Source organism: Pinus tabuliformis, chromosome 3_2 (assembly GCF_031772625.1).
Source record: "Pinus tabuliformis cultivar Carrire ecotype Pingquan chromosome 3_2, CPIR1, whole genome shotgun sequence".
Classification (NCBI taxonomy): domain Eukaryota; kingdom Viridiplantae; phylum Streptophyta; class Pinopsida; order Pinales; family Pinaceae; genus Pinus; species Pinus tabuliformis.
In genome coordinates this window covers 1131609389-1131681477 of record NC_142302.1, presented here as the reverse complement: position 1 = coordinate 1131681477, position 72089 = coordinate 1131609389, and the positions used below count along the sequence as shown (strand labels likewise).

Genomic DNA, 72089 nt, shown 5'->3' with positions numbered 1-72089 from the left:
TAATGAGATCCCTAGAATCAATGCTCTCTTTCTAAATTCTTGAGTGTACCCTTGCACACTTTACCCTTTCAACTGCCAAAGAGTTTGCCAACTCATCATCGCTTGTTGCATGTAGGCCAATGGATAGAATTGTTTCTTGATGGTAGAAACAAATTCACTCCAGACAGAGATAGTCTTACAATGTCTTTTCATGTCAGCTTGGGTTCTGCCTTTCCACCAAACCAAGGTAGTGCCTCGTAGGCGTAGGCTTGCCAGCTGAATTTTGCTCTTGTCTAAGTCAATGTTCTGCACTCTGTAATACACATCAATTTGTCTAATCCAATTGTCCAACTTTTCAGCATTGAGCTCTCCATCATATATAGGCAAGTCGAATTTAACATCTAGCTTGATCAAAGATTATTTCTTATTATGCACAAGGCTATTAGGAGGTGTGAGAAAGTTTTCCTCTTTCCCTTTTCCTTTTGAGTGGTCATGGGAATGAGACTCATATTCTTCTTTATCTTGTTTGGAACTTGATGAATCTTCATCCTTATGCTTTCTAAAGTCCCTATACATTTCTTCTACCATAGAATTTATAGCTAGGAAACTCTCTATGAATTGAGGGTCTGGCCCCACAGAACCTTCCTCTGGCATTGTCTTCCGAGGGTAGACTCTCCCAATTTTAGGATTAGTTTTGACCAACTCTCCTTCTCCTAGTTTGAGCTTAGATCTAGTGAGCATTCAACAACTAAACCAACACAAGCTTGTCTAACCTTACAACCTAAAGCTCTGATACCATTTGATCTGATAATCAACCTATGAGTGATCTCAGTTAAGAATCATTAAATGGAGGTATTACAAACTCATGTGCTAGTGTGTGTCTAGGTTATTTAAGCAATGGATCAATCAGATTGCATATACATAGACACTTGACAATGGAAGACTACATAGAAACACAGTAAGAAAGTATAAGAACACACGAAATTAATAAGGAGTTCACCCTATCCTCCAGGGCTACATCTCCGGTCCAGCTTTCGGTGGTGGCATTTTTATTGTGTCTTAAAGCAGAGAATTACAAAGAAGGAGCTCAATGTGAGTCTCCTATCACAGGATAGCTTGGCAGGCTAGTTCTTGGATTTCCCAAGCCTCTAGAGTACACAGTCTCTTGGCCTTACTAGCTTCTTGACCTTTTGGGTCTACAATGGAAGGAGCCCAATGTGGTGCTCGGTCCTGACAGATCCCTCTCAGGGATGGCTTGATTTCTCAAGCCCTCTGGTGCTGGACGCTGCCTTTGGTCAGCTCGGCCCTTTGTCTTCTTACTGCTTTTTGCTTTCTCTGTTCTTTTGTGTGTCCCCTCTGCTTGTCTGTGCATGGCTTTAAAGCCACTCGAGCTCATGGCTGTTCGATTCCCCTTCCAACTCCGTCGGGTTGCCTGCTGCAACTTCGCTTTGAGTTCCCTGTCTTGACGTCATCATCGGATTCACAGGGAGTGGCCACTTGTCCTCCTGCGAACTGCGCTAGCTTGCTTCGTCGGTTCGGTTCTTTAGTTACGTTATGGGATAAGTCATCCGCCACCTTGGTGGTCAAAGTGGACCTAAAATTCTTCTAAATCGCGACTTAATCCCTCATTACATCCAGTGTTACCATCGGGTGCGATATCAACCGTTAGATCTGGATCCCCCAGATCCAACACCATCTGCTCATCTCGCGCAGTTGACTTTCTTGACCATTAGCGCGCGATGAGCGGCAATTTTCTCTCTCCTCCGCTTGCCACACATTGAGCGCTGAGTGGAATCGCTCCGTTTTCATCAAATCTGCTTATCGCCCAAGGATGCCCCTGATAAATACTGCCGGTTTTTGGAGCGTGGGTCCTGCCTTAGCCCTTAGCCTTTTTTTCCCACAGTTTTCCCGGCTCCCATGCGACCGAGTGCTTGGGGCCCCTCCTTTTCGAGGGTTTTTGCCCAGCGATGTGCGATTAGCGCTAAGCGCTATTCGCGTATCAAAAACTCCCTCCGTTTCCTAATCCGGGCTTCCCACGTGCTAGTTTCGCCTCCTGCGCAGTCTCCATGGGCCTCGATCAGCACACTTTGATAGAGGTCCTCGTCGTTCCACGTTGGCTGCCAACTGCCACTGTTTTAGAGGTGTTTTTGATCGCTACTCTCAATCCTTTAAATTCTATCCCGACCTGGTACAACCATGGTTCTTTCTATTATTCTTTATGGATCCAATTCAGATCACTACCAAACTCATCTCTGCAGGTGGTGAGCTTGTTCAGATATGTGGAAATAGTATCGCCCTTCTCCATCTCGATTATTTGAAGCTTATCCTTGAGCACCAATTTCCTCTGGTCACTACTGTTCTGGTAGAGGTCCTTCAATGTCTTCCACATTGAAAATGGAGTATCCTTTCCATGGAGACTCGAGACAATATGGTCTCGAACTCCCTCAAGGATGATCCGTCTCGCCTTCGCCACACACTTCTTCCACTCAGCCAACTCTTGTGCATTAGTTGAAGCTGGCTTTGGGATTTCTTGATCAATGAATTCCTTCAGGCCATTGTCTTCTAATACAACCTCCATTCTATCTTTTCATGCTATGTAATTCGAGCTACCTTCCAAGGCATACTTGAGTCTCAAGCCGTAGAACACCATTGGCCAACCTTGAAGTATCATATGAATTCGATTGCACCTGCAACCCTGAACTTCAAACTTCGAATTCTCTTCTCAGTATACTGTTCAGAGCTCCGATACCATGTGTTGAAAAATGTGCAACAAGAAATATTAAATTTAGAATGTGCTAAAAATAGACATGCTAAAAATAGCATGTCTAAAATAGCAGTTTGTTCAGTGACGTAATTGGCTACATTAGGTGAGAGGTGGAACTGCTAAAAATAGAAAGTTCTAAAAATAGCATTTCTGGGTCCCTTCCTATTATGGCAGTCCCTAGTCTATTTATAGGAAGTAAAATTAATCTTGGTCTTAACAATAGTTGGAAATATTAATTAATTAATTCGTTTGAGTTAATTAGTTAAGGAAATTTGAATTTGAAGTCTTTGTGAGCATGCACATGAGTTGTCTCACTGATTGAGGAATTTATCCTTAATTTCCTCCACTGATTTAGGGAATAAGTATGATTTCTATAATGAGAGAATCAGTTGACTTAGTTCTAACTAGTCAAGTCCAGTTAGATTATTTTAACAATTTGTTAAAATAATAAAATATAGTTTGTTAATGCTTGTATGCATGTGACAACTATTATTTTAGATATCTGAAGATTCACTCATGGATAACTGTTGCATGTCAATTCTGTCAGAGACCCAGTTGAGATCAGATGTGGGACAGTGTACTATCAGATGCTTGACTATTTCTAGTAAGTAGTTTTTGCATGATTGAGGAACAGGTGTCCTCAAATATTGCATAGTTGGACCATAGGTTGACTTGGTATGTTTTGAATTAATTGCATATGCTTTTGCTATTATTTCCTAAGCAAACTGCGCAAGGAAATAGGGATTGGACCATAGGTAAAGCCTTTATATACAGGGCTTGGTTGGTTCATGAGACATATTTTCATATCTTCATAGTTCATTAAGAACTAGATAGCTTGAGAGATGATTCTTTTTGTATTGTGAAGAGGATTTCCACTTGATTGATAATACATGGTTGGGGTTTTATGCTGGTGCTTTCCCCTGGATATATCTTGTGTTATGTGTGATTAATTCTCCTGATCAGTTATGCATGTTTGTACTTGATGTTGCTCATGAATTCGATTATGCTTTCGCTTAATGTTTTGTAGAAGTAGAACAAGTATTATGCTTTAGGACATTGCATATATCGGTTTCTTCTATAGGTGAAATTTCTACATGGTACCGGAGCACAGGTGATCAAGCAAGAACAATATACTAACATGATAAATTCGAAGTTTATTATTCGGGATATAGATCTCAAGTTCTTATCACATCTATTTCATCGATGGCATTCTATGGTTTGAGGCTTGAGTATGCCCTTGATGGTAGCTCAAACTATATAGCTTGGAAGGATCGCATGGAGGCAATTTTGGAAGATAATGGTCTTAAGGATTTCATTGATCAAGAAATCATAAGCCTACCGACAAGACTGAGCAGGTGGAATGGAGGAAGTGCGTGGCTAGAGCTAGGAGAATTCTCTTGGAGGGAGTGCGAGATCACATTGTCTCGAGCCTCCATGGGAAGGAGACTCTTCATACAATGTGGAAAACATTGAAATATTTATATCAGAATAGCAGTGATCAGAGGAAGCTGGCACTGAAGGACAAACTTCAAAAGATCAAGTGTGAAAGGGATGAGACGATCTCTATGTATCTGACCAAGCTCATCACATGCGGGGATGAGCTTGCAAGTGTAGGGGTCGTGACATCGCATGAGGATATGGTGAGTCTAGCACTCCTTGGCCTTCCTAAGAGCTAGCATAACTACCAGGACTCGGTGAATGGAAGGGAGAAACTACCAGATTGGGAACAACTATGGTCGGATTTGATGCAAGAGGAGATTAGATGGAGCACCAGAGACAGTTTTTCATCCATGCATGATGATGAGAACTGTGCCTTAGTAAGTAAGTAAGGCGGAGAAGGGGAAGGAGAAGGTTTCTCTTTTCGAATCCAGTTCTTCCAATGATGGGAAGAAGGTTGACAAATCGAAAGTGCGATGCTTTTGTTGTCACGAGGTGGGCCATTATGCTGCAAATTATCCACGGGAGAAATCCAAGAAGGGATCCAGGGAAGGATCTGAAGGTGAGGCACTTGCTTCACAGTTTGAGTTGGATTTCACACTCTTCGCATGCATGGTTTCATCCATGCTAGGAAGTGGTTAGTTTCTTAACAATGGAGCTTCTTTCCACATGACCGGCGACAAGAGTTTGTTCAGTACTTTGGAGGACAAAGATCTCCAGATACTCATAGCGATGGGTAATGATGAGAAGTATAGTGTCTCAGGTGTAGGCACAGTTATTTTTCAAAGGGAGCATGGATCTCACCTTACCTTGACCGATGTCAAGTATGTACCAGGACTGAAGAGAAACTTGGTGTCGATCGCGATGCTGGAAGACAGAGGCTATGATGTAGTCTTCAGTAAGGGAAAGGTTTTCCTTAGACACATCATCACTAGACAGGTGAAGCAGATTGGTTCACGGGTCAAGAACCTGTATTCTCTTGAGGTTCAAGATGCATGCAAAGCCTTGAGAAGCAAGGCAACTGATGGAGACTTGGTGGTTGATAGGGAGGGTATATTACCTCTCAACATGCAGAGCCAGAAGAAGTCTCAGACGATTGTGGAGGAGCCATGATTGGTACAGCAGCTTCAGGAGGTTGTGGAGCAGCCACAATAGGGGAAGCTAAGAGGAGATCGAGTAGAGACATCTACTCATGCAGAGACCTCCAGTAGGGGGAAACTTCAAGCGAGGTGGGCTAACGGATCACATGCAGCCATACCTCCAAGTAGGAGGTGGGGCGATATAGAGTGATCGTCCCAAGGAGGAGGGGTTGGATCCTTGAGGTACCCAACCTCTTGGATGAGACCTTGCTATAGGAGCCCCAATGTGGAGTAGCAGGAACTGACTGATTGGGTAGAGACAGATGCGGATGGAGCGACAGAGAGAGCGATAGTGTAGGGAATCCCAAGACAACGCATAGCTAGCAGGCTGCAGCAATGCGAGAAGCACAAGTGTTTTGCACAGTGCTAGGTGGCATAGAGAGGTGTGCAATGGTGCGAGATGCATGGAGATGTTGCAGTAGCATAGATGTCAGGAAGGGAGCACTTGTCAGCAGCAGGTAGAGATTCAGCATTAGAGTATGTTCCTAGCAAAATAGAGTGGTCAGTTGGGAGTGTTTTTGTTCCAAGTGTTGTTGGAGCAAGTGGATCGGGTAGATGTGTTGCATGCAAAACATTCCAGAGTTATAGGATCGGGTTCGAGAGAAAGCCTTTCTTGTTGAGAGGGAGAGTTGAAAAATGTGCAACAAGAAATATTAATTTTAGAATGTGCTAAAAATAGACCTGCTAAAAATAGCATGTCTAAAAAATAGTAGTTTGGTCAGTGAGGTCATTGGCCAGATTGGGTGAGAGGTGAAACTACTAAAAATAGAAAGTTCTAAAAATAGCATTTCTGGGTCCCTTCCTATTTATAGTAGTCCCTAGTCTATCTATAGGAAGTAAAATTAATCTTGGTCTTAACAGAAGTTGGAAATATTAATTAATTAATTCAGTTGAGTTAATTAGTTAAAGAAATTTGAATTTGAAGTCTTTGTGAGCATGCACATGAGTTGTCCCACTGATTGATGAATTTATCCTTAATTTCCTCCACTAATTGAGGGAATAAGTATGAGTTCTATAATGAGAGAATCAATTGACTTAGTTCTAACTAGTCAAGTCCAGTTAGATTATTTTAACAAGTTGTTAAAATAAGAAAATATAGTTTGTCAATGCTTGCATGCATGTGACAACTATTATTTTAGATAATTGAGGATTCACTCATGGATAACTGTTGCATGTCAGTTCTGTCAGAGACCCAATTGAGAACAGATGTGGGACAGTGTACTATCAGATGCTTGACTATTTCTAGTAAGTAGTTTTTGCATGATTGAGGAACAGGGGTCCTCAAAGATTGCATAGTTGGACCATAGGTTGACTTGGTATGTTTGGCATATGCTTTTGCTATTATTTCCTAAGCAAACTACGCAAGGAAATAGGGATTGGACCATAGGTAAAGCCTTTATATACAGGGCTTGGTTGGTTCATGAGACATATCTTCATATCTTCATAGTTCATTAAGAACTAGATAGCTTGAGAGCTGATTCTTTTTGTATTGTGAAGAGGATTTCCACTTGATTGATAATACATGGTTGGGGTTTTATGCTGGTGCTTTCCCCTGGATATATCTTGTGTTGTGTGATTATTTCTCCTAATCAATTATGCATGTTTGTACTTGATGTTGCTCATGAATTTGATTATGCGTTCACTTAATGTTTTGTAGAAGTAGAACAAGTATTATGCTTTAGGACATTGCATATATCGGTTTGTTCTACAGGTGAAATTTCTACACCATGTAGAAAATTTCTACAAATCTAGCGCTGATACCATGTAGAAAATTTCTACAAATCCAACTCTGATACCATGTAGAAAATCTGTGTAGGTTAACCCGATAATGCAATATAAATCAAAGAAGAATACTATAACCTACTTCTACTATCAATTTTCAGAAGCTTAAATATCGAGCTAAATAATATAACCAGAAGAAGAAGAATCACAATACACATGAAAATACTTTGGGGAAAGCATCAACTAAAAACCCCACACTATTGTATTATCATACATGGTGGAAATACATAGGAATTATATAAAGCCTTATCTCTCAAAGATAGCCAGCTCTCAGTACAATCCTCACAGATACTCACAGACAATCTTGGCTTCTCTCCAGCCTTCCTCTCTACCCTCCAAGCTCCTATTTCCTTGCGATGTTTCTTGTGGATGACTTGCCTTCAACCAAGTGGAAAACCTATCCTTCAAAATTGTGCAATCCTCAAGGATAAATCCTTGACTGCATGCATGAGTTTTCTCCATGAGAAAAAAACATGCAACTGATAGTACACTGTCCTTGAACATTAATCTCAACTGGGTCTTTCTCAGAATAGACATGCATGAGTTTCTGATGAGGGAATCTTCAGTTAACTGGAGTAGCACTAGGTTGAGTGCATTAATGCATCAACTGACTGTTAACTCACTATTAGTTCCTCAAATAATTTGGAACTAATTTAATTGGACTTAACTCAGTAAACTGAGTTAACTAATTACAACTCAAATATAACTCAATCTTATCTCCTTAATTTAAGGGATAACTCTTGCATGATTTCAGAAAGACTTCTAACTTGGATTTCTCCAACTAATTAATTTAAAATTAATTAATTAATTATTTCCAAGTAGTTATTAAGACTAAATTCAATTTTAAGTCAAAATTTAATTCAAGGACAAATTAAAATGGTATTCTTTTTGTGAATTTAGAAAGAGAAATAATCTGAATATAAATAAATTCTTATATTTTTGCTTTTGCAGTATGAGCATGAGTTAGTTGTGTAATTCCTCCATTATTGAATGCTTAGTTTGAATAAAATATTTGAACATCCCTATTAATTAATATTTTAGTATCAACTTCATACATACAAAAAAAAATATTTTAATTCCAATGTCCGCCTTCAATGCTTAATATAGAGTTGACATGTAGTGTTTTATAATAATATTAATAACAAAAAAATAAAAAGGACACAAAGAGAAAGAATGAATCCTTTACATGCTTTGTAATTATGAATATAAGGAAGATCTCATTTACAAATATTTCAATATGAACAATGTATAAAGCAATTAAAAATACAAAATATCTTATGCTTAAAATATTTTATTAATGTTTTGCTCAAAAGGAAAGTGATGTAGAATTTTTTTTTTTTTAGTAAAGGCTTGACTCGCATATATATATATATATATATATATATATATATATATATATATAACAAACATAAATCCATTTTAGCTCTCTATCAAATGTTAAATGGATTAAATTTCTCCAAATGCAAACTTTTTCTCAAATTTCGTACTCTAAAAATGGTTTGCAAGATATTTGATCCTATCTACTATTGGTAGATTTGAACTAAGTGTTGAAATGGATTAAATTTCTCGAGGTGGAAACTTTGTCTTAAGTTTTGCACTCTAAAAAAAGTTTGCAAGAAATTTGATCTTATCTACCATTAACAAATCTGAGATAACTCTACACTGATAATAGTAGAATTTTATTATTCAATTTTAAATATATAGTAAATTTTAAAAAATTAAATACAATTATAATTTTATCATAATAATAAATTAATTTTAAAATCAAATTAAGCTGATGATGATGACGATGATGATGGTTAACGTCCACTGAGACCAAATTGGTCTATCGGACCTATAATTTTCTTAGTTTCTAATTCTCTGGCTCCTCGTCTTTCTTGGCGAGATTGGTGTTGTAGCTTTCTTTTTTTTCTCTACGGTCTTCCAACTTTCTTTATCTTGCATCTCTTTCATCTCTTCTGATTCTTGGGACATTGGTGTCTTAGCTTCATGATCCACTGTGTTCGTCTTTTTGAAGATAGTCGGAGAAGAAGTTTGGTCTAGGAGATCTGCATCGCTGTTAAATGAAGATTTATTTTGTGCGGTATTTGAGTCCTCATAATTGTTGATGCTTGAGGGGTTGTCGAGTTCACTCTTTTTTTGTTGAGCGGGGCTTTCCCCCTGCTTGTCTTGAAAGATGTTTCTCTCTTGCCCGATTTCTTGTGATTCAGAGTTTTCTCGAGAGTATTCCTCTTTGATGACAGTGTAGTGTTCTCTCTGTGCTCCTTCCCACCATGTAGATCTGTGGTGATTTTTTCTAGCATAATTTTTCTGGGAGGATTTTGGGCAATTTTTGGCTAGGTGGCCTGTCTCAAAGCAGGATCGACACCTGAAGAGGACACTTTCATAATCGAGTTTATGATTCCACACATAGTCTTTACTTGTTAGATGTATTTCAACTAGGAATCCGGCACTGAAATCCATTTCCACACAGATGCGTGCATAGGTGGTTCTGGCATATTCCTATGTTTCTAGGCACCTGTAGTAAAAGTTTCCAATTGCATTTCCAATGGCTTTTAGCGAAGAGAAATTCGAGAGATGCAACGGTAGGTTTGGCAGTCTCACCCAAACTGGTGCTGAGGTTATGACTGTTGTTGAGGGATCGAAAGATGGGTTCCATGGCCTCATGAATAGGCCTGATTTTTCCCAAAACCAAGGGCCAGAATCTAGAATACATTGTCTGCTTTCAGGGTTTTCAAAATCTACTATAAAGAAACCCTTAGCACAGGGATAGATATTAATTGCATCAGGGATTAGAGGCTTCCATACCTCCGAGATCCAATTGTGTAGAGCTGTTAGCCACGACCAAAAACCATTGAATCGACAAATTAGAGCACTTTCAGAGAACTTCAAAGCCTCATCGAGTGAGGTCTGGACCACCCGGACAGTGGGAGCTGGGGCTTCACTCACGATATGGGCTGGAGCTTGCCCCCCAGAGGTGGACGGAACTGAGCCAGCAGCTATTTTTGCAAAGCTGGGAGCCATCTGGAGAATGCTTTCGCGCTGCGTATAAAAGATTGCTGAAGAGAAGGTCACAAGAGTTAACCAAATCTACGGTGATCTAACATATACTGCAGATCTATTCAATAACTAAATTGTACACCGCAACAAGAGCCTCAGATCTACTCATGCAAAAACAGAAGAAAGAGTAGAAAACATCTCCAATAACTAATAGCTCATAGATCTGGATTCTTCTTATGCGTATCTAGCCAAATCTACGGTGATCTCCCATAAAAGAAGCTGGACACCGTTTGGAAGAAACGCAGATATATAGCTCACACCGCAGGTATATAGCCCACACGTTTGAAAGAGGTATAGCTGGCCACCGTTTGGAAGAAACCACAGCCCTAGAGCAGATCTGGAAGAAACCGCAGAGCAGATCGGGAAGAAACCGTAATAAAAAGAGAATTTATGAAAAGAAGTTGGCCACCGTTTGGAAGAAACCACAGCTATCACACTGCAGATATATAGCTCACACCGCAGGTATATAGCCCACACGTTTGGAAGAAACCGTAGACCTAGAGCAGATCTGGAAGAAACCGCAGAGCAGATCGGGAAGAAACCGCAATAGAAAGAGAATTTATGAAAAGAAGCTGGCCACCGTTTGGAAGAAACCGCAGATATATAGCTCACACCGCAGGTATATAGCCCACGCGTTTGGAAGAGGTATAGCTGGCCACCGTTTGGAAGAAACCGCAGACCTGGAGCAGATCTGGAAGAAACCGCAGAGCAGATCGGGACAACACATAACGATGGGTGTTCCGATATTCGTGTGGCCTCTCTACGCCGAGCAACACTTCAACTTTGAAATCCAGATAGCACTGGAGGAGCCACAGAGAATCGAATAGAACTGGCTGGGCACTTCAACTTTGAAATCCAGATAGCACTGGAGGAGCCGCAGAGAATCGAGAAACCGCAGAGAACAACACGGAATCGAGAAAATGCCGAGAACATACACCGTAGATCTGGAGCACCCCAGATTCGTAGCACCACAGATCTGGAAAGAAACCGCACCGCAGATCTGGAGCACCGTAGATTCATAGCACCGCAGATCTGCACAGTACGCTACACATCAAATCAAATTAGTGCATAAGATGCACATAATGGAATAAGAATCTACTTTGACCCATAAATCTAACTATATCTTTTACAAATCCTATTCACCTTTAAATTTTGAAAATTATGGATCTTCGACTAATTTTCTATTTCCTTATTATTATTACGCCATAAGGCATTCGTAGATGGGCCCTGATTCATAGGGAGAAATGGCCTTTATCTAGGATTTTTAAGGTTGTCAACATTGAAGTTCTAGTACAAGAGATAGAACATTGAGTTCTAACACATACTCTTAGAAATTTAGTTTGGGTAAAGATAGTTTGACAAACAACTCAAATCCCCCCCCCCCCCCCCCCCCATGATCTCATCTAGTCTCTAATTGAATGACTTAGAGTAATCTGCCATTCTCGACTAGAGATCTGAATCGATAAGAGGATATACAACAAATGACACTGAGGTTTAAAGACTTGTTTGTGACATGTAGTTTTGTGGTGGTGATGACTCATTGATTATTTAAGGACCCAATAACAGAGGCCCAAATCTTTCCTAATGGACCGATCTATCAAGTGAGGCAATTGATATCCTCTATTCTATAATCACAGTCCAAATTGAATGGTAAGGAATGATCAATGAAATGGCCTCAATAATGATGGCTCACATCAATGTTCTAGTCATGATAAGTTTTTTTTTTAATACAATTGAGAGTTAATTCTCAAATGCACATCTAGAAATAAGGGAAGGCAAAAATCCCTTGGTTAGGTCAATGATCTTTTTTATGAAGATTTTTGGGGCTGCAAGATGTGTTTAAGAAACATGCATGCACATGAATAAAAAGGAAGTTTGGTGTGGAGGGCATCGAAAATTGAGTGCAAAAACCACAAAGGAGTCATTGTCACTAAATTGGTTGCCATGCATCGACTATTGCCCACATTTTCATATATTAGCCTAACGATGGATGGTCTTTGTTCTTCGATCTTAAATGCATATGGAGAAGCTACTAATGCAAAACTAAATATATGAAAACTCTTCTAATCCTTTACAAATGGACTCCCGTCTATATTATGAAGTTAGAGAAATCTTATCTCATGTCAGATTAGGTTAAGTTGCTAGGTCATTATTGTGGCCACCAAACATACTTCAATAAATTCAGAATTCCATTGGCTCCTTCATGAAAGCGAATATGAGCTATGAGGGGAAGGGGTTTGTGAAATGTAGTAGAATAGTTGTAGGGTTGGACCTTCATGAGGGCCTAGCAAAGGAGATCTAATACATTTAGGTCTTATCACCCACATGCAAATGTTGGATAATGAGTATCCCATTCAAATGCAAAAAATGCCACGTATATGAGCATTTGGTGGCAGTGAGTACCTAAATCTTAATAAGGATCGTGTGGGTAAAGAAGTTTATGCATACAATATTTAGTGAGGCTATAGATAACACTACTATTAATTTAACAAAGGTTTCGAAAATGGAATTTAAGCATCATACCAAAATAGAGGAAGATACACAAAATTTGGCCTCCATGATGAGAGATGGAATTGTCATTAAGCTTGGTCTACATGGTGATCGTGGGAAGGACAAGGATGCACCTTCACCATCCGAAGGAAAAGTGCAAATGCAAATGTATAGCTGCAATTCCCCTTTGTTTTGGACAAAGTAAGGCTTCCTTTCTCCTATTGTGTCACCTTTATAAATCCTTAAAACACAAAATCAAAATTTTTAATTCAAAATCATTTATTTTATTTAATACATATTTTTAAAATTATTTTAATGTCAAATGTGTATAATAACGAAACAGTAGTTGTATAGTTTCAAGGAACATGGTTTCATGTGGTACAAAAAGTGTTTTAAAAATATTTCTTATAGATTTGTGACTTACTCAACACCTAGAAGTGCTAGGCTTTTATTGAACTTTATAGATTTATAAAATGTATATGGATCGTATCGTGGATCCCTTTTAAGTGACAATATAACTCCTACTTGTTGAAGTAGTTGCATAAACATGAGGGAAGGAATAAACCATTGATGATTTGCCCTTATGTTTTCAAAAATAGAGTTGTGTTTGTAAATTAATATAAGAAACTAGATTAATTTAACATTTACACTTCCAATTTCCCATCTTTTAAGTGACAATATAACTCCTACTTGTTGAAGTAGTTCCATAAACATGAGGGAAGGAATAAACCATTGATGATTTGTCCTTATGTTTTTAAAAATAGAGTTGTGTTTGTAAATTAATATAAGAAACTAGATTAATTTAACAATAGCATACATTAATATTTACACTTCCAATTTCCCATCATTAGAATATCTAATTTTTTCGCTTCATTTAAATGAAAGATATAAATCCCAATTATAAAAGGTTAGTGGAAACAACATCAAGATTTCTCTTTTATTCAAATTGGACTACATTGAGATTGCATAACATATCACATAATTGTTCATCTATGCTCTTTTTTCATAGGTTATCCACTTACAGCATTTCCTTTGCAACATTTGATGCAATTACTAGTTTAATTAAATTACACATCAAATTAGTGCATAAAATACACATAGTAGAACAAGAAATCCACTTTGATCCAAAAATCTACCTATATACATACCTCTACCAACCCTATTCACTTCTTAATTTTGAAAACTGTGGATCTTCAACTAATCTTCTATTTTCTTATTATTATTTATTCCTTCAATTTTTCTTCTTTACTGCCTGAGACGGATCAGGAACAGGATACACAGAAACAGGAATATCTGTGAGGGTATTTGCTTTTGCACCAATGTTTTGTTTAATGACGGCCACTCCTGTCCTCTACTTGATAAGACAATGTTTCTTCTTCAGGCATTGCATCAATATATACTTTACTGGTCTCATCAATCTCCTCTCTCAGGAGCATCAAAGACAGCTGAGAGACAACATTTCCTTCTATCCATCGCCGTAAGGGACGAGCACCATAGACCTGCGAGTACAACATTATCCATTTTAAGGTTATACACAGAATCCCTGACTTTAGCTCTTTCATTATACTTACTAATTTTGATCTGAATTGCACACGAAAGAGGAAGAAGCATATCCAGGACAAAGAGAGATGCAGGGACATGATTACTGGGGTTGGGAACACATCCCCTAGCAAGACAGACTCTGAATAAGAAAGAAAAAAAACAAAGTGATTGTTTTACTTACAGGATCATAGCCTTTCCGAAGAATAAAATCCAAAGCTGCACCTGTTACTTCTAATGCGATACCTCTCTCAGCAAGACGAATCTCTACATCTTTCAACTGTAGTCTAACAACTTTTTTGAGCTGATCATGAAGGAGAGTATTAAATACAACTATCTCATCGAATCTGTTAAACAGCTCAGGTCTGAAATGTGTTCTAACCTGCCACAAAATTCATAGAAAGGTGTGTCAGAGCACCGCAGTCACCTTCATGATAATCATATGAAAAAGATGCACAAACGTAGTCCAGACAATGCACATACTTCTTGCATAGCGTTCTCTCTTGCTGTTTCTATTGCTGTGTGGCCAGACAATGCAGCGAGTAAGGGTTCTGTTCCGAGATTGGATGTCATGATAATGATTGTGTTTGAGAAGCTAACTGTGAGACCTTGTCCATCTGTGAGTCTACCATCATCAAGCACTTGAAGCAAAATGTTGAGGACTGACTTGTGTGCCTTTTCAACTTCATCAAAAAGGACAACACTATAGGGCCGTATCCTTATTGCTTCTGTTAGTTGCCCCCCTTCTTCATTACCACAATAACTGCCATTTTAAAGTCAGACACATCTAACCATTTTAGGTCTGTGCAACAGCAAATTTATTAAGAAAAAAAATTAAAGTGTCGTGCTGTCAAAAAAATTCCATGGACAACGTTTAACTTTTCACATACCCAGGGGGAGAACCTATAAGCCTTGAAACTGAATGTTTCTCCATATATTCAGACATATCAATCCGGGTCAGCTGTTTTTCGTCATCAAACAATTCAGCTGCAAGAGCCTTTGCAAGTTCTGTTTTCCCAACTCCAGTGGGCCCCAAGAAGAGGAAAGATCCAATCGGTTGTTGAGGTCTTCCAAATCCTGCCCGTGATCTTAACACAGCTTTGACAACTGCCTGAACTGCCTCATCTTGTCCAACAACTCTTTCCTGCAACCTTCCCGACAGACCTATCAGTCGCTCCTTCTCATTCTGACCGAATCTAGTAGCAGGAATACCAGTGCAGCGACTCACAAACTGCACGCATCACATAGTTATGTATCCAAAACGTCACCCACTATAGCTATCATTAATGGTTAAAATTTATTCTCTCAATCATATGCAATGGAAGGCATGTTTAGATACTTAAAATTCAGACGTTTAATGTACCTCTGCAATCTGCTCAGGTCCCACAGATTTTGTTAACATGAAATTTTCTCCCACCGCAGCTTCACGTTCAGCAATTGCATCGTTTATTTGTTTCAGGTCCCCTTCTCGAATATCAGCAACTCGTACTAAATCCATCCTACGTTCTAGTTCTTGCAGAGATAACAACAATTCCCTACACTTCTGCTTCAGTGGCAGGATTTCATCCACTTTCTCTTTTTCTTTCTGGTATTTCATCTTCAACGGTTGCAAAGTACCTCTCACGTCATCAAGCTCCTTGTGAATCTGTCAGAATCAAAAGAAAAAGACTATGAGACTAAGGGTTCTCACCGACCAACAATTTTCACTCTATCAAACAACATTGAACACCCCTACATACCCAGAAGTCTCAATACATATCTTTACATCAGAGCATCGCCATCCGAATAAAAAAGTCTATAGACTGATCAACAAGACAGCCAACTTGCCAAGAAAGTTGCAAAGTTATCTCCGAGAACTGACCTTAACCAAACGAGCTTTACTTGCTTTATCTTTTTCTTTTTCGAGGGCATGCAGCTCAACTTCTAGTTGAATCGTTTTCCTTTCAAGGGTGTCGATTTCTTCAGGTAGACTGTTTAGTTGCACAGTTACATTTGCACATGCTTTGTCTACCAGATCAAATGCTTTGTACGGAAGACACCGCCCTGTTCAGACAAACAGATTGCAAATCATTTTCATAAAGCCCAAAGGATTTCTTGATCCCTCAAGAATTAACTGAATATGTCAAAACTTTTTCACAAGTTAAACACTGAGTTATACACATATCACGTATTGCAACACTCCAGTTTTTAATTCCAGATGGGCAATATATATGTGTATATGATAAAAAGGCAAGAGCTCAACGATGTAATATTTAAATATTGTACACCGAATATTAATATTAAAAAATTACATCATTACATAAGGAGAAGGACAAACAAAAACATGGGAGGCTATGATTCCACAAGAGAGGAGAAGGACAAAAACATGGGAGGCTATGATTTCACAATAGAAGGATGTAATATTTAAATATTGTACACTGAATATTAATATTAAAAATTACATTATTACACAAGGAGAAGGACAAAAACATAAGAGGCTATACTTTGACAAGAGAAGAAAGAAAAAGGGTATAGGAAGCTCAAAAGGGGTGAAAGGGAAATAATATTATTTTATCATAACTCTAAGTCATTTATCTCATATTATCCTAAGTCATATTAAATTAACTTTGAAGTTAGTGGAGGAAGTGAAATATGTGGGCTTATTAAAAAGCCCAATGTTGTGGACATGCAAGAGAGATTTTTCAGTGATTTATTCCCTGAAGAATGTTTGAAAGGCTATGTCGCCTTAGTATGAGCTCCCTTTAGAGAAATTTATTGGCTAGTCTATGTTGAGGCCTAGAGGGAAAGTGGAATAGCCCAATGAGTTGCATGACGGAGAAGAGGATCTTATTTCTTGGGTTGTGGGGGTTGAAGGAGAAATAATGTTGGTGGATTGAGATTGCAATGAGATTTTTTATATTGTGGATTGTTGAGAAATTGGGCTATGTGAAATGACTAGAACCATCCATAGGTGACTTCATCCTTGTAGATTCATATCCTCTATAGGGTTGCTTGTTGCATGTAGATGAAGTGCAACAAAACCTAAGGTTGGATAGAATGTCCTTTGTTTGCTGCCAATTAGTGTTTAAATAAAAAAAAGGTAAGTGTTTGAATTATTTGTAGTTATGTTGAGTTTAATGATGTTTATGTTATTCATTGGTTGTTTTGTTTACATAAATAAGTTTACCTCTGTAACATTGAAAGATTAATTATATTTGGATAAACTTACTTGTCATGTGCATGCATTCATAATTAATAATGAGACAATGGGGAGACTAGCATTAGAGCAAGAAATGGATGGATATTTGAGGCTCAGAGAAGTATCCCTTATCCTCAATAATTACAAAGGGTATTGAGTATATTACAAATTGGTATTGGAGCTATAATAATGATGGATTCAACCCAATCACATGGTTAGGCATGTGAGAAAAGTGGTATTCAAACTTAATTATAAAATTTAATGGAGGAATATTGAATACCCCACTACCCCAATAGTATATAGGGGTGGTTGGGTACATTACAATGTGATATCAAAGCTACTAGTTGCATTGATTGGATTATATAGGCTAGAAACTAGAGCTATTGGTTGCAATATTGGCACTATACGGATAGAAATCAATTTGGACCAAAAGAAATTGTAGTCTGGATATTATATGTTTTCTAAAATGTTTATGTGAAAAAGTGATGTGAAGGTGCAATTGAGAAAGTCATGGGTTTGAAATTTCTCAAACAATGTGAAGCAAATCTCATATGCCAACATGAAAGTGTTAATGAGGAAGATTGATAAACAACTTGTCGGAAATAATGATGGGGGGGTGAATTAGTATTTCATTACTCTTTTTACTTAGTTAATATTGTAACAAAATTCACATCACACAATCAATAATCCACAATGTGTGACCAAAAGTCAAAGTGCAAGTCAAGACTTGAAGAAGGAACACTTGAAATAATCTTCAATTTATTATAATGATTTGTGAAGACACCAATCCTCTGTAAGCACCAACTTACATAAATTGTAGTCTCCAACCTGTTAAGAAGATGAGGAAACAAATCCTCAGTAAGCTCCAACTTATAGTTGTTTTACTATTCAAGAAACAACATTTAGGCTTAGAAATTGATCAAATAAAAGGTGTGTCCTCCTAGTAGCTCGTACCCAACTCAAACTACAACTCTACCTCCATAATGACTACAACTTGGACTCAACAAGAACTTTAGTTTAGCCTTTGCAATTCAACCTCCAATTGAACCTAAACAATGCACCAAAAATTTAACCCTCAAGATAGCCCTGAACTTGTCCTATAAGAATATCAGGTCTCAACCCTCAAGACAATCTTGAAAGCTGGCCTTCCACACCAATATTCGACCCTCTAACTAGACCAGAAACTTAGAGAAAACTCGACCCTTTTTCTCAGTAGAACTCAGCCTACTGGGCCTCTTGAATTCGATCTCCAATAGGGGCTACACTTGGTTGTAACAAAAGAACAAACCCTTCCTCAAATGCTTATGCCAAAAACCCTTTTACATCCTAGGTACAATAAATATATCTCACACAAATTCCTTCAACTCGACTAGATTTCCAAATCGACTTGGTTCATGAGGTGTAAACCTCAAAACTACTCATTCGCTATGCAAGAACAAGACCCAAATTGCACTTGACTAATGGCTTAATTTTCTCCTCCTCAACACCTATATATAATGTGTTCGACTTCTAAAGTAGGACCAACTTGCCCACTAACTAGGCCAACTAGTGTAACTAGCAGAATGTATAATAATATTCAAAAATTTATTTCTCCTCAACTGTGGGGAGTTAGAAGACAATCCATATATTATTTAGAAATATCTCAGAATAAGCTTTCCAACCATATATCCTATGATCCCATTTGAGCTAGGTAATTGGAGTAAAAATTCCTTCAAAGATAGGGTATCCAAATGGTAATTTCCTCTTTCATTTGGATAGCCTTTGACATCAATAACAACCATTTTCAAAAGCTCCCCCTTTTCTATTGATGGAAATAATTTTGATATCTACTTCTTTTGATAATTCGCCCCCTTCCCCTTCCACCCCTTCCCCTTATCTGCATTATCTTCATACTTCTTGTCAGATGTCCCCCATGTCTGCATTCTCTCCCCCATTGACATCAATAACAAAGGGTTTTCCCCCTGAGTTTGTGCTTCCTTTATTGAGATAAAGGAGATATCACTTCGAAATTATGCATGAGATATTCAAAGGTTTCTCTAGGCATAGGTTTGGTGAAGATGTCAATAATATGTTCTTTGGTGCCAATATATTCCATCTTGAAATTTTGCTCAATGACTTGTTTTCTAAGGAAATGTTACTAGATAGGAATATGTTTTTTTAAGTGCATGATAGGATTTTTTTACATATTGACTGCACTAGCGTTGTCGCATAAAATGACAATTAGTTGACCATATTCCACTTTGATGTCCTGGAAGGTTTGTTTCAACAAGAGAACTTGGTTATAACCATTTATTGTTGTTATGTATTTAACTTTAGTTGGAAAAACTGATGATTACTTTTTTCTTAACCAAGATGTCAGGCCTCTAAATTATCCTGATATTACTATTTTTAATGAATTAAGAAGAATTATGTTACCATTTTAACCACTTTCCTCCGTAAACATACCGAAACTCCCTCATACATGTTTACATAGTTTATTATTATTATTTCCTTTATTTTTAATGAATTAAGAAGAATTATGCTTGATTTTACTAATAACAGTTTACCAATTCAGTCTTTGTAGCTCAGTCTAAGTTACAGTAGCCATCTTTATGATCAAGCTATTAGCACCATTCTAGATGGAAATTGGGCATGTCAATTTTGTTTCTAAAACCCCCAATATGTTGAATTTTTCCACGAAACTTAAGAATCGGGTTTATTTCTAAGATTATGATCACAAACACACTCAAATGCCACAACACAAGCACTTTGCACAGTGGAAAACATATAACAGTGAATCAATCTTGTGCACAAGACAAATTTTAACCCACAACTTGTTATATTACAAACTTTAATACAAGAAACTTAGGGCTTTTGTACCATGGATCATGGCCCTTACATACAACCATGATAAAATAAACAACTAGGGCTTGGTGTCAACAACTATGAAAACCAATATTTCCATGAACAAAGTACACCTGACCTACTTATTGAAGGTGCACAGTACTTAGCCCTTTCAGTGCACGTACCTTGAACATCTCTGGAAGGTCCTTTGTCATCTCTTTTGTTGATCAATACAACTTCTGAAACTTCAAAAAGCTTGCATCTCCATCCATCCAATCTGACACTATCAACCCTCCTACTGCTCCAAAATTGACTAAACATAGACTCATCAAACATCCCACTAGTTGCTCTCCCGCTCCTCCAAGATTTTCAACTCTTAGGATCTTCACCAACACTGCCTTTTAGCACTCATATGGCTCCTTCAACATCCATAAAGAGTAGAAGGTTTTAGCTATGGTGACAGTGGGCCATCACCCCATTGTTGTCTCTTGGTCTAGTAACAACCTTGTAGGGTGCCGCTCTCCAAGGTCTGCTAGATTTTGTGGCAACGAAGTCCACAAAGAGATATTGATAGAGATCTAAGGCCCAACCCTTAGAGGATGAATTTATATGCTTCTACATCAAGTTTGGCACCCAAAGGCACCAACAAATGCCCTAGATGACATAATGCATGGATGATGTCATCTTTTCTTACCTTATGCCTCACATGTGTGGGAAATTTTTTATATTGTAGTTCTTGGCTAGTGGGTTGGCTAGTAACCCACCTCATCATTGTGGTTTTACTTGTTGAATAGGGGATTTTAGGCTTAATTGTATCTATTCCTCCTCATATAAATATAGGAGAGGACACTTGTATTGTCATTTTCACTTGGACTAGGATTATTTCAGCCTCTTGAGAACTTTGGCCTCTTTATGTTCTAGAGGAAATTGGATCTATGAATGAATTTTGAGATTTCTAGTACATCCTGGAGGTTTTCCTAAAACGACCTGTTTTGAGGTTGAATTGATGGGAAACCTATAGGAAGTCACAAAAAGGCTCCTAAGACCCCTCCACACCATCCAACCACTTCATAAACCTTCTAGCCATCCTCAAACACCTTCAATCCATAAGAACAATTAGTTTGCATACTCGATTTTGCCTAAAAAAGACCAAAAAAGTGAGAATAGATTTAGTTTAGTTTTTTTTCTAGCACATTAGTATTGTTTGATGCTTTTTACTTCTACAGCTTAGATAGTAGCATTTGTTTATTGTTGATTTAACATCTTTTCTTAGCATAGCTTCTTAAATGGTTAATTAGGGTATGGTGTGGTTTAGCATTACATGTTGGCTTTCTCCATTATTGCAGTAGAGTAACTCTCTTAGAGTAGATTTGCCTTTCTTCCATCAAAGAATCAAGCTTCTTCTAACTCTATAGAAGTCTGGCTTGGAACCCTAGTGGTCTCTCGCCAACTAAACAATGACAACAGGCAAAACCATCACTATTACTTATGCATACAACACTGCCACCTCCATGTTTGTACGAACCCTGGGTTGATAAGTAAAGCTAGTAGCCTAGGAGTTGCAACATCCTTGCTGCAATATTGGCGCTCATCACACCCACTCAAGTAGAGACATCTAGAGATGGAAGGAAGCACACCAGGGAAGCTCACAAATTAGTGCATGACGCTAGAGAGAATGTGGGAGCATCCACATCAAAGTGCAAGAAAATGAGGTCACCATATCGGTACATTTGCTACATGGCTCTGATAAGTGAGCTTTTAGATACTAAGCCATCCTCATTTGAGGAAGCAGTGCAAAAATCAGTATGGGTTGATGCTATGGTAGAGGAATATGATTCCATTATTAGAAACATTGTTTTGGAAGTGGTCCCAAGGCTAGAGGACAGGTCAGTGGTAGGCTCCAGGTGGATCTACAAGGTGAAGCAATGATCCAAATTTAAATAGGAACACAACACATTATAGATATAATCACAAACACATATATGCAATAGAAATAAAACTTCACTCCTTTAATATCAAAGAACTAAAATATGCTTACATACACAATAGAAATAAACTAGCTCGGGCGATGGTAGTTTATCTCTGAGAAGAGATGTGGCGGCTACATGCTTCCAAACTATATTACAATGAGACTTTAAGGCCTATTTATTATTGATAAACAATGGAAAACCCTAAACATCCAAAAACCTAACCATAGGAGATGAAGCACCAAAACTATGGGCCTTGTTTGGGTAAATTGGTACATCAACTTCCTGGGGTCGTAACTTTGGCATACGATCTTTTTTTGATGCACACAATACCTCATTAGAAATATCTATTTGAGGACTACAACTTCCGAGTAGTCAACATTAGACAATTCTTTGTGCAAGCCTTGATGTTTCCAAAAAAAGTCGTTTAGGGCCTCAAAACAGCTCCGGAAGTTCATAACCCAAAAAACTGCCAAAAATAGTAAATTGTGCTACAATTAAGGAAACTGAAAAACTAAAAGAGACAATGGTGGGGGTCCAAGAGGAATAGGCAGGTGGTCACCAATATCCACCTAGATCATTCCTCCCCCCTTAGGAAGTAATGGTCCCCATTGCGTTGAGTTCCTCCATGAGATGAGGAAACTTCTACTGAACTTGGTCCCTAGTGAGTCACTTGCCTTGGTGAGGAAGTTGACCTGCTTTGAGAAATCTATATAGTTGGATCCTTTGCTGTCGGGTGTTTTTGATCTGTGTGTCCATAATCTGATTAGTTGTGGCTTGTTACATGCAGTTTGGATTTAACTCTGTCGGTGTGAGTTGGTCTGCAATGTCAGATGTGTCCAACAATGGGGGAAAGTAGGGCTAAAGATGGTCCACATTGAACACTAGGTGCAGACCAATGAATGATGGAATATTGAGCTCAAAGGCATTGTCCCCTACTATCTTGGTGATAGTGTATGGCCCATATCGGAGTGGGTGAAGCTTGCGGTGGGGCCCAACGAGGCACTCCTTCTGCAAATGTAGCCAAACATTGTCATCCACATGGAGCTTGTGTGGAACCCGATGTTGATCATGCTGCTGCTTGTACTTAGCATTGGATCTGTCCAATATGTCACAGACTTGTTGGCGGATGTGATGAATGTGCTCAATGAAGTTGTTTCCTTGTCAGCTTCAGAGGACATGAGCCAAATCTACATGAGTAGCTGCAAATGGTATGGCCACACCAATGAGACATAGTGGTTGGAATCCCAAGCCCCCCTGAAAAGGCTTGTGGCCAGTCGAGTTGTGGAGAGACTAGTTATAGTTGTGTTGGACATAACGGAGACTCTCATCCCATGTGCATGGACGGTTTAAGTCGTACATGTGCAGGATGTGTACAACCATCATGTTGACGACCTCTGCCTGGATGTCAATTTGGGGATGGAAAGTTATGGACTTAGTGAGCTTGGTGTCCAACATTGACTAGAGACTAGACCAAAATGTACCGAGGAACCTGCTGTCCCGATCTGAGATGATAGACTATGGGATCCAAAAGTGTACCCATGCTCGTTCAAAGAACAGTTTAGCAATGGCTTTTGCTATGATATTCGTCCTGCGTGCCTCCAAAATGGCCATCTTCGAGAATCTGTCAAAAACCACAAAAACACAGTCATTGCCATGCTTAGTAGAAGGAAGGTCTGACATGTAATCCATGGAGATGGATTCCTAATTGTTATCACTAAAAAATTGATCATGCAGCCTAATTTACTAGATGGATCGAAGTACACCATGTAAAGCCAATTTTACCATAGTAAAATTGCTTTCACTGTGAGAAATTACTTAATAAACCACCTTTGTTAAATAATTTATAGTTAAACCCATGAAGAATAATTAAATAAATCACTATTGATTTGATTTTATTTTAGGAATAATTAATTAAACCATTGTTCAATTATTCCTTGTCATATTTGACCCAATCATGAAAAATAAACAGATAAATCATTAATTATCTTATTTTTCTCTAAGAATAATTAATTAATCACTAATTAATTATTATTCTTTGTCAAATTTGAGTAAATCCCTTAGAAATAATTAAATAACTCATTATTTTTTATTATTCCTTAACCAATTTCTTGAGATGATAAATAAATCATTTATTTATTTATTATTTCTAAATAAAAGTTTAAATATTTTTTCCCTCCTAACCAAATATAATAAAATATTCCAAGTGGTTATTCCAAGAATGGGGTTAATAATATTTTATTATTGCTCATTATTCGAGGATAACTCAATATTTTGTTATAAATAGAAGGGTTTTCTATTCATGATTCACTTTTGATTATTTTCATTTGCACTCACTGTTGTAACTCTGACTATTTTCATTGTTGCACACCATATTTTTGTCGGGTTTACACATTATAGAGGAGAGAGACTCTACACAAGCTGAAGATGTTTGAGGATAGCTAAGAACCCATCCCATAGAGGGGGACTGGTAAGAGTTATTTGTTCCCATTCACAGGTGTTATAATAAAACTATTCTTTGTATATCTAGCTTCTATTGGATGATTGGAGTTATTACTATTTATTTCTGCTGTTTAACTATGACTGTGGCATAGATCAGAATTTTGGCAGGTTTTGTTTCTATAATTTGCTGCATATATACAATTTTTAACAACCATTTATATTGTTGAGATTGTTTTTCATCCACAATCTTAAGTGGTTTCTTTTCATACATCTTTGAGAAGAAAACACTACAACAAAATTGGTGACTCCACTGGGGATATACTTTAGACCCAGAAACCTGGGTGACCTTCAGTTTTCAGCTTAGAGTTTTTTTTTTGGGCAGTCTTTTAATGTTTCCTAACTTTTTAGCCCTAGATCTATTAAATTTATGACTTCCACAAGCTTTCTAGTCTTTTCTGCAGGTCACAAAAACCAACCGTGATAGAGGTGGCTATTTTTTTATGAGATTTGCTGACTGGGGATCACAGAGTAGAAATCAAACTTTTTAGCCCAAAAAGTGCGAACTGTTTTTCATCAATTTAGCCACCAGCCAACACATTGTTTGCAAGCCCAGTTTGGGTGGGATTCAATTATTTTTTTGCTGTTCATTTTCTGTTGTTAATTTCAGTTTATTTTCAGCAAGCTTTTTTCTTTTTTACAAACACGATGTGGGTTTAACCAATAAATACACTTGCACACACTTGCACACCTTAAGCGAAGGGTGCTTGTTTTACACCACCAAGCCAAGACTTAACATAATAAATTTATCTCCCCTCATTGAGACAAAGGCATATTGTTGATCTCCCTTCACCATTTCCGTGTCATGTGTGTCTTACCACCATTGCACCACCAAGGCATTTGTCGCGAAGAATTTTAGGTCTTCACCCTTAGTTTCTGCTTGGGCATATTACCCCTCCCCATTGGGTTCGAGTTCATAGCCCTCTGAGTCCCCATACCAACTCTTCTCCTGGTTCATCCGATTCCTCATCTGATTCCAAGCCTCCTTCACCACATATCATCACCATGACTTGACCCACAACTTGTGCAAGAACCCAACCTGTTGTTGGCTCTGGTTCTATCTCGGTGGTCACATCAAGTGGAATAGTCTCAGGAACCATTCCGGAAGCCCCCATGCTCCCCTTTATGGCTAGGTTATGTTTACCAGATTTTAGCCAGTTAATAAATGACCCCATACACTACAATGTTGGTTGGCCTTCTATGCCGACTAAGCTTCCTTCAGACATCCCAAAGTTTGAGGGTAATGCTGGAGAGGATCGTACCAACCATATTCGATCCTTCCACATGCGTTGTTCGTCCAACTCCATTACTGATGATTCCATTTATCTTTGGCTATTCCAACACACGCTTAGTGGAGACACTACCAAATGGTATGTAGACCAGCCCACTGCATCTCATTCTGTTTTCGTGATGCTTGCTAAAGCGTTCCTTTCATATTTCTAGTTACCTCTCCGGTATGACAATGGTACGAAGCTATTGACATCATTCCCTCAGTCCTCTACCACTCGCCTTTCCGGCCATGTTCAAGAGTGCCCCGCCCTTTGAAGAACGCGTCTACCTAGATTGGTTCCTTAGGAGCCTTTTATCACCCATTGGAAAACATGTCGCATCCCATTTTCCTTAGACCAAGGAAGAATCTCTCCAAACCGCTTTGAGATATGACCTAATCTATGTGTAACCTGGTTATGTCTTTATCGTCATTTTAGGCCTCCCTCGTCTTGGAAGTGCCAATACACCAGGGGCATATCACCCCACCGATGGTATCATTGGAACCATTTCACATCCTTCGCCATATACTTGGAAAAGTTATGGTTATTCGTAGGGGGGAACTAGTTCCTCTAACAACATGTTTTTAGGACCCCAACCTGTCTACCAAACTGTTGCTCCTCCTTATGCACAGTTGAGCGCTCCAGCCCCTCAAGCATTAGCGCTGGAGCCTCCCATGTATCCTCAGTGCCAACAACCACTGCCCCCTCAGGGTTAATTGTTTGGACAGCAGAGTGTGACCAATCCCCAAAATTTGAAGAAAAAGAATAAGGGGAAGGGTAACAAGGGTAACCAAGGTAATCAAGGTAATCAACATAGTGAACCCAAGGGGAACATCCTAACACTAACAACCAGAAATAGGGCAGCTAGCCCAATCAGAATGAGGATATTCATATGAAAAAGCCTTGTGCATGTTGTGGTGTACATGGCCATTATACACATGAGTGTCATCTCTTACCCTAGATGTGCCAAATGTGGGAAGCTCAAGCAACTTCTAGAGGTCAGAAATCACCTAAGAATTTTGTACCATCTAAATTGGTGGTGCTTACAAATCCTTTCCCTCTGTAAGGATTTGTTACTGCTCAACCTCATCCAGGCCAAGCAGCCCATTCCCCCCAACCTTCTAATCCTGGTGACTACCAGATCCTTATGATGAATTCTGATGAGGTTAACCCCTCCGATATCAACTTGCAAACTTAGTTCCCTCAATATGGCAAGCCATCGACTTCGTTTGTCACTTAGTCCAAAAATGGAGCATCTGCTAATCCTCTTATGACACCAAATGATCTGCCACAGATCCCTCAACCTAAAGTTGAGGTAATTCCCGAGATCCCAAAGGGACCATTACGTCGTAACATGACTTCTAACCGAATTGCCCATACATACAATATAGTAGATGACTTGGCACAATCATCTGCCACCATGTCGACGTTGGAAGTACTCTAGTCATGCCCATCTCAAAATAAATCTCTAATAACTGCTTTGGGCATAGTATATCCTTCTGACAATCATTTGATTGTCTTCCTAGTTGGTACACCAAAACATCTCCCATTTCCTTCATCCATTGCTTTCCAGATACCATTTCGAGTCTGTAATGCCATCATCTCCTGATGCATTATTAACGAAGATGCATCCACCTGTGTGATGTCCACTTGCGTTTGGAAACAACTCAAGTCACTTGAGTTGTCCCCCTCCACCATCACTTTGTGTGCTTGTGAAAAACACTCCTCCTAGCCTCTCGACATGTGCCGCAACTGTCCAGTAACCCTTGCAGGCAAGACTGTCCATGTCGACATTGAGGTTATTGATGCCCCTTTGGATTAAAACATTCTCTTAGGTTGTATTTACATATATGCCATGTTAGTCGTTGTGTCTGCGGTGTTCCACAAGATGTGATTCCCCCATGAAGGGAAGATCATTACCATCGATCAATTGAATTACTACAACCAGGCATCTGTGACCTCCCATGAGTCCATTATCTCGGCAGTGTTCGATAAGCATTATCCAACTCCTCTTACTCTGTAAGGCCTACTAGTTTTTGCAACAACATTTATAGCATTGTTACCAAGGAGGAAGCAAGTATGTCCTCCATTAGTTTGAAGCCTTATATTTACTCTTTGAAGTGGGATAATCTCTAATGACAAGATAGATCCCCATCTGGCGACTCTTAAATCAATTCATTCTACATCACCTAGTATCTCTTCTGAGGATAATCCTAGAACCATAGCTCCATGAACAAGAGGCACTAGTAGGAGGGTTGTGGAGGTAGGTGCTTCTCCTATTAAAACAAACACACCTTTGGTAAGGCAACTTTCCCCCGATCCTTCCCCCACTACAAACATGAATAGACCTTAGAACTTTTCTTCCTTTATACCATTAGACTTTAGTAGGAACATTGATGATACTCATCCCTTGCCTGATAGATATCATGAGTGATTGCCTAGATTTAATGGTAATGACACAACCACTACTAAAAGCCATGTTCACAACTTTTATTAGGCAATTGGTCCTATGTACGTAGATCATGAAGATGAGGCTATGATGTTGTTTTCCCTTTATCTTGATGGAGATGCTAGAGATTGGTAATCTATCATGCGTCAAGGACGTGTCACTGATTGGGACCCTTTTCATGATGCTTTCAAGAAACCATGGGCAACATAGCAAGATGGAGGTATGCTTCTTGACAAATTTATAGCTGCAGTGAAAATTGATAAGGAAACCATTACATATTTTGTTCAAAGATTCCATAACCTCCTCGGGGAAGTCCCTGATAGGTTTAAACCCTTTGATGCTATCATCCTTGATAGGTTCATAAAAGGTTTCCATGGGAATTTGACTTACTTCCTCAAAGATAATAGCCCTCAAAATTTGGTTGAGGCAAAGAAATTTGTTATTTAAGTTGAACAAAATGTAAATGTTGGTCGAATAGACATGTTCCACTACCCTAGGGCCAATGTTGAGCCTAAACCTAAGCTTAGATCCCAAGATGACCTTGTTATCCAAGCCTTTTCACAAAAGATTTCTAAATTCACTACTGAAATCACCTTAAGGGAAAATGGATCTTATTAATAGAATAACCATGGTTAATGAAATCAAGGTTCTAGGGCGAATTTTCCTCAAAGAACCAATTCAACAAAGACAATTCTTTTCCTAGGAAGGCCACCAATGAAGACCATACCATGTAACAAAATCTCGTAAACACCCTTGCCCCAACCAAATTAGTGGAACAAGAAGAGTCACCCTAGTATCCAACCTCTGAGGATCCCAAGGAGGAAGGTCCTTGTGAACAAGAAGAAGAAGAGGATGACCTAGAACACTTGAATGTTGTAAATGCAACCAATGCATTTAACATCTTACTTGGGGACACTTATGTCCACCCAAAGCCTAGAAAAACCCAAATCAATGTTGATCGAGCTGAACCTATGCTATTTGTTGAAATAGTGGAATATTCAAGGGCCTTTAATATTCGAGGAAAAATAAAGATCAAACCCAAGCAAGCTCTAGCATTGAAAACCTATCTCAAAGGAAAGAAACTTCCTAAGGGAAATTGTAAAACGAATCGAAGCCAAAACCCAAGAATAATGAGATTGAGTTAAATGTTAATATCGATAGTATTTTGTATAAAGTGACTGTGCTAATTTCCCAAAAAGAGATGGCTAAAATTCCACCCCAAAGGAGGAAAATCAAGAAAGCCTTAGGTCTTGATGAACTTGATGACCCACATATCATATTACAAAATAAGCACATTGAAAAGAAGAATGGGGGTGATGATCCATTCTTGGTATCCTTAGTAAGTAATAATCTTATATTGCATGATTGCATGCTTGATTTAAGGGCATTAGCAAATGTTATGCCTCTGAAAGTGATGCATCAATTGGAAATGGAAATTACTAGGCCATATAAGAATGCATGTGGACTTGATTCTAATTCTATTCATGTTATGGTGTTATCAAAGATGTAAAGGTCTCTTGGAAGCTACCAAGAATATTTTTATATTAATGGATATTGTTGTCATTGATGTGCCTGATGATTGGGGGATGCTTTTGTCAAGGAAACGGTTTGCTTCAATTGGTGGACAATTACAAATGGATTTATCATATGCCACCATTAATGGAACCCCTTTGATCCTCTATAGGGAACCTTAGTTGCCCGAGCATGTTAAAGATATTGAACCATTCCCTTTCTCATCCCACAACACCAATAAGACCACTTCTAAGTTACAAATCACAATCCTCATAATGAGACTTAAAAGCCTGCAAAGCCTCCCACTTCTCAAGAGGTCTTTCAAACTAAAAGATTAAACACAAGATTGAGTGTCCCTAAAAATCAATGGGTCCAAAAACCAAAGAGAGACTACCAAGTGGGTGATCTTATTTTGGTTGATAAGGACCTTATCCTCGTCAAGATCCATGGGAAAGTGGGTGTAGGTGAGTTTTACATTTCTAAAATAGATCGTGATTTTTTGCCTTCTGTGTGAAACTGAGTGACCTCACCTTGTTTGATGGGAATCAACATTCACTTATCATGCATAGTAGTTTAGGTGCATTGCATATTGTATGAGCATGCTAATAACATTCATGTCATGTTTCATGTAGATTAAATTGCATTTAGAGTATATTTTATTATATGTATGGATTTATATTCTCATATAAAACATGGGAAATACCCTACACCCAATGCACATGCTCCCAAATAGGTTGATTGCAATGTGCATGTTACAAGTCTATGGACCCAGGGATTGTTGGATTTCTCATGAAATCCCCATGTATGTATATGGATCATACACTCTACAGTGATCTCATGTCCCAGTTGGATCCAAATGTTACCCACCAAAAGTGGGTGATCCAATAGGAGATTTTTTTTCTCCAGCACTTCGCATCCAGTTAGTGAGCCAACAACCCCTTACAACCACCACCAGTTGATGACATGCCATTATTCATCATCACCACCTACATCATTTATATGCTTCTCACCCATCTCGCAAGAGCACATGAACGAAGGTGGGCTTCGATTAAAATGTACTTTATTCATTTTGCAATCAGGCACTTATGCATGTTTATACTTTGAGCTTTCAGCGTAGATTATGAGTTGTCCTAGAAGAAGGAGGGGTTTTGACCGTGATCTTGTTCCATTATCTTAAATGGGGGGTTAATCTTTGATGCTAGTCTATTGGGACCTCCCTGTTAGGATATTCCGACACCTAGGATATAGTTAAGATCAACTTGGTCTAGTTTAGAGTTAGGTATAGAGTTAGGTAAAGTGTCTTTCTTTACCGTTGTACATATTGTAACTTACAATCCGACGGTCACGATATGTAGTGATCCGACGGTTCACTCTCACCTCGGTATTATCGACACTTGATCCGTGGCTTGACACCCGATTGGTCCATGAGTTCTATTTAAAGCGCATGGAGGGTCATTGTTCAGGTAATCCGTGCATGAGAGAAGCTTATGTAAATTTTCATTCTTTGATTAATAAATTGTCTGTACCCACGTTGGGACAGGCCGTGGACTGTTTCCCTCCTTGCACTCTGAGGGTTTTAACCACGTCAAAAATACTGGTGTATTGATTTGAGATCTGGTTGTGAGCGGTGTCCTTTTGGTATTCTTTCTGAGGAACTTACCCTGTAAATTCCTACATGGTATCAGAGCTATTTGAGGGCCGCGTCCGTTGGTGATCCAAATCTGAAGCCGGTAGAACTGCATGCGGCTGTCGTTTCCTAGATCTGCTGTTTCTGACTGCTTTCGGGCTGAGAGGACTGCTCTGTTGCGTTCGGAGCATCTGTTTCAGTGAGGAACCCCTTTCGTTTCACGCGAAAAGGTTTCCGGTAGCCCTAGCTGCGTCATTTTTCAGATCGGGAGGTATACAGTGTTTTTTGCAGTTTACTGTCATTTTCTCTCTGCTTATTTCGGTTTCGGTTTATTTAGCCTTTTTTTTTTTCCCGGATCTATACCTTTCATTTCTGCGTATGCTCTTTGCCCTGCGACTCTGTGCGATCTGGGCAAATCAGAAACAGAAAGAAAGGATTTTTCTCATGCGTATGCTCTTTTCCCTGCACCTTAGTGTGATCTTGGAAAATCAGAAACATTGAGAAAAATATTTAGTTTTTCGGTTAAAAGCTAACTTTGAGATTTTTTTTTAAAATTCTAGTTTTTTGGCTAAAGCTAACTTCGAGCCGTAAGGTTCGTTTTTTTTTGCATATTCGTGTTGGTTTTTGTGTTTTGTGTTTTGTAGGGGAAAAGAGCCTTCCCAAGGCAAGCACGCAAATCGAGGCCCCCCCCCCCCCTCTCTCTCTCTCTCTCTCTCTCTCTCTCTCTCAAATATTTTGTATAGATCAATTGGTTCAAAGACTTTTTAAGAGAGTAGAGGTCTTGGGTTCAAGTCTCCATTTTGTGGGGGCGGATTTTTTCATTCCCGCACATTCGCGCACTTTGCCGGCAACGTCAACAATTTTTTTTCAAAAAGCCATAACTTCTTCATCCGGAAGCCTTTTTCAGAGCCGTTTTTTTTAAAACCGCCTATTTTTTCGAGATCTATCCATTGGACCACTTACTTTCAGCATCTTCAGCTTCAGGATTTTTTCAAAAAATGGAAAGTCCATGCCAAGTCATTCTTGACAGCACTAACTACTTCCAATGGGTAGCCTACATGGGAGATTTACTTAGAAGTAAAGGTCTCTTCAGAATAGCCACAGACCAAGAGAAGAAACCCAAAGATGAAGACAAGGCCGAAAAATGGGAAAATAGACAAGATCAAGCACGTGGTTTGATAGGAATGTCTGTTTCTCCTGATCTTAGATTCCACATTGCAGAAATTGAAACTCCTCATGAAGCATTAGAAAAACTTGCTAAAGTTTTTGGGATTAAAAATGAAATTAGAGCCCATCAACTTGAGAATGAGTTGCTTACTTTGGATCCTAATAATTTTTCTTGCATTGAAGATTTCTTGTCCAAATTCAAGACCCTTAGATATCTCTTGGAAGGTGTTAAAGTTAAGAAAGAAGATGGTAACCTTATTTATTCCATCCTTACTAAGTTGGGACCAGCCTACTCTGTATTTGTTTCCACTTTCCATTCTACAAGGGAAGCTTTCATTTGTCAAGGCAAAGACTACAAACCCCCTTCCTTTGACTCCTTTTGTGATTCCTTAATAAGAGAACAAGAAAAACTCTTACACCTTGGTCTTCTTAATCTTGGAAACTCTTCCTCGAAAGCGTTAGCCGCCCAGCAGCAACCAAATTCAAAGAATCCTAAGAAGTCTTATCCTCAAAGGAATGGTCCTAAACCAACTCAGCCTCAAGATGAAAGATCATTTCAGCAAAATGACAAGACCAATAAAAACAAATGGAAGAGGACTGACAGACATTGTAACTTTTGTAATCGAGATGGCCACTTAGAATCTAAATGCTTTAAGAAGATGGAAGCCTTGGAAGCCGCAATGAAGAAACATAACATCCATGTGGAGCCTACTTCAACTTCAACTTCCGGAATGGCACTTTCTGCATGTCGTTGTCAATCATCTCAGTCTGGTTATGCATTAAATGTATCTTCTTCTTCTTCTCATTCTCATGAGTGGCTCATTGATTCTGGAGCCTCTTATCACATGGCCAAAAACCAAGCCATGTTTTCTTCTTTAAAAGATTGTAACACCAAAAATATATATGTTGGTGATGATAGATCTCTTAGTGTTGTAGGGACTGGAACTGTTCATCTAGACAATGGTCAGTTTAATGATGTATTATGTGTTCCAACCTTATCCTGCAACCTTCTATCTGTCTATCAGATAACTCATTCAGGTGAAGGTAAAATTGTTGAATTTTCACCTCATGATGTTGTAATCAAGGATCTAAAAGATCCTAAACAGATTCTAGCTACTGGTCTTGCTGATGATTCCACAAGGTTGTATAAGTTTCACAACTTTGGGTCATCAAATCTTCCCTCAGTATTTGTTGCTCATAATGATGAAGTGAGCAAACTTTGGCATGAGCGATTTGGTCACTTAAACTATCGCTCCCTTCAGCATCTATGTAAAGAAAATATGGTGACAGGTCTTCCTATGGTATCTTGCAGAGATGGTGTTTGTTCCGGATGTGTACTCGGAAAACATCATCGGGACAGTTTTGACAAACGTGCCTCTTGGCACGCCTCAGCCCCTTTACAGCTTGTGCACAGTGATTTATGTGGTCCTCTTCCTGTTGCTTCATTCTCTGGTTGCAAGTACTTCTTAACCTTCATTGATGATTTCTCCAGACGCACTTGGGTATACTTCTTAAAACTCAAGAGCGAAGTATTTAACACTTTTTTGGCCTTCAAAGCCTTTGTTGAAAAACAATCTGGACATCAAATTCTTAAGCTAAGAACTGATAATGGTGGAGAATATGTTAAAAACACATTCATCAACTTTTGCAATGAAAATGGAATTCAAATGCAACATACTGTTCCATACACTCCACAACAAAATGGTGTAGCTGAAAGGAAAAATCGCACCTTAAAGGAAATGGCTAATTGTATGCTGCAATCTAAAGGACTCAGTCTTAGTTTTTGGGCCGAAGCAATTAATTGTGCAAATTATATAATCAATCGCACTCCTACTAAGGTTCTAGAGAATATCACTCCAGAAGAAGCTTGGAGTTCCATTAAACCAGATGTAAGTCACTTTCGTGTGTTTGGAAGTGAAGCATGGGCCCATATTCCAGATGAAAAGCATAAAGCTTTAGAACCTAAGAGTGAGAAATGCACTTTTGTTGGATATTCTGAAGATGTAAAAGGTTACAGACTTATTCCATTTAAGTCCAAAAATGTTATCATTAGAAGAGATGTAAAATTTGATGAAAATAAATCGGCCTGCGAGCCTAGTCCGGCGGATGTGCCACCTCTTCCTATCTCTTCTACTTTTGAAAACATTTCTTCTTCAGATGATGAAAGTGAGGATGACAATTCTCCCCCACCTTCTCAGGATCCTCAACTTCCAAGATGGGTCCGTGCTACTCGAGATGCAGCAGGTGATCTTGCCGGTGATCCTACAGATCAGCGACGTACACGTTCTCATTTTGAAAGAGCCTCTTCTTTACTGGCTCAAGCTCCAGTAAATCATGATCCTGACACTTTTGCAGAAGCTTCAGGCCATCCACATTGGGAAGCAGCTATGAATGAAGAATATCATTCATTGATGACAAATGATACATGGGATCTTGTTCCTCTACCAACGGGACGAAAACTTGTAAGATGTAAATGGGTTTACAGAACCAAGTATGGACCAGATGGCAAAATTGATAAACATAAAGCTCGTCTTGTTGCTAAGGGCTTTTCACAGGTTGAAGGAATTGACTACACTGAAACCTTCGCCCCTGTTGCCAAAATGAACTCTATCCGCCTTGTTCTTTCCCTTGCTGCCTCTTTAAAATGGGAAGTCCATCAAATGGATGTTAAATCTGCCTTCTTGCATGGGGACTTGCAGGAAGAAATCTATATGGAACAACCCATTGGCTTCATACAAACAGACTCAAGCCTTGTGTGTCGACTTAAGAAATCCCTTTATGGTCTCAAGCAGGCTCCTCGGGCCTGGTATGCCAAAATGGATAGCTTTCTTTTAGAATCTGGCTTTTCTAGGTGTCATTCTGACAATACTGTCTACACCAAGAAAGTGGGTGACTCTCTTATCATCCTTGTTCTTTATGTTGATGATCTTATCCTTACTGGTAGTGATCCCAACCTTATAAACCATGTGAAGTCTATCCTTAAAAAGAAATTTGAAATGACAGACTTAGGACACTTACACTATTTTCTCGGTCTTCAAGTCTTGCAATCCAAGGAGGGTATTTCCCTTTCCCAGTCCAAGTATGCTTGTGATATTCTTCGTCATTTTCACATGGAAGACTGTAAGCCAGCCCCTTCTCCCTTTCAGTCTGGAGTCAAACTTTCAGTCTCTTGTTCTTCTCCTGAAGTTGATGCTACCTTATATCGTCAACTTGTAGGAAAACTCTTGTACTTAACCCATACTCGTCCTGATCTTTCCTTTGCTGTTGGCCTTGTTGCTCGTTTTATGCAAAACCCCCGTGAAAGTCACTGGAAAGCAGCCAAAAGAATACTTCGTTATGTTCGAGGTACAGTACAGTTTGGGATTCATTACAGTGCCAAAGCAGCTCCTCTGTTAGTTGGTTTCACTGATTCTGATTGGGCTGGTGACCCTGATGATCGGAAGTCTACTGCCGGTTATGTCTTCACTCTTGGTTCAGGACCTATTACATGGGCTTGTAAGAAACAGGCTGCCATTTCTCTTTCGTCAGCAGAAGCAGAGTATCGTGGTGCCGTGGAAGCTAGTAAGGAAGCCTTGTGGCTTCGTCAGATCCTATCAGAGTTTGGCTTTGAGCAGCAGCATCCAACCTCCCTTTGGTGTGATAATCAAAGTGCCATTCAGCTATGCAAAGATCCAGTCCAACATCAGCGCAGCAAACACATCGAACTTCACATGCACTTCATCAGAAAACTCATTCATGACCATGCTCTTGAAGTACAATATTGTCCAACAGATGATCAGATTGCAGACATCTTCACAAAGGCTCTCACAGAGGCGAAGTTCACTAAACTTCGATATATGCTTAGAGTTCAGGAAGTTGTCACTAAGGGGGGATAGGCTCTAGTGCCTCCTTCCTTCTCCTATTGTGTCATATTTGTAAATCCTTCAATCCTATCCCAAGTTGTTCTTAAGGGGGGATGTTAGGATATTCCGACACATAGGATATAGTTAAGATCAACTTGGTCTAGTTTAGAGTTAGGTATAGAGTTAGGTAAAGTGTCTTTCTTTACCGTTGTACATATTGTAACTTACAATCCGACGGTCACGATATGTAGTGATCCGACGGTTCACTCTCACCTCGGTATTATCGACACTTGATCCGTGGCTTGACACCCGATTGGTCCATGAGTTCTATTTAAAGCGCATGGAGGGTCATTGTTCGGGTAATCCGTGCATGAGAGAAGCTTATGTAAATTTTCATTCTTTGATTAATAAATTGTCTGTACCCACGTTGGGACAGGCCGTGGACTGTTTCCCTCCTTGCACTCTGAGGGTTTGAGCCACGTCAAAAATACTGGTGTATTGATTTGAGATCTGGTTGTGAGCGGTGTCCTTTTGGTATTCTTTCTGAGGAACTTACCCTGTAAATTCCTACACTCATGCCCCAATGGTTATAGGAGGGGCACTACTTGGGAAGCTCTAATTGAGATAGTGTTCCATCTATCTCGACACCATGCTTACCACCTTTCCATCTTACATTACAAGCCCTATATTCCATCTCAATTCTTCAAGTTCAAATGACCATTGATTCTCTGGGATTTGGTGCCCATATATCCTCATACCTAGGTAGGGCTCAAAACTTGGCCCTAGGAGGTTGTTGCAGCTCAAAGAAAAGGAAAAAACATATATTTTCCACAAGAAAAATAAAATAAAGAATATTAAAATGCAAAAGAGGGTATGTACATACACATTATCTTGTGAGAAAAATCCTAGCATGAGCTCTACCTCTCCCCTTATGGCCATCACCTAGTTCGTTAGCACAATATTGCTCCTATACATCATAAAGGGAACCCTTGCATGTCCCAACCCCAATCGACAATGATTTGCCTCATCAGTGAGGGGTAATACAACTATTATACATCATACAAAATAAGCGCTAACCCTTTGAGCTACGAGAAGTAATACAAAGAAAAATCAAGAAAAAGTATAAGGTGCATAAGAGAGGTGGAAAAACAAAGGCTAGGTTGGTAACTCATGTATCCACGATTTCTCCGTCCTCACATATATACACTCAGGATGTGAATCCCCACCATGTTGGTCCCTTTGACCATGGTGCTTGGCCATTAAGTCTTATCTCCTCTGCTACCATCATTATTCACATAACACCTATTGATTGAAGGGTGGACTACGAAAATGTCACTTCCCCTTAGGGGATGGAAACACCTGATAGGGTTGTCCTATAGCCACTCCTACCTAGGGAGGCAACACCATTACGAGTTCAAAGCCCGAAATTTGGAAGGGGATCCTTGTTTGAAGTGTCAAATAGCCCTTTACATTCAAACTTGGTCCACTTAGATGCAAAAATGATTATTGTACCTCATGATTTGTTGCTTGCTAGAATTTTGATGTGATTGTTAAATGGTTCCACAACCACGACTTGTGCAACCTAATTGGGGCCTAGGACTACAAAGAATCATATTGACATTCACAAGTGAAACATTGAGAGCCGTGGGACTCCAAGCAACAATAGAGCATCATACACACCCTTGGGAACCTCCAACACCACACAATGTTTTGCCACTTTTCCCTGCATTTGATGACTTTTTGGGATGATGCGCTTGGACTCGGTAGGCCCCCAGCTGACTTAGCACTTCATGAGAGATGATAGCTAATCCGAGGCCGAGATGAGGATGGTCTCACCCCTTGAGACATGGGAGGGCTAGCACCAACTTCGAAGCCCTCAACATTGGAGCAATGATTGACATTATGACCACTTGGAGACCCATGAGACCATGCTTGTGCCCCAAGATGAAATTTGGGGTCCAAGAGGGATATTGACATATATCTAAGGGCCAACCCTTAAATGGTGAATTTTAGATGATTCTACACCAAGTTTGTTACCAAAAAGCACTAATGAATGCCCTAGATGGCCAAGCACATGGATGGTGTCAGCTTTTCTTACCCTGCGGCTCACACGTGTGGGATTTCTTTTATGTTTTAGGTCTTGGATAGTGGGTTGGCTTGTAACACACCTCATCAATGTGATTTTACTTGTTGATTAGGGGTTTTTAGGTTTAATGATCTCTATTCATCCTCATATATATAAAGGAGAGGACACCTGTATTCTCATCATCACTTGGACTTGAATTATTTCAACCTCTTTTCTTTGTGGAGGAAATTGGATCTATTAATCTAGATATCATTGTTGCATAAATTACTCATGAATAACATGTGAATGATAATCCTAGTGGTGAAATTTTATTGGTTCTTCCATAAAACTCCTTGATCCATTACATAGGTAATCATTAGGGTATTTGATGCTAGAGCATCAATTATTCTTCCTCCTTAGAAACCTTTAGCTATCTAGTTAATTCATAGACACCATCCTTCCAAGAAGTAAGGCACTCTCCTACCTCATTGGTGATCAAATTCATTTTTTATCCATAAATTCTATCTCTTTCTCTATGAACCTAATCTAGCTCCTTTAAGACCAATCATCCAAACTAGGGCTTGGTGTGACTTTCTAGGCAAGGAATATTTTTTGGATTGAAGTGTCTAAATGAAAAGGATATAGTTTGTTGCCTCAAAATCAACCATATTGGTAGGAACTCACTTCAAGTTTGTCCATAAAATTTCTTTCCCTAGTCATTTTCCCTACGTAAACCCTAGTTTGGTGTTGCTTCAACTTAAAGGCTTACTTGAGGGTCTCACATGCCTTTTTCTTGTTGAAAATCATCATTGGAAATTGTTTCTCCTTGACTTGACCTTTGGCCATCCAAACACTCAACCCATTAAACAAGCCCTAATTATTGTGCCTCATAAATTCAACCTCTCTTTGAAAAGTGGTTTGCCTCCATTGGGTAATTGGAACCTTGTACTCAAGTTGCACTTTTTCCTTATAAGCCTATTGGTCATCATATACCTTTGTAATTAGAATATCCATCATAGGTGACCTCATATTGGGACTCCTCCCCTTAGTGAAAGTCCAAAAATAATAGGGGGTTTTGGCTATGGTGATAGTGGGCCACTACCGAATTGTTGTCACTTGGTCTAGTAATAGCTTTGTAGGGTACCCCTTTACAAGGCCTACTAGATTTTGCAGCAACAAATCCTGCCAAACAACTATGCCTTGACTTGTCCTACTAACAAGTCATACACTCCATCTCATCACCTGACATAACACCCTCAAGGCCCTCCCCATAGAATCTCTCTCCGACCTAATTGTAAATGTGGCAATCCTCAAGATGCACTGCAAATAGTGAAGCATGGACCATTCTCACAAAAAGTCTTGTCCTTGAGAGTGGACTCAAGGATTAAGCAGATGATGTCATCCTCTACTATGTATCTATAATCTTATAGGTTTCCAACCCTCAACATAGAGGAAAACTTGTTCTCTCTATGCTCCATCCCCAAGTGGGATACCAATCTCTAAATGTTGTTGGTCTCCTAGATAAAATACATGCAAAAATGCATCCACACTCTCCATAAACCTGATAGTGTGCCCCACCACTCTATCAAAAGATCTATCTAATCTTGCTTCCCATGATATCTCACCCTGACTGAATATGAGAAATTGTTGTTGCATCAAATGAATCTTGGACACTCCATCAAGCTCTGCCACATGATGACATCCTCCACCTAGACCCTATTACCCATTTTGGATTCCATCATCCCAAATATTTGAGGGCTCATTTTGCATTATACCTCTAGATATAAGTATCTTTCCAAGCATCACTAACTCAAGGGGTACCAACTCATAGTCTCTCTCCATTCCAACTAAAATGGAATTCCAAAATAGGAAGTATCAACAAGAATTATATTATTTTTAGATTCCATCACCTCCTATAGACAAGGGTGTTTGGGTACATTATAATAATGAAGTGTACAAGAATGATTAGTGATTGGATTCATTATCGTAATGAACACTATTGTTGGAATCATGCCTAGAATTTGACGACCTGTAACATGTATTTAGTTCCGAGACCCGTATTTGACATGCTCACATTAAATTGACACATCAACAATTACTTCTTGTAAAACTCCAAACCCCTCACATTGACATTTAAGTGTGTCTAGTAATTGTTGTAAATTCGAGTACCTAATATAACACATAGCTTGTCAAGGGAGGTGCCATGTCATCACTAATTGTTAAGGTAGTAATTAAAAAAATTAAATTAATTGTATGTGACTTGTACTTGTCAGATTTTTCCAAATTCCAAGCCAAATACCCATTACCTACTACGGAAACTACCAAATTTGGGTTTCAACATCCATTCGGTCATGGCCCACAATTCATTTGAGTTTTTCTTAATGTTGTCGGTTTGCTCTGCTTTGGTGGTGAAACCTTGCTATATTATTTTTTAGGGGTTGAATTCATTCAACTTATTTTCCTTAAATGCGACTAGGTTTGCTCTGCTTCAATGGTCCAACCCTACTCTATTAATTTTCAGTGGCTTTACTTAGTATTGGGCCAACTTCTTAATAGTGGGTTAACAAGAAGTTTTTTCAGTAATAAATTCAAAATATATTCGTCCTGAGATTCTTAAGATCCTTCCATGTTTTTACATCATAGCTTCTGGTAATAAGTGATTATGTACATCAATTTCTTTCTTATATTATTTGCAAACTTTTTATTGGATTTGAATAATGTTTTTTTTATATTAAAATTTTCATAAATCATGAAATTTCTTCTTATAATTCATTAGAGTCATTGACTTTTTTTTTTTTAATGATTTTGGTTTGCTCAACTTTTTCTTAATGATTTTGGTTTGCTCAACTCCTGTGGTTCAACTATGTTATGTTAATTTTTAGAGTAATGATTTTGTTTTTTTTTAATGCTGGTGGTTAAACTATGCTATGTTAATTTTGAGGGGTTTATTCATTCAACTTTGTTTTTCTTTTTGTTCGACTCCTGTGATTCAACTATGTTATGTTAATTTTGAGGGGTTTATTCATTCTATGTTATGTTAATTTTGACGGGTTTATTTGTTCAACTTTGTTTTTCTTAACATTGTTGGGTTTGCTTGGTTTCGGTGGCTCATCCTTACTGTATTAAACTTTAATGGTTTTACTAAGTGTTAGGCCTCTTTCATTAGATTGGATTTACAAGAGTTTTACTAGGTATGGACTCTACTCCAATGGGTTTGCTCTAGTTTATCAATTTTGAAGGATTTTATTGTGTTAAGTGGCCAGTGAACTTCTCTTGAGTCAGTGGTGTTCAATTAATTTTCTTTGCTTAGCTCCAATAAATTGATACATGTTAATTATCATATTTGAGTAAAAAAGAAATTCTAAAAAATTTTAATTTTCATATTTATAAAATCTAATTCAAATAAACTAATTTTTCTTTTACATATTTATTAGATTTTTATTATCAATATATCGCATGTAAATATTCAACCACACTTTGTTTTAATTATATGTAAATATTCAACCACACTTTGTTTTAATAATACAAATTACACAAAATTTTGATTACATTATAATGTTTATTTTGAATATTTTTATATAAAAAAAATACAATATTATAATGTTTATTTTGAATATTTTATATAAAAAAATACAATGTAATAAAAGATATAGTAATAAAATTTATTTGAAAAAAAAAACTATAAAATTTTAAAAATACACCTCAACAAATAAATATCATCACATTTTCACTTAGGAAACAAAATGTAATAAAAGATATAGTAATAAAATTTATTTGAAAAAAAAAAAACTATGAAATTTTAAAAATACACCTCAACAAATAAATATCATCACATTTCCACTTAGGAAACAAAATAAAATTGAAATTCCATTGGGAATCATTCATACACAAAATATTTTATTTCAACTATTTTACCTAAACAAACAACTTACCACTGATGTATTTACTTGATAATTGAGCGGCAACTACAAGGGCGCTGTCCAGTATTTTGACTCCATGATGAAGTTCGTACTTTTCCTTTAAACCACGAAGGATACTGATAGTATCAGTCACGCTAGGTTCAGCCACATCCACCTGCCCCAAAATAGTAATAGTAATAAATTATTAAGACAGAGCGCTATAAATGCAAAAAAGCCAAATCAACACTGTATAACCTGGTTAAGCACTCACCTGCTGGAATCGTTGCTCAATTGAAGCATCTTTCTTTATATAACGATGGTACTCTTTTGGAGTAGTTGCTACAATGCACCTAAGTTGGCCCTCAACAAGCATTGGTTTTACTGGATCATTCCACAACCAAACCCTAAAATCAGTCACTTCGAATAATCCTTAATCTACGTTAATAACATATATGATTATTGGTTGAACAAAAGTGTTTAATCATACATAACCGAACCGCGGTTCTCTTCTCGGTACCCAGAATCGAAAGAATTCCGTCAATAAAGAGAATAACTTTTCCCTCTGCATCTTCCACCTCTTTCCGTACAGACTCAAGTCGCTCTGTAAATTCCTGGCAATCGGCACCAGCCTCAAGGGCTTTCATATCCAAGGCTATCAACCTTACATCTAGCAAATTGCTGTGTAAAACCATTTGAAAAACAAAACTAATTAGCTTCTCTGTCAACCTTGGTAGCTGAAAATAATCCTGCAACCAAATATCCACTGAAACCCTCTACACGTGGACAAGCACCCTTCCTACAAACTACACGTGGACAAGCACCCTTCCTACAAACTAAAATTTGCAAGCGGCCGAAGCATATAAATATATGCAGAAGAACTTACCTCGGTACATCCCCTCTGACAATCTTTCGTGCCACGCCTTCAACCACAGCAATCGTTTCAACACCAGGCTCTCTAGTGAGCACAGGATTGCTCGTATTCCTCTGAGACAAAATCATAATAACTCTCTGTATTTCTTTATCTCTATCCATGACAGGATCAAGCTCCCCAGCAATTTCAACCAAATCACGGCCATATGTTTTCAAGTTTTTATATTTATTAGCAGTATCCACCATTTTGTCCCCTCCTCCGAGATTCTCCACTTCAGATATCAGTCTATCTACACTCACAGCTGCCTCTCTGAATTAGTGCCGCAATTATAATGTCTGTAATATTCTTGGAGTTCAGTTTTTATTGCACTCTGTCAGAGAAGTTCTGTGCAAAACTAAAGAAAGTCTTCCTCTTCCTTGCACCTACTACATCATCAGAAATTGATCGGCGTCACAAACAGAAAATATAATCTCTAGAATTGTGGCCAAAGCTCGTCAAAAGTTTTGTGTTTTTTTTGTTTTTAAAGTTTTTACCTCTTCTTGCTCTTCTCAAGGAAGAGGTACAAAGTTACCACAATCATTACATAGAAAAGGTACAAAGTTACCACAATCATTACATAGAAATGGTAGTATTTCAAACAACAAAATAATCAATCAATCTGGCACATCTAAGTAAGTAAGAGAGGCACAAAGTTAACACAATCATTACATAGAAATTATAATATCTTGAACAACAAAATAATCAATCAATCTAGTACATTTAGGTGTTTTAGTTAAAAATAATTGTAATCAAAATAGTGAACAACCTGATCTGAAAAAGAAGCCTTTATTTATATTAATCACTCAAGGAAAGGTACATGCCCATACAATAAATTTCAAGCCCCTACAATGGTATGCATGGCTGCTTATCAAAATGAGAAGACAAATACAACTAAGCACAATCGTGAACCTAGATAGATCCATGAGACAAAATAACACCCACTAGGTTTTCTTCCCTAGGATCAAACTAGAACTAAATGAGAAGACAAATACAATTAAGCACAATAGTGAACCTCGATGGATCCATGACACAAAATAACAGTCACTGGGTTTTCCTCAGTGGGATGGGTTCTCGTCCTTGAGATCAAACTGGAACTTGAACCTCGATGGATCCACTAGAAAAAATAGAACTGGAACTTGAACCTGGATGGATCCACAAGACAAAATAACACCCACCTTTTTCGTCCTTGGTATCAAAACACCAAGTTCTCAAGAAAAACACAAAAAGATAAATATCAAATGCTTAGTTTCTATCCCTTTTATAGGCTTGATGGACTCTCGAATGACCCTATTTTAACAGATTCTGTCCATTTTGACTAAATCAAGAAAAGGAATATTACAGAAATTTTGAATGAAGTAGTACAAAGTTGTTCATAAGAAGCATCATGCATGTCAATAAAATTTGAACTTGAATGGAGAAGTTTTCATTAAACCCTCCCAACTACCTAGGCTACAACAACCAAAGCTCATTAAAAGTCCTATATTTCCTCGCATCTAATAAGATTCCCAAATAAGACTCTCAAATAAAAAGTCATCAGAAACTACTACTTAGAAAGGTCACTGGCCATCAAAGTTCAGATATGCACACTTAAATCTCAAAAATGATAAAATCTGCTTAAAAATTCAGTAAAACTTTATTATTAATTAAAACCTAATGCATGTCAATAAAACTTGAACTTAGAAGTTATTATTAAACCCTTCCAATTACATAGACTACAATAAACCAGAGCTCAAAGATAGAAAAAAAATCGAGTAAGATTCGCAAATAAGACGTCATCAGAAACTGCTCACAGAGGAACACATAATTCATTGGCCATCAAAGTTCAGATATGCACGCTTGAAAGTCTGCTCAAAGGTTCAAAAGATGCTATTCAATAAAACCTTATCAATTAAAATCAAGTAGAAATTCAAAAGTAAAAACCTACGCCCTTCGCTAACGGCCGTGAAACATCATTTGTCACGAAGAGGGTTTCAAAACGCACATTCAAACGCACGCAAATTATCTATAATGTACCATGAAGTGATATAAACTAAAGCTTCAAAAACCGGAACAAAAAATAAAGATGTCTGAGGCATTGCCATCAGACTCCAGTCTCGAGTGTCAATTACTGTTTTCGGTTGAGAATTTCAACAAAAAATCACAGAAGTAAAGCTTGATCAGTCAATATATTAAAGTTTTAAACGGTAAACGCTAGAACGTCAGATCCATGTTCCATGTTTTCCTATGCATTTTAAAAAATATGATTAAAACCTCAAAATCACACTTTCAAAGTTCAATGAATCAGAAATCTTGGGCAATGAGGTGATAAAAACTAAGATTCCAGTGGACGAAAAAATGCGAAGCATTGACATCAGAGTCTAGACCGCCGATAAAAGCAACAACAGTTTTACCTGAAAACTTCAAATAAACCAGGTAAGCCGCTACGCAACAATTCTCTGCCAAAGGTTCTGAATTTTAGCTATAAACACATTAGCGAGGAACAAGAAGAATACCAGAAACAACAGTTCAGCAGCTTGATGAAAGATATGGCTGGAATGTAACGCGCAACTTCATTGAGCGACTTGTCACTTTATTAAGCGACCTCCCAGCATGGTGATCGAATTGACGCCAGAGTACTTTCTTACTTGGAGAGGAAGATTAGAATCTAATAAGCTTCGCGGAAATGCTTCGAGGACGGCTCTGTCCCAAGTAGTTGTCTAAAGTATTTTAACCAATTACTTTTGAGAACTACCTTTCAATTTCCCTTCAAAGATTATATATATTTTAATGTGTAGCTCTGAAAAGAAAAAGGAGTTTCCAGTTCGCTAAAGGCCGTGAAACATCATTTGTCACGAAGAGGGCTTCAAAACGCACATTCAAACGCACGCAAATTATCTATGATGTACCATGAAGTGATATAAACTAAAGCTTCAAAAATATTGGAATATTAATTCCAACTGCGTGCAGTGTTGGCGGACGCGCACAGTTGGACAGCGACGGCAGCAGAGTCAGTTGCCTAATCAGCCATCGTGCAGCAGCAAACCATTCTCGAAAACCCCCAACACGTCCGATGCCATGAAAACTTGACGCGCGTCCATTGTACTTCCTCCAAAACAGCCTTCCATCGGGCCGGACCGTCTGATCGCAAGGGAGGTTGTCCGCCGTCGATTAACCCAAGCTGGGTACAAAGCTGCAGTTAATATTGCGTGGAGTAAAACAAACTTTGTTTTGACCGTTGTCAGTGAATTAATTTAATGCAATTTACTATGGCAGTAAATGTTGGTAGAATTTTTAATTTTACTGTTTTTTATTTGTCTACTGGAGAATGGCATGTCAGAACGTATGGTATATGCATTGCAATGCAAAAATAAAAGGAACATATATGCTTTATGTTTTGATTAAGTGTTGATTTTTTTGTAATGAGAAGAGATGAGCACACCAGTGCAAACATAGAACAGGGGCAGCGTGAGAAAGGAGGCCTGCACAGCAATGAATAAGGAAATGAGCTTTGTTCATTGTATATGTATTGGCAATGAAACGCACAGCAATGTGGATAAATAAATAAATAATAAAAAAAAAAAACCAGAAGAGAGTAGTGTAATGAGTGAGGATAAGCGGATAAAAAAAAAAACCAGAACAGAGCAGTGTAATGAGTGAAGATAAGGCCACAACAGTGTGAAATGAAAAATCAGAACAGAGTAATGTGGGATGGCATGAGACGCAGCAGCATGAAGAAAAATTTATCCACAGCCGTGTGAATGTGTAATATGTGGACCAGCGTGAAATTTTGTTTTTGAAGCAAATGGAGAATGCACAGTAGTGCCAAGAAAATGTGCGAAATGAAACAAGAACAGTGTATGTAAATTTTTTTTATGCTGGAGGTTTTACAGAGCATGTAATCCTTTGTTTTTGTGTTGGAGGTTTTTTGTAATACGCATGAGCGTATGATGAAATTATTTTTCTTTACAGCAGTAAATGTAAGACTTTGTTTTTACAGCAGTAAATGTAAATGAGATTTTTACACACAATAGTGTAAAATCACAGTGGAGTAATATTTTGTTGTTGAAATATTTTCTTGTTGAATCCCTATGTTAAAGGTTAAAGAGGAAGGTGCTCTTCAGCACGGTCTCTTGTAAATCCCTCTGTCAAGAGGAAGGAGCACAGTGTCTTGTAAATCTCTCTGTCAAGAGGAAGGTGTTTTTCATGACAGTCTTCAGTGAATCCCTCTGTTAAGAGGAAGATCTGTTGTGTTTAACAGGAAGATGTTTCTTCAGCATAATCTTTGGTGAATCCCTCTATTAAGAGGAATACTTTTTTGTAAAAGCAGTTGGAGAATCCCTCTATTAAGAGGAATGCTTTTAAAAGATGTTTTTTAAAAGCAGTGCTGGTGAAATCACTCTGTTAAGATAGGAGGAAGACCTTTCTTTGGTAACAGACAGTCATATTAATGAATGTAAAGTTTTTTTTTGGGATGTAGAAAAATTTGGTAACAGACAGTCATATTAATGAATGTAAAGTTTTTTTTTGGGATGTAGAAAAATTTTTCCTCTGTGTCAAAAACAGTTTCCCTGTATTAAAAATCCTGTGGCAGAAACAGAGCATTGTCTCAAAAAAAACCGAAACAAAAAGTAAAGATTTTGAGGCATTGCCATGAGACTCCAGTCTCGAGTGTCAATTACTGTTTGCGGTTGAGAATTTCAACAAAAAGTCACAGAAGTAAAGCTTGATCAGTCAATATATTAAAGTTTTAAACGGTAAACGCTACAACCTCAGTTCCATGTTCCATGTTTTCCTATGCATTTAAAAAAATAAGATTAAAACCTCAAAATCACACTTTCAAAGTTCAATGAATCAGAAATCTTGGGCAATGAGGTGAGAAAATCTAAGATTCCAATGGAGGAAAAAATGCGAAGCATTGACATCAGAGTCTAGACCGCCGATAAAAGCAACAACAGTTTTACCTGAAAACTTCAAAGAAACCAGGTAAGCCGCCACGCAACAATTCTCTGCCAAAGGTTCTGAATTTTAAGCTATAAACACATTAGCGAGGAACAAGAAGAATACCGGAAACAACAGTTCAGCAGCTTGATGAAAGCTATGGCTGGAATGTAACGCGCAACTTCATTGAGCGACTTGTCACTTTATTAAGCGACCTCCCGGCATAGTGATCGACTTGACGCCAGAGTACTTTCTTACTTGGAGAGGAAGATTAGAATCTAATAAGCTTCGCGGAAATGCTTCGAGGGCGGCTCTGTCCCAAGTAGTTGTCTAAAGTATTTTAACCAATTACTTTTGAGAGCTACCTTTCAATTTCCCTTTCAAAAATTATATATATTTTAATGTGTAGCTCTGAAAAGATAAAGGAGTTTCCACCTACGATTCACGCCCTTCGCTAAAGGCCGTGAAACATCATTTGTCACGAAGAGGGCTTCGAAACGTACATTCAAACGCAGGCAAATTATCTATAATGTACCATGAAGTGATATAAAATAAAGCTTAAAAAACCGGAACAAAAAGTAAAGATTTCTGAGGCATTGCCATCACACTCCAGTCTCGAGTGTCAATTACTGTTTGCGGTTGAGAATTTCAACAAAAAGTCACAGAAGTAAAGCTTGATCAGTCAATATATTAAAGTTTTAAACGGTAAACGCTACAACCTCAGTTCCATGTTCCATGTTTTCCTATGCATTTCAAAAAATATGATTAAAACCTCAAAATCACACTTTCAAAGTTCAATGAATCAGAAATCTTGGGCAATGAGGTGATAAAAACTAAGATTCCAGTGGACGAAAAAATGCGAAGCATTGACATCAGAGTCTAGACCGCCGATAAAAGCAACAACAGTTTTACCTGAAAACTTCAAAGAAACCAGGTAAGCCGCCACGCAACAATTCCCTGCCAAAGGTTCTGAATTTTAAGCTATAAACACATTAGCGATGAACAAGAAGAATACCGGAAACAACAGTTCAGCAGCTTGATGAAAGATATGGCTGGAATGTAACGCGCAACTTCATTGAGCGACTTGTCAATTTATTAAGCGACCTCCCAGCATAGTGATCGACTTGACGCCAGAGTACTTTCTTACTTGGAGAGGAAAATTAGAACCTAAGAAGCTTCGCGGAAATGCTTGGAGGGAGGCTCTGTCCCAATAGTTGTCTAAAGTATTTTGACCAATTACTTTTGAGAACTTCCTTTCAATTTCCCTTTCAAAAGTTATATATATTTAATTACTTTTGAGAACTTCCTTTCAATTTCTCTTTCAAAAGTTATATATATTTTAATGTGTATGTCTGAGAAGAAAAAGGTGTTTCCACAGTAATCAGGTTAACGAACTTAACATAAAGGGTATAATTTTAACTATCGAATCAATACAAAATTAGATTTTTAATTCCACAAACTTAGGAATAATTTGATGTCACATTAAAACTAAATATTATTCAGTAATTTAGACACAAGCTATGTTAAAAATAACTTTAAAAATGTAAACATTTTATTAATCCTTTTCTAATTCAGAGGAAAGGGAAAATGTTATATCAGACTCTAATGGAGTCGAAGAACCTGTAAAATACTTAAACACATGCGATAACCACAAGTTCTAGCAGCCACCAAAATAGCGTCGCCTTTAAAATTTTCACAACTTTCTCAGAAATAAGGAATTAGTTGTAGATCAAGCAGATCAAGTCAGCAATTATTTATATTATTTTGGTCTTTCAAGGAATAACAGTGCAAATTTTCTATGTATTTTCTGATTCTTTGGTTTCACGTTTGGAATAAAAGCCAACAAATTTAATTTCTAAAAAGCTTTCAATTTTAATTTTGAATTCACCATTAATTTCATTTCATTTTAAATTTTAAAGCTTTTAGATAATTTCACGTTTTGGAATGAATAATGGACAGAGAATTGAATTTCTACTTTGAAGTGAGCATCTTCTAACCTCACGGAAAAGAGTGGACACATCTAGTTTTGTTCTTCTACCTCATTTTAGAAATTAGGGATAGCCCGGGGGTTGAGTTAATGTATACAATGATTATTTTATATATTCTAAATTAGAAAAAGAAAAAGGTAGACATATTTCCAAGTCATTTCCAATTTGTGATTTCTGATTTGAAGTATACAATGATTAGTAATATATATTTTGATTGAGAAAAAACAAAGTGTAAACACATTTTAGGTCATTTCCAATTTGTGATTTTTGAAAAATTATTTTGTGCCTTTCTCTTTTAAAAAGGAATTATAATATACAAAAGGATTTAATGCAATGGATTTGGAAAAGTTATTTCATTTTCTTGTTAAATGAAATTTCTGGCCATGTTATTCTTTTCTTTTTTCCTTTCTTTTTTCAAATAAAAACGTGGTATAAAATTAAGTTATTCTATTTTCTTGTTAAATGAAATTTCTAGTCATGTTTTTCCCTTTTTTTTATCCAAATAAGAACATGGTATAAAATTATATTGAGATTAAGAGTTATTTCATTATTTTTATTTTTAATTACATTTAATATAAAGAATTAAAATTAATGTAAAATTTTATTTAAAGCTTTTTATTTATTTTTAAATAGGGAGTATAGTTTAAATTGTATTTAGATTAATGAGATATTTCGTTATTTTTAATTATGTTCAAAATAAGGAATAAAGAATGATAATTAATAGATATATTTCATGAATACGTATAATAATTATGTTATATTTTTTAATATTTTATTAGAAATAAATATTCAATTGGGATTATCTTACATGCTTCACTAGAACTATTATTATTGTTATTTTGATGAATATTGTTGTAATGACTTAATTTTGAAAAAGCACCCTTGAGCTAATATAGTTGTGGATTATTTCTTGGAAGCTCATAGACAACCAATTTCTACTCTCTTTTTTTAATGTCTTATTATAAATAATCAATAAATAATTTACTTAGTATTTAAGGCAACTAAGTTATGAATTAAAGTAAGTAAAGGTGTAGATTTAATTATATTAAATATGGACACCTCTCTCTCTCTCTCACACACGCCCACACACACGCGCCCACACACACATATATATCATTTTTTTTAATTGAGAAATGCATTTATTTTGACAAATGGAATGGTTATGTTTATTATATTTCTTTATAATTTTTATCATTATATAAATTATGAATTAAAATAAATGTAATGATAATGTTTCTAGAAAATTTATAATATTATATTTTGTAAAATCTGATGGATTTTATATTTTACGTCTAAATTAATAAAATTTTATGGTATGTTGTTTCACATATTAAATGTTTTTCATATTTTTTATATTTTAAAATATCTATAAAACAAATCTATAGTAAATATGGAATGTAGAAAATTGTACACATATATATTAATTTTTCCATAATTATATGGATTTTGAATTCTTTTTAAATGATATTTTTTAAAAAGAAAGCATAAGATAATTGTTTGTCTTGCTGCAATATTTCCATTTAAATGAAGAATAAATACGTAAAAATTGTGGACAAGGAATACAATTGTGAGGCTAATTTCACAAAGAAAATTGATTGTTTTTTATTTTTGAGATAATAAAATTAGAAAAAACCAAACCTTATATGTAAAGAATTGGTGCAACATTTTAAACTATTAACATAATGAAAATTTATATTTTTTACTATGTAGAGCTTACTATTAAGTAAGTCAAAATATAATCTCTCAAGGTAACTATCTAGTAGCTCGAAACATAATTTTTCGTTAAATTTATAAGAGAAACATTCATCATTGGATTTTTACATTAATAATTTTATGGCAAGAAAAATAAAATATAAATTAATATCTCTTTTACAAAATACAAATTTGCTATTTATATAAACACATATATGTATGCTTGCAATTTCACCAATTATGAATATTTGTAACATGTTGTATTAGTTCAATTATGAATATTTGTAATATGTTGCATTAGTTTGTCTACACAAAACATATTGAAGAAAAACATGTTGATTATGTTTTATACATTCATAACATTAAAGGGGCTGACCTCCAAGCTCGCCTAGACCCCGACCTCTAACATCAAGGTGGGACTAGTGCCAAGGAGAATAGAGGGATTAGAATACCATTAAGAAATTTGTTATTGTTGATTGGTAGAGCCGCCTAGGCATCGTTGTTGAAGGACCGGAGTTCTAAGGCACCTCCTGGTGGTTCAAGATTCCTCATAAGCACCTGAGTGATTCTTCCCAAATCAAATAGGTTCATCAACCAGAAGCTTCCATTGGTTTCTTCAGCCTCATAGGCAGATCTTGCTCTCAAAAACTAATCACTAGCAAGCCTCCTCGGAGGCATTTCACTATGCAAAGAACTTCATCTCACTTTCAAGAGAAGAGAGCCCATTAGCAACAAGGTTCAATACTATTTTGAAAATGTCTATGGGTATATGTAAGATATGTTCATATATAGAACTTGTGCATGTACGAAAGATGTGCATATACGCAAGTCACATAAATTTTCTATGTGTGATTTAAGGGGATATCCGTCGATGGTTTGATATTATACTGGTTTTATTTGATTGGTACATGTTGGCTGTGAGGGAGACACCCGTCTCTACCTCGGATTCCATCCTCCCGCCTTGTGTTATGTTATGGAACCCTAATTGCTCTGTTTATTCCATCATTTCTGCCTTTTCTTGCTCGCGTTGTGCTTTGGTGTTCACTTGGGTCTCTGCAAGGGTTTTTGTGGCATTCCTGTTTGTGCTTTCGACCTCCACTCGGCTCAATTAACTGGGCTATGTTTATACTCTTCAACCACGACCCTGTTCTGCTAGCTGGGTTCTGTTGGTGTAATGGCACTGTCTATATCCTTCTATCCGTTAATTAGCTCGAAGGTTTCTAGAATCGGTTCTCTGTCATCTGCAAATGGGTTCCTCTGCCTTGAAGGTTTTGTGGGTGTTATCAATGGTTTCTATCTCTTGAGTGCATTTGTTCCTGTGTTGTTTTCTTCTCTCGTCGTATTTGCTCCATTGTTTAATTGGTTAATTGATTATGGTGTTTCAGGTCGCAGCCACCAGGTGACTCGGCATTTGACCTCAACTCGTCGACTACACAATGGTAAGTTCTCTTTCTCTGTTTTAGTTCTTCAGTTGGTTTTTCTGTTTGTGCTAAGGGTCTTTCTCCTTTGTGAGCAGGGTTCCCTTGTTGGTTGGTGACCTTTCAAATCCTTCCTCTAACTCAACACTGCTCCTCTGGTAAGCATAGGCTTACAAACCCTCGCTTTTCCTATCTCTGTTTCAGGGTTTAACTTCTTACAGTTTTAACACCTGTATGTTGTCCTTTCAGGTGATTGTCAGGTGCTCCAAGTGTTGACTCCAGTTCTTGTTGCTGCTGGCCCAAACGGGTAGGATCTTTTCCTGTAGTCGCTTATCAGTATTCTAGGGTTTTAAGGGTGTGAGCTTCGGCTCCCCTGTCAGTCGTTTCTGTATCGACTTTTCCGTCAGTTGTATTGTGTGGGTGCTCTCTGCCTGTAAACGATTGGACTTGTATGTGGTCGCAGCTCTTAACTTGCCAGTCAGGGTTTTTAAGTCACGGTTCAGTTTTGGCATTTACAATTTGTATGTAGGGTTTCTATGCTGGGGTTTTCGAACCTGGTTCCTCTGTTGAACATACAATGTATTTTGTTCTATCTTTGGTCTGTAAATGCTTGGGACATTCTGTGTATTGGCTTGAACATGATTGAAAAGGAAAGAAAAATAATGTATACAGTTTTATATGGTACCTGTAGGTTTGTGTAGCCTCTTTGTTGTGAATGTAGTCAAGGATGCTTTGAAACCCTCCTTCGATAACTGTAGTTTCCTTTTCAAATGCTTTGTGTAATTTTAAGAATTGTATTTATTTGCTGCAAGTTTGCATTCGGTTCTCCAACTGGTTTGTTCATCCTTCTGTTTGTCAACAGATCTCCCTCAACGAAATTCCACTCCATCTAAGGCTTGAGGTAAGGTGCTTCCTTATCCCCATTCTTGTTGATTATCACAATAGAAGACCTGGTCCATTTTCTTCAAGAGGAAAAGTGAGAGGGTCACATAAAAGGAAAAAGATCCCTGAAACTGATCTCTTAGCGACACACTAGCAATTTTTGGACAATAATATGCTCTTTGGAGAATTGAAAATCTGAGAGATTAAAGCCTTGCATGTTATTCTGGAAAATTTTGAGCTAGCCATAAGTATTTTGTTTCTTTCTTGTTGCGTCGTTTATATGGAAATTGCGCATGTACGGAAATTGTGCATATACAGAAGATATGTGCATATCTTCGGTATATCCGTAACTTTCTTATATGTGCATCCATATATGCACGTCGTTTATGTATCTGCATCGTATATGCGCAAATTCCATATAAAAAAATTGTGTATATATGGAAACTGTGCATATACAGAACGTATGCGCATCTCTTCCGTATATACATAAATTTCATATATGTGCAAATTCCATATACAGAAATTGTGCATATATGAAAATCGTGCATATACGCAATATATGCGAATATCTTTCGTATATGTGCATCTACTGTATATGCACAACTGCCGTATATGCACATATCTTTCGCATATCTTCCGTGTATGCACGTCTTTTATATATGCACAACTTCCATATACAAAAATTGCGCATATACGGAAATTGTGCATATACGGAAGATATGTGCATATCTTCCGTATATGTGTAACTTTCTTATATATGCATATCTTCCATATATGTACATCTTTTATGTATGTGCATCTACCATACATGTGCAACTTCCATATATGGAAATTTTTCATATACAGAAATTGTACATATACGGAAGATATGCGCATATCTTTTGTATATGTGAAATTTTTCTATATGCACATATCTTCCAAGTATATATATAACTTCTGTATATACACATAACCTCTATGTATGTGAAACTTTAGTATATATAACTTTTCTATATGTGCATCTTTTGTATATGCGCAACTTTCGTATATGCACATATCTTCCGTATATGCGTAACTTTCTTATATGTGTATATCTTTTATATATGCATGTCTTTTATATATATGAATCTACAATATATGCGCAACTTCCTTATACAGAAATTGCACGTATACGGAAATGTGCACATATAAGAAAGTTAGGGATATACGGAAGATATGCGCATATCTTCTGTATATGTACAATTTCCGTATATGGGCAATTTCCATATACAGAAATTGCGCATATATGGAAATTGCTCATATACGGAAGATATGCGCATATCTTTAGTATATCCCTAACTTTCTTATATGTGCATATCTTCTGTATATGCAAGTCGTTTATATATCAACATCGTATATGCGCAAATTCCATATACATAAATTGCACATATACGGAAGATATATGCATATCATTTGTATATACATAAATTTCGTATATGCACAAATTCTATATACAGAAATTGCGCATATACAGAAATTGTGCATATAAGGAAGATATGTGCATATCTTCGGTATATACATAACTTTCTTATATGTTCATATCTTCCGTATGTGCACGTCTTTTATGTATATGCATCTACTGTATATACGCAAATTCCATATACACAAAGTGTGCATATACAGAAATTGTGCATATATGCTTATGCACATATTTTTCGTATATGTCCATCTTTTGTATACGTGTATCTACCATATATGTGCAACTTCCGCTTATGCGCATATATTCCGTATATGTATAAATTTCTTATATGTCCATATCTTCCGTATATGCACGTCTTTAATATATTTGCATCTATTGTATATGTGCAACTTCCATGTACAAAAATTGAGCATATACAGAAGATATTCGCATATCTTCCGTATATGCATAACTTTTTTATATGTGAATATCTTCCATATATGTACATCTTTTATGTATGTGCATCTACCGTACATGTGCAACTTCCATATATGGAAATTTTGCATATATGGAAATTTTGCATATACGGAAGATATGCGTATATCTTCTGTATATGTGAAACTTTTCTATATGCACATATCTTCCAGGTATATGTGCAACTTCCGTATATACACATAACCTCCATGTATGTGAAACTTTAGTATATATAACTTCCATATATGTGCATCTTTTGTATATGCACAACTTCCATATATGCACATATCTTCCGTATATGCGTAACTTTCTTATATGTGTATATCTTCCGTATATGCATGTCTTTTATATATGTGAATCTATAGTATATGCGCAACTTCCATATACAGAAATTGTGCGTATATGGAAATGTGCACATATAAAAAAGTTATGTATATATGGAAGATATGCACATATATTTTGTATATGCACAATTTCCATATACAGAAATTGCACATATACGAGAATTTGGGAAAAAACAGAAGATATACGCATATCTTCGGTATATCCCTAACTTTCTTATATGTGTATATCTTCCGTATATGCACATCGTTTATGTATATTTATCGTATATGCGCAAATTCCATATACAGAAATTGCACATATATGGAAATTGTGCATATATGAAAGATATGTGCATATATTCTATCTATACATAAATTTCGTATATGCGTAAATTCCATATACAGAAATTGCACATATATGGAAACTGTGCATATACGGAAAATATGAACATATCTTCCGTATATACATAACTTTCTTATAAGTGCATATCTTTTGTATATGCACGTCTTTTATGTATGTGCATCTACCGTATATACGCAAATTCCATATACATAAATTGCGTATATATGGAAATTGTGCATATACGCAATATATGTGCATATTTTTCGTATATGTCCATCTTTTGTATATGTGCATCTACTGTATATGCGCATCTACTGTATATGCGCAACTTCCGTATATGCGTAAGTTTCTTATATGTGCATATCTTCCGTATATGCATGTTTTTTATATATGTGTATCTACCGTATATGCGCAACATCCATATACAAAAATTGCGCATATTCAAAGACAATATTTTGCTTTAGTCTAAATAACTTCTAACATTATATTATAAAATTAAAATTAAACAAATAAACAATACTTTCACATCATATAAAATCATTATCATGTGAATGGAGAGTAATGATATCTTGTGATCCTTTATATGAGGGTTGAAGCATGCAATTTTTTTCTCTTATGTCTTATGTAATAGAAATTTAATTTAAACAAAGTATTATTAATAGAGATTAATTGATATGCTCCAATCCTTACTATGTAGGTTAGATCATGGGTAATTGATTTGATGTTAGTTGAATTCACTCTATGTTAGTTGGCATGTAGTATTTAAAACATTTTATTAGTTTATTTCTCAAAACTAGCAAAGATCCATCTTAACTTCACATTTACCAAGCATTAATAGAAATTAATATGATTTGTTTGGAGCTCCACAACCCAATATAGGGGCTAGATGTGTAGAAGTAAATGTTTAACATTTAACATTTATATGTTAACTCAATTAAAAAATAATAAAAGGTTAAAAGTAATACATAGTCAAGTATGGTGGAGATGTTGTAGTGTAAACATTTAAATATTTTTTGATGAAAGAAAAGTTCGCAGGGCCAGATGGATGGTCTATTGATATCTTTAGACACTTTTTTTACATCATGGGCTTGAACCTCTTAAATATGGTGGAGGAACTCATATCTACGCAAGCCACTAGGAAGTGCAAATTGCAGAGGCATATGGTTCAACTTTCAGTTGTGGGTTACAAAAAAATTTGATCAACCTCATAAGCAGAATTTGTAGCAAGTGGATTTTCTAGATAGAGGGTTCTGGTGAGTAAATTAGTGATTTCGTTGAGAAAATCCGGGTGTAGTTGGTTTGCAACAATAAATCAATGCTGGGTGGAAGAGAAAAGCACATAGAAGAAGACAAATTTCTAAAATTTCTCATCGAGTTTCTAGATCTAGCTTTGAGGAGGAAATCTAACAATTCTAGTTGCACTAGGCCATAACAATTTGCTAGTAAACCAATGTGATATTTAGGAGCAACAAATCATGTGCCAAATTATATAAAAGGACTTCTGGAAGGTTGAGAAACTTGCCCAGTTGAATTTTTGTAAGAAGTAAGAGTGTCAGAAAAGGACATTCAGACAAAAATAATAACAAATTTGCACATTCTAGAAGGGAGTACAAGTAGCAGAAAATACCAAGCCAGAGGGAGAAGGATATTTTCAGTTTTGAATTTCATAGGAATGGCCACAATAGGTTTTAGGGATCATGATAGACTTTAAGGTGATTCAAATTTCGACGTATGGAAGTCCAAAATGGAGTTTTTTTTTAGATGAGCATGGTTTAAAGGAGTTCATGACGAATGTCATGGTAGAGCCTACAGATCCTAGCAACAAGCTGCCTTCAAGAAAGATATGTACAAGACAAAGAGGATGGTATTAGATGGAGTCTGAGATCATATCGTTATACACATTGTAGAGATGGAAACAACAAAGGAGATATGGGATGTCATCTTGAAGGAGAACAGGCTGGAACAAGAGGAGCATATTTTGCTCAGACGGAGGAAGCAGAGACACCACCCCAAGAGGTAGAGAATGTGCTAGAGACAGGGGAGGCCTTAGTTTTGAATAAGGTACCGCAAAAACCAACGAAGGAGACAGTTGACCAAAACCAAAGAAAGACGTTATTCCAGACTGTTTGTAAGTCACACTGAAAATGCTGCAAGCTGATTATTGACGGTGGGAGCATGGATAATCTAGTTTCCATAGAGATGGTGGAGAAGTTGGGTTTGAAATGGTTGAAGCATCCCACTCCTTACAAGGTGTCATGGTTACAGAAAGGACATCAACTGTTAGTTGATGAACAGTGTGAGGTTGAGTTCCAGATTGGCAAATACAGGGACAAGGTTATTTGTGATATTATGCCTATGGACGTGTGTCACATACTGCTAGGAAGACCATGGCAGTATGACAGAAAGGTAGTGCATGATGGAAAGGAAAATTGTTACAAGTTTTTCAAGGATGGGATTAAGCACACACTTGTACCCATCAAGGAGGAAGAGACAACAGAAACTATTGGAGTCAAAGCATTGCTGGTTGGAGGAAAGGAATTTTTGAAATAGATCGAAAATAGTCAGATAAAATATGTTGTTGTAAGGAGGCCGTAAATAGTGTTGTTATACACTGAAATTGCAGATTTTCTTGAAGAAATTCAGGACATGTTACAGTAGTTCAGTGACATTGTAGTGGATGATTTGCCAGATAAATTGCCTCCTAAGAGAAGTATCAGTCATCACATAGACTTTATACCCAGAGCTAGTTTACCAAACAAGGCAGTGTACTGAATGAGTCCTAAGGACAATGAGGAGATTAGAAAACATGTACAGGAATTGTTGGACAAGGGGTTGATAAGGGAGAGTTTAAGTCCCTGTGTAGTTCCGACAGTTTTAGCTCCCAAGAAAGGAGGAGAGTGGTGAATGTGCACAGATTCGAGAGCCATCAATAAGATTACCATCAGGTACAAGTTCCCATTGCCCCGAATGGATGACATGATGGACTACTTAAGTGGAGCAGCGTATTTCTCGAAAATCGGTCTGAAGAGTGGATACCACCAGATCAGAATCAGAGAAGGGGACGAATGGAAAACAACTTTCAAAACTAATGAAGGACTGTATGAGTGGCTGGTGATGGCATTTGGGTTAAGTAACACCCCTAGTACCTATATGCGCCTGATGAACGAAATGCTAAAAGAGTTCATTGGGAAGTTCGTGATTGTATATCTTGATGATATACTAATTTTCAGTAAGACTAAAGAAGAACATTTTCGACATGTTCAAAGTGTGTTGGAGAAACTGCAGCAAAACAAGTTTCTGATAAACTTGAAAAAAATATTCTTTTTTTCAGAGGGAATTAGTTTATTTGGGTTTTGTGATTGTAGAAAATGAGCTAAAAATGGACCTAGAGAAAATTGCAGTTATCGTTAGCTGGCCATCCCCAAAAAGTCTGTTTGAAGTTCGTAGTTTTCATGGGTTGGCAAGTTTCTATTGTAAGTTCATAAGGAATTTTAGTGAGATCTACGCACCTATGTTGGATACAATAAAAAAGGCAAGTCAGCCTTTCTGTTGGACTGAAGCGACAGAGAAAAGCTTCTAGAACTTGAAGAAGAAGATCATTGAAAGGCCAATTTTGAGGTTGCCCAATTTTAACAAACTGTTCCAAGTTCATTGTGATGCTAGTGGTATAGCCATTGGGGCCGTACTCACCCACAAAGACAAACCTGTTGCTTATTTCAATGAAAAATTGAATGAAAGCAGGGAGAAGTACTCATCTTATGACAAGGAGTTCTATGTTGTTGTCCAAGCATTGAAGCATTGGAGACACTATTTGCTAGGTAATGAATTTGTTTTGTTTTATGATAATTCTGCATTGCAGTATGTTATGCAGCAGCATAAGCTGAACCACAAGCATGCAAAGTGGGTTGAGTACTTATAGAGCTTCACATTTGTATTGAAGCATATTAGTGGATAGGCCAACAAGGTAGTAGATGTGTTGAGTAGGAGAGCTTTGCTCCTACAGGAGAGCACGATACAAGTGTTGGATTTTGAACACCTGAAAGACTTGTATTAGACAAATGCGGATTTCAAGGAGGCTTATGAAGCCTGCCAGAACCCTTTGTTGAGGAATAATAGTCCATGTTTAGACTATAACTTACAGGAGAAGCTGCTATTTAAAGGAGGACAACTATGTATTCCCGACTGTTCGATGAGGGAGAACATCATCCGGGAGAAGCACAACGGAGGTCTAGCTGGACATTTTGGCATTGATAAGACCTTAGATCAGCTTAGTCACTTTTATTACTGGCCAAAGATGTGAAGGGATGTGCAACAATTTCTAACCAGGTATAAAGTGTGTCAGTTGGCGAAAGGACACAGTCAGAATACGGGACTCTACACACCATTGCCTATTCCGAGTAGACCGTGGGACTCAGTCAGCTTGGACTTTGTCTTGGGTCTGCCAAGAACACAATGCGGTTACGACTTTGTGATGGTGGCAGTGGACCAGTTCTAAAAAATGTCACATTTCATTCCTTGTAGAAAAACCAGTGATGACACTCACATAGCACACTGGTTTTTCATGGAGATTGTCAGACTGCACGGCTTGCCTAAGTCTATTGTTTCCGACAGGGATGTGAAGTTCACAGGACATTTCTGGCGCACCCTGTGGAAGAAGTTGGACACACAGTTGAACTTCAGCTCCGCTTATCACCCACAGACTGACGGGCAGACGGAGGTGGTGAACAGGAGCTTGGGAAACCTGCTACGGAGCTTAATTGGAGAAAATTCACGGATGTGGGACCATGTACTTGCCCAGGCAGAATTTTCTTACAACGATTCGCTGAATTGAAGCACGGGGTATAGTCCTTTTCAGATCTTGTACGGCATGCATCCTCGCGGAGTGCACAAGTTACGAGATCTGGGACAGCTGGAAAGAAGGAGTGCTAATGGGGAAGATTTCGCCAAAGCGATGAATGACCTACATGAGCAGGTAAAGTCTAAGTTGTAGGACAACAGTCAGAGGTATAAACAGCAAGTAGATCTGAAATGGCGGGAGGTACAATTTAATGTGGGGGATGAAGTTCTCGCACATCTACATAGAGAAAGGTTCCCTAAGGGTGAGTACAATAAATTGAAGTTTAAAAAAATTGGCCCTTGCAAAATTCTGCGTAAATTCTCTGCAAATTCCTATGAATTACAGCTGCCCTAGGAATAGGCATATCGCCTATCTTCAACGTGGTAGATTTGTTTCCATACACTGCCAGTCCTGAAGACGACAGTTCGGCACGGCTAGAACGGGACGCCCAGATGGAAAGTAGTTCTTCGATGAGGCAAATGCCTTCGGCTCAGCCCCTTGAGATAGAGAGAATTCTCGACACACAGGTAGCCAAGCAAAGTTGTAGAAAAGAGTACCTTCAGTACCTTGTCAAGTGGAAGAACCATCCCATTGAGGACAATTCGTGGCTTGACGCGGCACAGATACAGCGTGCAGGATATTCTGTCGAGGAGCTCATGGAATGGAGCCATGAATTTTTGTTATCCCGGGAGCCTGATGTAGGAGCATCTAGCTCAAGGTGAACAAAACGAAAGTGTTTGCCTCACAAGTTGATAGGTTTACAGGTCATTGTACCTGAGTCTTTTAATTTTCCTTAGTTTCTAGCATTTAGGACTTAACAGGAAGATATTTTTTACTTTCATTTTAATTTCTTTTTAGTTACTGTTTTAAATTAATTACAGAATTTAGATTGAATGGAATCAATAGTTATTCAATGTAACTACATGTGACTGATTGACAGTTTCTAAAACTCTTCAACAGATCTTACAAAAAGCAAAAACAAGAAACATTGTAGGATTGATTTTCCATCATAACCGAAGAAGAATAGAAATATTAAAATTTCTGTGAACATCTGAATCCATTGCAGCATTTGAGTTAAATGAATTTCTGTTTAAAAAATAAATTGAGTGTGCTCCTAACAGCAATAAAGAAATACTGAGTGAAATTTTTTTAACAGACAGTGGCAATATGAGTAGTAGAAAACAAACGAGGTCTCGTGAAAGCACCAGCACCTAACAGAAGGACGAACAAACCAGTTGGAGAACCGAATGCAAACTTGCAACAAATAAATACAATTCTTAAAATTACAGAAAACATTTGAAAAGGAAACTACAGTCATTGATGGAGGGTTTCAAAGCATCCTTGATTACATTCACAGCAAAGAGGCTACGCAAACCTACAGGTACCATATAAAACTGTATACATTATTTTTCTTTCCTTTTCAATCATGTTCAAGCCAATACACAAAATGTCCCAAGCATTTACAGCCCAAATATAGAACAAAATACATTGTATGTTCAACAGAGGAACCGGGTTCGAAAACCCCAGCATAGAAACCCTACATACAAATTGTAAATGCCAAAACTGAACCATGACTTAAAAACCCTAATTGGCAAGTTAAGAGCCACGACCACATACAAGTCCAATCGTTTATAGGTAGAGAGCACCCACACAATACAACTGATGGAAAAGTCAATACAGAAACGATTGACAGGGGAGCCGAAGCTCACACCCTTAAAACCCTAGACTACTGATAAGCGACTACAGGAAAAGATCCTACCCGTTTGGGCCAGCAGCAGCAAGAACTGGAGTCAACACCTGGAGCGCCCGACAATCACTTGAAAGGATAACATACAAGGGTTAAAACTGTAAGAAGTTAAACCCTGAAACGGAGATAGGAAAAGCAAGGGTTTGTAAACCTATGCTTAATAGAGGAGCAGTGTTCAGCCGAAGGAAGGATTCGAAAGGCCACCAACCAGCAAGAGAACCCTGCTCACAAAGGAGCAAGTCCCTTAGCACAAACAGAAAAACCAACTGAATAACTAAAACAGAGAAAGAGAACTTACCATTGTGTAGCCGACGAGTTGAGGTCGAATGCTAGGTCACCTGGTGGCTGTGACCTGAAACACCATAATCAATTAACCAATTAAACAGTGGAGCAAATACAGCGAGAGAAGAAAACAACACAGGAACAAATGCACTCAGGAGATAGCAACCATTGATAACACCCACAAAACCTTCAAGGCAGAGGAACCCATTTTCAGATGACAAAGAACTGAGTCTCGAAACCCTCGAGCTAATTGATAGATAGATGGATACAGATAGCGCCATTACACCAACAGAACCCAGCTAGCAGAACAGGGCCGTGGTTGAAGAGTATAAACATAGCCCAGTTAATTGAGCCAAGCGGAGGTCGAAAGCACAAACAAGAATGCCACAAAAACCCTTGCAGAGACCCAAGTGAACACCAAAGCACAGCGTGAACAAGAAAAGGCGAAAATGACATAATAAACAGAGCAATTAGAGTTCCATAACATAACATAAGGCAGGAGAACGAAATCCGAGGCAGAGACAGGTGTCCCCCTCACGGCCAACACATACCAATCAAATAAAACCAATATAATATCAAACCATCGACGGATATCCCCTTAAATCACACATTTAATAATTTAATCAATCAACATTCATATCCAGACTTCTGTATATGCGCAGCTTCCATATATATGCATATACGGAAGTTGCGCATATATGGAATATATGCCCATATATGGAAGATATACGCATATATGGAAGATATGAGTTGTATATGCACATCTTCCGTCTATGTGCATGCCTTCTATATATGCACAACTTCCGTATAATATGCGCATGTCTTCCATATATGTGTTTCTTTTGTATATGTACATATTTTCCGTGTATGAGTTTCTTCTGTATAGGTGCATATAGAGAAGATATGCACATATAAAAAAGTTATGCATATATGGAAGATATGTGATACAAAAGCTACACATATATAAAATTTATGTGACTTCCATAAATGCACATCTTTTACACATGCATAAAAGTTGCGTATATAAAGAAGATATGTACATATACAGAAGTTGTGCATATATGGAAGATATGCGCATTTATGGAAGATATGCACATTTATGGAAGATATACGCATATACGAAAGTTGTGCATATACTGAAGACATGCACATATACGGAAGTTGTGCATAACTCTAGCCCCTATATATGCACACAGTCCGTATATGTGCATGTCTTCCATATATGCACAACTTTCGGATACGTGCATGTCTTCCACATATGTGCTTCTTCCATATATACACTTCTTTAGTATGGACATTGAAGATATGTGCATATGGTGGTTGTTGTATATGCATATATGGAAAATATGTGTATATACAGAAGTTGCACATGCATAGGAGATATGTGCATGTCCATATATGCACAAATTCTATATATGTGCAACTTCTGTATATCTGCATATCTTCTGTATATGTGCTTCTTATGTATATGTGCATATCTTCTGTATGTGTGCATATATGGTAAATATGCACATATACGGAAGATATGTGCATATATGGTAAATATGCACATATACGGAAGATATGTGCATATACACAAGTCAAGTATATACAAAAGATATGTACATATACAGAATATATATGCATATACAAAAGATATGAGTTGCATATGCACATCTTTCGTATATGTGCATGTCTTCTATATATGCACAATTTCTATATAATATGCACATGTCTTCCGTATATGTGTTTCTTCTCTATATGCGCATATATTCCATATATATGTGCCTCTTCCGTATAAGTGCATATACAAAAGATATGCACATATACAAAAGTTGTGCATATATGGAAGATATGCAATACATAAGATGCACATATAGAAAATTTATGTGACTTCCGTATATGCACATCTTTCGTACATGCACAAGTTCTATATATGAACATATCTTACGTATACCCATAGAAATTTTCACAATAGTATTGAACCTTGTTGCTAATGGGCTCTCTTCTCTTGAAAGTGAGATGAAGTTCTTCGCATAGTGAAATTCCTCCTAGGAAGCTTGTTAGTGATTAGTTTTTGAGAGCAAGATCTGCCTATGAGGCTGAAGAAACCACCGGAAGCTTTTGGTTGATGAACCTATTTGATTTTGGAAGAATCACTCAGGTGCTTATGAGGAATCTTTAACCATCAGGAGGTGCCTTAGAACTCCGGTCCTTCAACAACGATGCCTAGGCGGCTCTCCCAATCAACAATAACAAATTTCATAATGGTATTCTAATCCATCTATTCTCCTTGGCATTCGTCCCACCTTGATGTTAGAGGTCGGGGTCTAGGCGGGCTTGGAGGTCGGCCCCTTTAATGTTATGAATGTATAAAACATAATCAACATGTTTTTCTTCAATATGTTTTGTCTAGACAAACTGATACAACATGTTACAAATATTCATAATTGAACTAATACAACATGTTACAAATATTCATAATTGGTGAAATTGCAAGCATACATATATGTATTTATATAAATAACAAATTTGTAATTTGTAAAAGAGACATTAATTTATATTTTATTTTTCTTGCCATAAAATTATTAATGTAAAAATCCGATGATGAATGTTTGTCTTATAAATTTAACGAAAAATTATGTTTTGAGCTACTAGATAGTTACCTTGAGAGATTATATTTTGACTTACTTCATAGTGAGCTCTACATGGTAAAAAATATAATTTTTCATTATGTTATTAGTTTAAAATGTTGCACCAATTCTTTACATATAAGGTTTGGTTTTTTCTAATTTTATTATTTTAAAAATAAAAAACAATCAATTTTCTTTGAGAACTTAGCCTCACAATTGTATTCCTTGTCCACAATTTTTACGTATTTATTCCTCATTTAAATGGAAATATTGTAGGAAGACAAACAATTATCTTATACTTTCTTCTTAAAATATATCATTAAAAAAGAATTCAAAATCCATATAATTATGGAAAAATTAATATATATGTGTACAATTTTCTACATTCCATATTTAATATAGATTTGTTTTATAGATATTTTAAAATATAAAAAATATGAAAAACATTTAATATGTGAAACAACATAACATGAAATTTTATTAATTTAGATGTAAAATATAAAATCCATCCAATTTTACAAAATATAATATTATAAATTTTCTAGAAACATTATCATTACATTTATTTTAATTCATAATTTATATAATGATAAAATTATAAAGAAATATAATAAACATAACCATTCCATTTGTCAAAATAAATGCATTTCTCAATTAAAAAAAAAAATGATATATATGTGTGTGTGTGTCTGTGTGTGTGTGCGAGCGTGCCTGCGTGTATGTGTGTGTGAGAGAGGTGTCCATATCTAATATAATTAAATCTACTCCTTTACTTACTTTAATTCACAACTTAGTTGCCTTAAATACTAAGTAAATTATTTATTGATTATTTATAATAAGACATTAAAAAAAGAGAGTAGAAATTGGTTGTCTATGAGCTTCCAAGAAATAATCCACAACTATATTAGCTCAAGGGTGCTTTTTCAAAATTAAGTCATTACAACAATATTCATCAAAATAACAATAATAATAGTTCTAGTGAAGCATGTAAGATAATCCCAATTGAATATTTATTTCTAATAAAATATTAAAAGATATAACATAATTATTATACGTATTCATGAAATATATCCATTAATTATCATTCCTTATTCCTTATTTTGAACATAATTAAAAATAACGAAATATCTCATTAATCTAAATACAATTTTAAACTATGCTCCTTACTTAAAAATAAATAAAAAACTTTAAATAAAATTTTACATTAATTTTAATTCTTTATATTAAATGTAATTAAAAATAAAAATAACGAAATAACTCTTAACCTCAATATAATTTTATACCATGTTCTTATTTGAAAAATGAAAAAAGAAAAAGAAAAACATGGCTAGAAATTTCATTTAACAAGAAAACAGAATAACTTAATTTTATACCATGCTTTTATTTGAAAAAAAGAAAGGAATAACATGGCCAGAAATTTCATTTAACAAGACAATGGAATAACTTTTCCAAATCCATTGCATTAAATCCCTTTTATATTATAATTCCTTTTTAAAAGAGACAGGCAAAAGGATGGGCACAGAGAATAATTTTTCAAAAATCACAAATTGGAAATGACTTGGAAATGTGTCTACCCTTTTCTTTTTCTAATTTAGAATATATAATATACACATTAACTCGACCCTCGGACTATCCCTAATTTCTAAATGGAACGATCTTCCTCACGCTACGGTTTAAAATGACGTAGAAGAACGAAACGAGATGTGTCCACTCTTTTTTCCGTGAGGTTAGAAGATGCTCACTTCAAAGTAGAAATATTCTTAACATTTTCCCTGGTCAATTAAGATTAAAAACTTTCAGAAATTCAATTCTCTGTCCATTATTCATTCCAAACGTGAAACCATCTGAAAGCTCTAAATTTTAAAATGAAATGAAATTAATGGTGAATTCAAAATTAAAATTGAAAGCTTTTTAGAAATTACGTGAAACCAAAGAATCAGAAAATACATAGAAAATTTGCATTGTTATTCCTTGAAAGACCAAAATGATATAGAAAATTACTGACTTGATCTGCTTTGTGATTTGTGTGTTAGACGTTATTTTCCAAAGCCTCCACAAAGGCAATGGGAATTGGCTCTAAATAGTGTTTGTTATCTCTTGCTCTGGGCAACGAGGACGTCTTTATCTACAACTAATTCCTACTCAAATTTAATTTATATATAAATCTCATTGTAAACATTACTCCTAATTTATAATTTATAAATCTCTATGATTTGATGGCGTTGCATAATACCAATCATGTGTAACTTTATCAAACCAGCAGGAAGATCTATGATTTGATTTTACACATCAAAGAGCATCTCAAATTGTCTCCTTTGGTTGAGTTTGCCCAACTTCCAGAGCTATTAGAGGAACGAACTCAGAACCTCCACCAGGAACTTCAGCAAATTAAGGAAACATTAGAAGCACAATCTTTGTTCTGCAAGCAATTCCCATGGCGGCCCTGCTCTAACCGGCTGTGCAGAGATGAAGCTTATCGACGAACCTTTTATAGTGGGACAATAGGAAGCCTTTTCATTTCTTCAATATTTGGTTATGGAATATGCGGAGGCTAAGAATATTGGCGTGCTATCAGAGATCAGAGGTGCACAGCTCTTGAACACAACACACAAACACTGAACACAAAACATACTTCCATTCATCGATTAACAGGTATATATACAAGTTGGAGAAGTTTCTGGAGATCAATTCAGGCGGTGGCTTCTTGGAGAAGCTTGCCTATTTTCAACAAATTCTAGAATCAGCATTTAAATCGCTGTTGAACATTGGTAGCGGGTAGTTGGAATTACTTAGTTTCTTCCAACACTCCCCCTTAATTCCAACTACATACAATAAACAAGACACTATACTCTTAATTGTCATGCCTGCTGGTCTAAGTCTCAGCTAGGCTTATAACATAATTTGGATTTTCTACAATGCACAACTTATTTCTACACATTTCAAATTTAGCCTTTCCAAGAGGCTTGGTGAATATGTCAGCCACATTTTCATTTGTATTACAATATGATAAGTCAATTTCTTTTGATTGCAATTTTTCTCTTACAAAATGATGTTGTGTCTCAATGTGTTTTGTCCTTGCATGATATATAGGATTGTTTGCCAATTTAATAGTGCTTTGATTGTCACATCTTATTACTGAAGGTGCTTGTTGTGTTTCTCCAACATCTTCAAGTATCCTCCTAAGCCATATTGCTTCACAGGTAGCACTGCATAATTCTTTATACTCAGCTTCAGTGGATGACAATGAAACAGTTGGTTGTTTCTTACTGCTCCATGATATTGGTCTTGAACCAATATTGAACACGTATCCAGTAGTAGATTTCCTGTCATCTAGATTTCCAGCCCAGTTAGAATCAGAATACCCTGCCATTTCAACATCAAATTCATCAGTATACATAATACCAAAATTAAGTGTTCCTTTCAGATATCGAAGGACTTTCTTTGCTGCTTTCCAGTGGCTTTCACAAGGCTTAGCCATGAACTAACTAAGTATGATGACAGAATATGCTATATCTGGCCTGGTAGTGGTGAGATAGTTCAGACTTCCCACCAGTTGATGGTACATAGTTCCATTCACCTCTTTGGTTCCATCATCACTGCCCAATTTGACATTCTGTTCTAAAGGATTAGATGTTGCCTTGCATTCAATCAGATTGAATCTTTTAAGGATTTCCTTTGTATATTTGCTTTGTGTGATTAGTGTCTTACCAGGTTCTCTCCAAACTTCAAGACCTAAACAATAATGCAATTCACCAAGATCCTTCATCTCAAATACATGTGACAACTGATTTTTAATTTCTTCAATTAACTTGTATGCATTTCCTGTTATCATAAGATCATCAACATATACAGATATTAAAGCAACATTCTTGCCTTCATCTTCCTTGATGTACAAGTTAGGATCATTTTTGCTTCTCATAAAAGAAAGAATCAATTTTCACATACCATGATCTTGGTGTTTGTTTTAAACCATATAAAGATTTCTTTAACCTACAAACCAGATGCTCCTGTCCCTGTTTTACAAACCCTTCAGGCTGTACTAAATAAACTTCTTCTTTTAACTCACCATTCAAAAATGCAGATTTGACATCTAACTGATGGATTTTCCAATTATATTTTGTAGCTAATGCAATCATGATTCTAATTGTGTTCAACTTAGCTACAGGTGAAAAAGTATCTTCATAATCAATTCCCTCCTTTTGTGAATATCCTTTTGCAACCAATCTAGCTTTATGTTTATCAATACTTCCATCAGCATTAAATTTAGATTTATAAAGCCATTTGCATCCTATGGGAACTTTGTTTTTAGGCAATTCTATTAATTCCCATGTGTCATTCTTCATTATAGAGTTATATTCTTCATTCATTGCATCTCTCCATTCTTCATATTCTTTAGCTTCCTCATAGCTTGAAGGTTCTACAACATTCATAACCTGAGACATTAATGCATAATCTTTATACCTTACAGGTACCTGACTTTGATGTGATGACCTTCTTGGAGTTTTACTGCTTTCATATTTCTTTCTGCTTTGCAGAGTCTCCTCTCCTCTCTTTGGAGTGTCTTGACTGCTTGATGCTACTTGTTCTTGATCTTGTACCTGTTCCTGTTCTTGTTCAATACTTGTGTCTAATTTGACATAATCATCAATATCATGCCATACACTAGTATTATTTATTTTATCACCTTCATTTGCATTCTCATGAAACACCACATCCCTACTTGCAAGCAGTCTATGAGTACTGGGATCAAACAACTTGTATGCTTTCTGATTATCACAATAACCAATAAATATGCACTTAATTGACTTTGCATCAAGTTTTCTTCTTTCATCTTTTGGAATATGAGCAAATGCCTTGCAACCAAAAACTCTTAAATGACTCACTTTTGGTTTGTACCCATAAAATGCTTCAAAAGGTGTTTTAAACTCTAAACTTTTGGTTGGACTCCTATTTTTCAAATAAACAACAGTATTAATGGCTTTAGCCGAAAAAACATTAGAGATATTTTTACCTTGAAGCATACTACGTGCACATTCAACTAGTGTTCTGTTTTTCCTCTCAGCAAATCCATTTTGCTGAGGTGTATGTGGCATTGTGAATTGTTGCAGAATCCCATTGATTTTACAATATTGATTAAATTCTCTTGATTTGAATTCTCCTCCTTGATCAGATCTCAAAATTTTGATGTAATTACTAGTTTGTTTTTCTACCATATTCTTAAATTCTTTAAAGTACTAAAAAACATCACTCTTATTTCTTATGAAATAAAATGATGTATATCTAGATCTATCATCCACAAAAGTAAGAAAATACCATGCTCCACCAATAGATCTAGTTTGCATAGGTCCACATACATCAGTATGAATTAATTCAAGTATTTCCCTTTGCCTTTTTTCTTTATGTATAGGAAATTCCCCCCTATGTTGCTTGCCAAGTACACATGCTTCACATTCAACATGATCATTCTTCAAGACAGGAAGCCCTTCAACCATAGTGTTATTTTGAAGTAGCATTAAATCTTTGTGATTTAGATGTCCATACCTTTGATGACATAAATTTTATGTTCATATTGTTGTTGATGCCAACGCTTGATGACTTTTCCTAGTCACATCCAACTTATACAAGCCTCCAACTCTGGTTCCTGTGGCAATAACCTTGTACTGATCTTGAATGTCTTTTACTACACACTGTGATTTAACAAATTCCACCTTCAGATCTTGGTCAACAATAGTATATACAGAAATTAAATTATTTTTGATAT

The 72089-nt window shown here is 36.9% G+C and overlaps 1 pseudogene across 1 annotated transcript; it reads right to left on the bottom strand.

Annotated features, from left to right (window-relative positions):
- Positions 1-13607: 13607 nt before the first annotated feature.
- Positions 13608-48727, bottom strand: LOC149184674 (chaperone protein ClpB1-like; annotated as a pseudogene). The gene is made up of 11 exons (XR_016257304.1): positions 48337-48727; positions 43370-43779; positions 42974-43164; positions 42758-42867; positions 42520-42661; positions 16052-16233; positions 15554-15835; positions 15081-15334; positions 14674-14953; positions 14375-14572; positions 13608-14150 (listed from the first exon to the last, which is right to left on the bottom strand). The product of XR_016257304.1 is annotated as a chaperone protein ClpB1-like (transcript).
- Between the last annotated feature and the right edge of the window lie 23362 nt (positions 48728-72089).